This window comes from Thermothelomyces heterothallicus (genome assembly GCF_042370625.1).
Source record: "Thermothelomyces heterothallicus CBS 202.75 unplaced genomic scaffold P884_scaffold_1, whole genome shotgun sequence".
Lineage (NCBI taxonomy): Eukaryota > Fungi > Ascomycota > Sordariomycetes > Sordariales > Chaetomiaceae > Thermothelomyces > Thermothelomyces heterothallicus.
In genome coordinates this window covers 1,689,740-1,752,713 of record NW_027192562.1, presented here as the reverse complement: position 1 = coordinate 1,752,713, position 62,974 = coordinate 1,689,740, and the positions used below count along the sequence as shown (strand labels likewise).

The 62,974-nt window shown below is 55.3% G+C and overlaps 16 protein-coding genes across 16 annotated transcripts in view; 8 read left to right on the top strand and 8 right to left on the bottom strand.

The window, feature by feature from the left end:
* Positions 1 to 5,406: 5,406 nt before the first annotated feature.
* On the bottom strand, positions 5,407 to 7,090 carry P884DRAFT_234578 (uncharacterized protein). Its single transcript, XM_069439915.1, has 2 exons — positions 6,418 to 7,090; positions 5,407 to 5,939 (listed from the first exon to the last, which is right to left on the bottom strand). The coding sequence occupies exons 1-2, from the start codon at positions 6,845 to 6,847 to the stop codon at positions 5,446 to 5,448; spliced, it is 924 nt and encodes a 307-aa protein (XP_069301831.1). The 5' UTR covers positions 6,848 to 7,090; the 3' UTR covers positions 5,407 to 5,445.
* Positions 7,091 to 13,901: 6,811 nt separating this feature from the next.
* On the top strand, positions 13,902 to 16,500 carry P884DRAFT_234575 (uncharacterized protein; the record flags this gene model as incomplete). Its single annotated transcript, XM_069439914.1, has 2 exons — positions 13,902 to 13,988; positions 14,536 to 16,500. The coding sequence occupies exons 1-2, from the start codon at positions 13,929 to 13,931 to the stop codon at positions 16,498 to 16,500; spliced, it is 2,025 nt and encodes a 674-aa protein (XP_069301830.1). The 5' UTR covers positions 13,902 to 13,928.
* An 88-nt stretch (positions 16,501 to 16,588) lies between these two features.
* Positions 16,589 to 17,239, top strand: P884DRAFT_253685 (uncharacterized protein). The gene has a single exon (XM_069440824.1). It carries the CDS (start codon positions 16,615 to 16,617, stop codon positions 17,077 to 17,079), a length of 465 nt encoding a protein of 154 aa, XP_069301829.1. The 5' UTR covers positions 16,589 to 16,614; the 3' UTR covers positions 17,080 to 17,239.
* A 2,951-nt stretch (positions 17,240 to 20,190) lies between these two features.
* P884DRAFT_214969 (uncharacterized protein) lies at positions 20,191 to 21,823 on the top strand. Its single transcript, XM_069439248.1, has 3 exons — positions 20,191 to 20,368; positions 20,684 to 21,280; positions 21,377 to 21,823. Exons 1-3 carry the CDS (start codon positions 20,226 to 20,228, stop codon positions 21,693 to 21,695), a joined length of 1,059 nt encoding a protein of 352 aa, XP_069301828.1. The 5' UTR covers positions 20,191 to 20,225; the 3' UTR covers positions 21,696 to 21,823.
* An 877-nt stretch (positions 21,824 to 22,700) lies between these two features.
* On the bottom strand, positions 22,701 to 23,257 carry P884DRAFT_266075 (uncharacterized protein; the record flags this gene model as incomplete). The annotated part of the gene is made up of 2 exons (XM_069441994.1): positions 22,701 to 23,126; positions 23,213 to 23,257. The coding sequence occupies 2 exons, from the start codon at positions 23,255 to 23,257 to the stop codon at positions 22,701 to 22,703; spliced, it is 471 nt and encodes a 156-aa protein (XP_069301827.1).
* A 1,280-nt stretch (positions 23,258 to 24,537) lies between these two features.
* On the bottom strand, positions 24,538 to 27,090 carry P884DRAFT_295929 (stress-activated map kinase interacting protein 1-domain-containing protein; the record flags this gene model as incomplete). The annotated part of the gene is made up of 3 exons (XM_069444373.1): positions 24,538 to 24,657; positions 24,724 to 27,007; positions 27,068 to 27,090. 3 exons carry the CDS (start codon positions 27,088 to 27,090, stop codon positions 24,538 to 24,540), a joined length of 2,427 nt encoding a protein of 808 aa, XP_069301826.1.
* Positions 27,091 to 27,911: 821 nt separating this feature from the next.
* Positions 27,912 to 29,364, top strand: P884DRAFT_253680 (mitotic checkpoint regulator, MAD2B-interacting-domain-containing protein). The gene has a single exon (XM_069440823.1). The coding sequence runs from the start codon at positions 27,953 to 27,955 to the stop codon at positions 29,222 to 29,224; it is 1,272 nt and encodes a 423-aa protein (XP_069301825.1). The 5' UTR covers positions 27,912 to 27,952; the 3' UTR covers positions 29,225 to 29,364.
* A 312-nt stretch (positions 29,365 to 29,676) lies between these two features.
* Positions 29,677 to 31,872, bottom strand: P884DRAFT_274127 (uncharacterized protein; the record flags this gene model as incomplete). Its single annotated transcript, XM_069442677.1, has 2 exons — positions 29,677 to 31,096; positions 31,166 to 31,872. 2 exons carry the CDS (start codon positions 31,870 to 31,872, stop codon positions 29,677 to 29,679), a joined length of 2,127 nt encoding a protein of 708 aa, XP_069301824.1.
* A 2,644-nt stretch (positions 31,873 to 34,516) lies between these two features.
* P884DRAFT_274126 (uncharacterized protein) lies at positions 34,517 to 42,882 on the bottom strand (the record flags this gene model as incomplete). The annotated part of the gene is made up of 12 exons (XM_069442676.1): positions 34,517 to 34,629; positions 34,690 to 36,863; positions 36,923 to 36,974; positions 37,032 to 37,601; positions 37,654 to 37,865; positions 37,926 to 38,038; positions 38,096 to 38,324; positions 38,383 to 38,689; positions 38,744 to 39,101; positions 39,155 to 41,870; positions 41,927 to 42,080; positions 42,156 to 42,882. 12 exons carry the CDS (start codon positions 42,880 to 42,882, stop codon positions 34,517 to 34,519), a joined length of 7,725 nt encoding a protein of 2,574 aa, XP_069301823.1.
* A 2,401-nt stretch (positions 42,883 to 45,283) lies between these two features.
* Positions 45,284 to 46,121, top strand: P884DRAFT_189804 (uncharacterized protein; the record flags this gene model as incomplete). Its single annotated transcript, XM_069437468.1, has 3 exons — positions 45,284 to 45,339; positions 45,401 to 45,451; positions 45,512 to 46,121. 3 exons carry the CDS (start codon positions 45,284 to 45,286, stop codon positions 46,119 to 46,121), a joined length of 717 nt encoding a protein of 238 aa, XP_069301822.1.
* Positions 46,122 to 46,626: 505 nt separating this feature from the next.
* P884DRAFT_295925 (pyridine nucleotide-disulfide oxidoreductase-domain-containing protein) lies at positions 46,627 to 48,250 on the bottom strand (the record flags this gene model as incomplete). The annotated part of the gene is made up of 2 exons (XM_069444372.1): positions 46,627 to 48,125; positions 48,184 to 48,250. The coding sequence occupies 2 exons, from the start codon at positions 48,248 to 48,250 to the stop codon at positions 46,627 to 46,629; spliced, it is 1,566 nt and encodes a 521-aa protein (XP_069301821.1).
* Positions 48,251 to 50,784: 2,534 nt separating this feature from the next.
* P884DRAFT_190960 (cell division protein anillin-domain-containing protein) lies at positions 50,785 to 55,108 on the top strand (the record flags this gene model as incomplete). The annotated part of the gene is made up of 3 exons (XM_069437559.1): positions 50,785 to 50,889; positions 50,961 to 53,790; positions 53,856 to 55,108. 3 exons carry the CDS (start codon positions 50,785 to 50,787, stop codon positions 55,106 to 55,108), a joined length of 4,188 nt encoding a protein of 1,395 aa, XP_069301820.1.
* Positions 55,109 to 55,217: 109 nt separating this feature from the next.
* Positions 55,218 to 56,085, top strand: P884DRAFT_7988 (uncharacterized protein). Its single transcript, XM_069446096.1, has one exon. The coding sequence runs from the start codon at positions 55,326 to 55,328 to the stop codon at positions 55,875 to 55,877; it is 552 nt and encodes a 183-aa protein (XP_069301819.1). The 5' UTR covers positions 55,218 to 55,325; the 3' UTR covers positions 55,878 to 56,085.
* Positions 56,086 to 56,111: 26 nt separating this feature from the next.
* Positions 56,112 to 57,138, bottom strand: P884DRAFT_191063 (uncharacterized protein; the record flags this gene model as incomplete). The annotated part of the gene is made up of 3 exons (XM_069437567.1): positions 56,112 to 56,413; positions 56,542 to 56,734; positions 56,839 to 57,138. 3 exons carry the CDS (start codon positions 57,136 to 57,138, stop codon positions 56,112 to 56,114), a joined length of 795 nt encoding a protein of 264 aa, XP_069301818.1.
* Positions 57,139 to 57,528: 390 nt separating this feature from the next.
* On the top strand, positions 57,529 to 59,181 carry P884DRAFT_305075 (uncharacterized protein; the record flags this gene model as incomplete). Its single annotated transcript, XM_069445086.1, has 3 exons — positions 57,529 to 57,809; positions 57,964 to 58,066; positions 58,197 to 59,181. The coding sequence occupies 3 exons, from the start codon at positions 57,529 to 57,531 to the stop codon at positions 58,782 to 58,784; spliced, it is 972 nt and encodes a 323-aa protein (XP_069301817.1). The 3' UTR covers positions 58,785 to 59,181.
* A 2,189-nt stretch (positions 59,182 to 61,370) lies between these two features.
* The window catches only part of P884DRAFT_7936 (STE like transcription factor-domain-containing protein), a 2,582-nt gene continuing 978 nt past the window's right edge, over positions 61,371 to 62,974 (bottom strand). Inside the window, exons 2-3 of the mRNA XM_069446093.1 lie at positions 61,944 to 62,974; positions 61,371 to 61,868 (exon numbers count right to left, since the gene is read on the bottom strand). The exon at positions 61,944 to 62,974 is cut by the window's right edge and continues 605 nt beyond it. Of these exons, the coding sequence (XP_069301816.1) occupies positions 61,592 to 61,868; positions 61,944 to 62,974 (1,308 nt within the window). The 3' untranslated portion in view covers positions 61,371 to 61,591. The remainder of the gene's footprint in view (positions 61,869 to 61,943) is intronic.

The following is a 62,974-nucleotide window of genomic DNA, read 5'->3' as shown; positions in this document are numbered from 1 at the left end:
ATCGCGATCAGTGACTTTACGCTGATCTTGGTGATCGTGAGCCAGCGTACGGTGGGGCTTACAGTGCTCCCTACGTTATGATTGGTTCTTCCCGTCCTTTCGGCTTGATTGGCCTATCCGTGCCGGTGGCCCAGGCGGCATCTGCATGCATATTTCCGTGACAAGTAGAGAGTCTCCTTAATTAGTAGAAGTAAGTACCAATCCTACTTTATAATCTTATTTAGGGCCTAGTAGTCTATATAGAATCTCTATCCCCTATCTACCTTCTTTACTAAAAGGATAGGAGTAGTAGCCGAAGAGGAACTCGCCTAAATCTATCCCTTATCTAACAGATTAATGACCTATTTCTAGACCTCTAACAGGTAATCTTATAGCATATTATAGAGGGGTCCCTAAGGGAGTTTAGGAATCTTCTTATTAGGACCCTCTTTAAACTTGATATAGTAGTTAGTAATGTTATAGTAAGGAGGTAAACCGCTAGCCTTCTCCTTATTAAAGAGGTTAGTAAAGTTACGAAGCTCCTTTAGTAGAGTTACCTCTAGTTCTAAGCGGCTACTCCCCTTTTCTCTTATACCCCTATTAAGTTTATACCTCGATTCTAAGATAGTTATTATTTCCTAGATACTTATAACTAGAAAGGTATCGGAAGTCTTCCTTTTCTATACTCTCCGAACCAAGCCCGCGAAAACCGTACCTATAATTTAGGAGATTCTTATCTTTTTAGTTTATAAGGAGACTTCCTAGACAAATAGTCCTAGCTATACCCTAATCTCTAGGATGCTAATACTTATATCTAGTTTAACTTTCTAATGTTCTATCTATAGAAGGCCTAATATAACGTCCTATATTAGTCTAGGGACTATATAGAATATAGCCTAACTTTCCTATCTATCGATATCTATTATAATATAAGCTATTTAAATAATCTTCTAGTTAGGATATATCCCTATTATAGTATTAAAGGTATAAGAGGTTAATAAATTGATTTATTTAAGTCTAAGCTTCTAATATATCCTTTTACTAATGATATTATAGCTAGAATATCTACTATCTATTTAAGTATTTATAAAGCTAGTAGAGTTAAGGAAGACTAGAATAAGAAAAGGGGGTCTATCTATTCTCCTACTAATCTCTATAAACTCGCTTTCCTAGTAGTCATAGTCTTCTAGCCCCCTTATAAGACTTTACTTAGGGGCTATTCTTTTCCCTATTCCTTATCTTCCTTATTAGACTAGTTACTATCCTCTCTCTCTTCCTTAGCCTCTAGGGTATAAATATCGGCCTTTAGCTAGTTCTATTATACTAGTCTTCTAATAGGAGTATATTTATACTTGGTAATAAAGTGACCCTTCTATCTATACTAGATATACACTCTAGCTACCTATCGTATCGCGTATACCTCCTAACTAACCTATTTTGCCCTTAGGGCGTCTCCTCTATATCCCCTTAGCTAGTCTTTGTTAGGACCCTTCTTCTATAGGTTAGTTTATACCGAGTTAATACCTATTATTAGTATATCCCTATTAATATCCTTCTCTCTCTATAGTTTAGAGGTTACCTATTATCTTTACATTCGTTAATACCTATTACCTAGGTAGAGAGCCTTAAGGTCTATCGTAATTTTATAGTATCTCTTTATTACTATTACGTAGTTATCTTAGGGAATTCCCTATCTAATAGCCGTATATTTAAGTCTTAAGGAGAGGTATTATTATAGTTTAATTAGGCGTATCTTATCATTCTAAAGGAGACCGCCTACCTTCGAGAGTTTTGCCTTAAACCAGATAATAAAGGTAGAGAATAGCTTTAATATCTCTCTATTATAAGAACTTAAGCTCTAATAGGGCTATTATCTTCTTATAGGGGTCGGAAAAGATGCTCTTAAGGTATTAGAGAAACTAAGCCGGGTTATATCTAATCTTTAGGCCTATAGATTTATAGTATATTATAACCTAGGTCTAAACCTATTACGTTAGGTTTCCCTAGATAAAAACCTACTAGTTATAGTTAGAGCTAATAAAGTCTCTATCTACTATAAGGATATATTCTATCATACTTTTCTATACTATAAAAAGTTCCTTCTTACCATCGAAAGGTTCCCCGGTTAGGAGGCGTTTCCTTTAAGGCTACTGTCTCTCTAGGGATATCCTAACTAAGTTAGGGGTTAGTATAGGTTAAGTCTAGGACGCCTAGAGGGAGTCGATTATAGCGTTCTACTATATTACTACCGCTTAGAAGGAGCGGACGAGTTCTTATAACTCCGCTAGGCTTAAGGGTATATATATCTTAGATTCTACTATAACTAAGTTACTAGTCGTTCGCTTAGGAGGGTTACTATCAAAAGGAAGGTAGTTAAAATGTAATATACTAGCCTTATAGTAACTATAGATAAGTATATAATGTTTTATTTAACTACCTTAAGGGAAGAAAGAGGAGAAAGTAAGTATAGGTACTAGAAGGGGTTCTATTTCCTAATATAAGAGGTACGTATATACTCCGGTTAGGGTCTGGTTAGGCATTAGGTTAGAGCCTAACCAGGTACTAAGCGTATACCCTACAAATGCCCTATAAACATATATAGGTCTAGTCTAAAACTAGGTATAGCCTGTTATTAATTAGCCTAGGTAGAGCCTAGGCCTATAATACTAGTTAATTATAATATTCTAAAGAAGTCTAATTATTACCCTCTAGAGTAATCTTATAATCGTTTCCTCTATTAGGTCTAGTAATAAGAGGGGTATATATCTCCTTATAAGGTTATCCCTTACTAATATTAGTATTATTATTAGTAATCCTCTTATTAGCTAGACTATTAGCTAAAGGTTTTATAAAGGTCCCTACTAAGGTTCTTCCCTTTCTAGAAGTTCCCTTAATATATTAATTATAATTATAGTTTAAGTAGCTCTAATAGGTCTACTTAGTATCTAGTTACCCTATTTACTTAGACCTACTAGGTTTAGCTTAGTCCTTAGGGTCTCTAGTAGATCTAATAGGCTTATAGGTAGAGTTATCCTTTATAAGGTAGTTTCTAGCGGTATAGCAAATTATTAAACTAGGTCTTTAGGACTTGGCGTTTTTAGGGTCTCTAAAGGTCCCTTATACTAGCTTTCCTCCTAAACTTATACTTCTAATATAGTTCTTACTACTAATAGTAATAGTAGAATAAGAGCTTCGTTTAAAAGCTAGGGAAGGAGTCTTATAAAGTATCTAATAAGTCCTTTTAAGGTATAGTTATTAAGAGTCTAGGATTCTAGGTAATCCTTATCTATCAGGTAGTTATAAAAGTCCTAAGTATAAGTAGAGTAATTATTAACCTTCTTGAGTAATACTACTAGCTTAAGGAATTAGAGGTCTATTAGAGAGAGCTTCTAACCCTAACGCTAGTAGGCATTTCTAATGACAAAGCGATAAGTCTAATATACTTACTATAGTTTAGATTCGTTTATCGGTTCTTGACAATATTATTATTACTGTCGTTTTTAACCATTTAGGTATCTACTCGGAGTAGAGGGGTATAGTCGCTTAACTTGGGTAAATAGTCTCCTATGGCATTTGAACACGAATAGTAACAAAGATTATAGATTCGAACCGGTAGTAGGTACCACTTGCTATAGCTTAATAGCTATAAATGACTATAGCTTGGACTAGCTATAAGATATAACACTATAGCGGTATTCGTGCTATAGGCGGTACTCCTAGACTAACTGGTACGGTCTATAGAAGTGGTGATAAGATGCGTTGATTCTTCTAAGTGCCAGAGGTACTTAGGGATGCTGTCTAAATATATGTCTATGACCCCTGGCTTATCATCCCTGTTGGTAGGTCCGTCGGATCTGACCCACTGATAGCCATATGCTGTAACACAATCTGTTTCGATATCTTCACCGTTCGCGGTCGGGCGTTTGGCATTGGATCTGTCATCAAAAAAAGTCCCGTCTGAAGTCACCTCAGCACTCCGGCTAGGGTGGTCTGAAATCTATTCATTAATTAGGGGCCAGGTCCTCACTTGGCCTTGCCGCGACTGAGCAAAATTACGGCATTGGCACACCGGGCGGTCTTGTTAACTAACTAACTACTGTAGGTTCAGCTCGAATCAAACGCCATCACTCCATACGATCCCTGGCTGCAGCTCAGTCCTGGGGTCGCTCTCCAGGGTTTCTGGCCAATGGTCCCGGGATGCTAACAAGAATTAGGATCAGCCCAATCCTTTGAGGTCATGTGGTTTCAATGACGAAGCTACTTTTCCTTCTAATTTTGGGAAGTGTAGCGCTGGCCATTTGCATGTTTTGGCACTCACCGGATCCGAGGCGGCATTCGCAAGTGTTCCAGGCTACAGGCGCGTCCCGACAAGACCAATTGAGCATGATATATTGACAAGAAACTGGGGCCATTCGGCTCATGAAAAACACAGCACAGAAGAAAAAAAATAAGAAGGATGAATCCTTTGAAAACTCTGGTGGCTGTTCGGAGACTTCCCAGTGTTGCTCTCTTGAGCTGCTCCCGTTTCCCGACCTTGCGTTGTCCACGTCATGCCGAGAGTACTGTATGTACGGACGTACATCACGGTTCTGACCGACCAGATGCCCTGCCACTTCTAGGACTTTTCATGTTCGGGCCAGTAGGAAGCTCAGCCGCCCGCCGGGACGCCGTCGGATGGCAGATCACTCCGTTGGGCCACTCGCCTAACAGCCCTCCTGGAGAGCGGCTCGACACGGCCCGGGTCGCGGAGCCCACCCCTTCGAGTACGTATGTACTGTATGTACGGAGTACATATGGATCACAATACGTGTAGTTATGTACATGCATACGTTGAGGGCTCTCCAGGGGTGTTAGTTACCGAGGTAAATTATCGATTCCTTGCGGAAGCGTAAAAGCTCGAGTGCCGGTCTTTGAATTGAAATCCGTACAGTTACCATGATGATCCAACACGTATCAGCGTGACTGATGGATCTGAGGCAAATCCTCGGCAGATCAGGCCAACAGTCTTTTCGAGAGCTGACTGGGCTGCCACAGATTACCACCCTGTGTTCCGAAATATTCATACGCCGGATATTTCCCCATTGATGCGAGACGCCTGTCTTTGAAGGTATATATTCCCGTGAAACGCAAAAGCGACGCCGCAATTGCTGCTTCTTCCAGCGATTGCACCTATATGTGTGTATTTTGACAATTCCTTATTAGTGGATCAGATATGTGAACACACAGTCGTCAGGCTGGTGTATCTTTGTTATCTGGCATGGATCAAACTAAGGTACTGGCTAGCTCCATTTGCCCGACTACTTAACAGGTGTACGTCCATTCTAATATAGATGACCATCCACAGGAGGGAATGGTGAACCATTTGATGCGAAGAATCAAGTCAACCGGCTGCCCACCCGGCGGCGCCCGCGCCGGGGGGGGGGGGGGGGGGGAGAAGAGGGGAGGAGAGGGGAGGATCCTCCCTAGTTACAACTTATATGCGAACCTCGGGGTCCCCTCGGCACCGACGTGCACCTTGAAGACGGCGCCGCCGAGGCGCCTGCTCTCGGCCTCGGTCTCGGCCTCGTCGTCGTCGGCGGCGGTGGTGATGACGAGGTCGCCGCCGCCGACGAGCTCGCAGCAGGTCGCGTTCCTCGTCGGGATCCGCACCTCGCCGACCAGCCGGCCGTCGGGCGAGATCTTGAGCACCCTCGCCTCGCCGTACACGGCGTGCCACAGGTTGCCATCCGCGTCGACGCGGAAGCCGTCGGGCTCGCCCGGCCCCTCGTGGCGGTAGAAGACGCGCTGGTTCGAGTGCGCCCCCGTCGACGGGTCGTAGTCCCACGCCAGCACCTCCCGCGCCGTCGAGTGCGTGAAGTACATGGTGCGGCCCGAGGGGGAGAAGCCGACCGAGTTGGGGATGGTGAGGTCCGAGAGGGTGCGGGCGGCCGGGGCGCCGGCGGTGAAGCGGTAGAGGGAGCCTGAGAGTCTGTGTTAGTCCGATTGGAGGGTAGAGAAAAATAAGAACAAAAATCAGAGAGAGAAGAGAAAGAACGATTAGAGACGCAAAAAGGCTTGGAGTAAGGACGTGCATGGGGACATCTGGTAGGAGGAGCTAGCTAATGGGTACATTGAGGGGGTAGGGACGAGACATGAAGGTTACGAAGTATGCGCGTCAGACCACATGGCACGGTTAAGAGCTGCGGTGTGGAATGGCCGACGGCAGGGAGGATTGCAGATGAGCTGGCGAGTGAGATCATGGTGCGCGGATGTGTGGGTATGACGGTAGCCTTTGCTTCTGGTGCTGCTTGGGAGTCTCTGAAAGCTTGCCACGTATATATATGGTTCATAGCTCCATGCGAGTCGAAGGGCCGCGCCCCCCCCCCCCCCCCCCTTTTTTTTTCCCGTCGGTCCGGTAAGGCAGGATGGGAAATGGGAACAGAAAGCATCGGAACCTACCCTCTGGCTGAAAAGGCCCCTGGCCAAAGTCTGTCATGGTCCCAAGCCAGAAGCGTCCGTTCGGGTCGACCACGCCATCGTTGCTCCGGATCCGTTCGGCCTTCTCGTCGCCAAACCTGGTGACGTATTCGTACTTGCCCGTCTTCCTATCCAGAACGGCCAGGCCCTGCTTGGCCCCAACCAGGAGAGCCTCCTGCGGATCCCGGCCTTCGATGTCGGCCGTGACGGTGACGGACTCATCGAACTGAAGCGTCCGGAGCGACGAAGGTCCCTCGGCGAGCGAAACGGTGTGGAGCTGCTTCTTGATGATGTCGACGAAGCGCAGCGTGTTGGTGGCCGACTCATAGTATGGCCCCTCGCCGAGCGAGCAGTGCGTCTCAAGGTAGGGCTCGCTGACCTGCCATTGCTGGAATTCCTGTCCCGCCGCCATTGCTATTACCGTTGGTGCTCGGTGACAGCTCAGCCGTGTTGGAAGCCGGGATCTGTGTGTGGGAGGCGATGATTGGATAATAACGACGCTCCCCACCGAAACCTTCCCCCCTTCTTAGTGGGCCCCTTGACCGTTGACAGACGGGGGACTTGACGAGCTTCCTGATATCCGAGGGGATTGTTCAAAGATGGGCTTGTGAGAGAAACCGCGCTTACTTGTAGTGAAGGACTTGCATAAAGTATCCCCGCGGGTAGAGTCGCGGACTTGCCATTTTATCATCTGGCTACGGCTCCCAAGGTGGGGAAAAAGGAGGGCCATAGCGAGCGGCCCGGCTCGCGGGTTCGGAATGTAGCACTCCCGTTAACGTTATCTCCAGAGTAGTTGTAGTCTGGTCGGATACCGGCCCTTGGATCCGCAGCTGCGGTCGATGTGGACAGCCGCCGGGAAAAGAGGGAAAAGAGGGGTGGAGCATGCTGAATGGTCTGAGATCCCGGCCCGGCTCAAGAGTGCGAAAATGGAATGTGTTGACCTTCTCGGGCGAACAAACAGAAACCTGTACCACTGTGGAATTGGAGCTGACGTGCTTTGTACTCCGCGCACATACAAAAAAAAACCCTTCAGGAGTCCAATTGTCATAGAAGATATGGCGCTGAGAAGATGCGAAGGGAATGCGGACGAAGCTGTGATGATAACTACTTAATGCAACATGGTTTTATATGACCTGGGAGCTCATTTGGGCCCGCGGGTGCGAGGTGCGACTTTGCCTTGCATCTTTCTCTGAATACCACATGTATAGAAGTACATTGGGTCTAAACAATATTAAGTCAGTTTGCTGCTTGATTAAATACCGTCGTGATTGATATGGTCGCTCCTAGCTTGTAAATATCAAGCTTATGAATATTAAATCCTCACCTCATACAGCAGGTAGATATACGTACATGAGGCGGTGAAATACGGGATACTGTAGGGGCATTGAGGTGACGACCAGGTTTGTGGGTCGCTTTGGTCGCTGCCGCCAGGGTCTTGGTTTGCGAGAACCACCTATAGACTCTAGGCGAAAGAGGCGTACAAATAAGACACGCGAGTTATAGGATAATAAGTCATTGCCGGAGTTTTCCCAGTTGTTGAGAGTTTCGTTTTGTCAATCGCTTGGTTATGTTGAATGTGATCCCGGCAAGTGCCGCCTTGGTACCTGAATCAGCACGTCCAAGGCTGGCTGCATAGGCACCAACCAGTAGTTAGTACGATTCGTTTTTCATTTGTTTCTATGGAAGATAAGTTACTTTATGGGCACGAACCTTGGGTACCTTAAGGTACTTGATACAAGGTCCTTCCGTGCTTCGAACCAACCTGGCCAAGTTAACGTTAGTTACTTCAGGGAGAGGAAGGCTAGGCACCTTTTTCTCTATACGTACCTCAGACACTAGCATCGAGCACAGTACATCCGTACTCCGTACCCTGTACCGCTTTCCGGTCTACATGTCCTGAGGTGTACGGATTAAGTCAAGGATGTATGTACAGTACCCGACGGTACTTGTTTCCGTAAATGATCTGTTAGTTATTGTGACATGTGGCGCTGAAAAAAAGAGGGGTCTTGCATACCCGGTCTGCTGTGCCACCACCATCTGGGTTGACTCGCAGGGACCCTCACTTGATGCGTTGTTGTTGTAGGTGGTCTAGGTGGAACCTCCCGGTTTCTCGGATATTTAGGGGCCTGAGGCTGATCGACTGGGTACATACACTAACTGCGGGTAAAGTTTGCACCCGCGGCTGTTCTCGCACTTGCAGTACATGCAGGGCCCACAGCCCACACCCGCCATCCTCGCTGCATGCGTGCCATCGTTGCATCCTGCTATTGTGTCTTTTTGGTCCTGGGGGCCACAGCTTCTGAGTTGGCATCGCAGGCCCCAGAACAGCAGCTGCTATATGCATGCCACTTGTTCCCCATGTCCTGGTTGGACGTTCTTGCTCGCAGAAGCCGTGGAAAGATGCCGGCCCCCGCTCGTCCCTGCAACCGAAAAAGGAGATGGAATCTCACCCTTTCGGGAACAAGAAGGATCCCGTGACCGGAGACAAGGGCGCTTGATCTGGAGGTCAGCGAACCACTACCTTGACCGTGGGGTTGGAAGCTGAGACATTGCACTCAGGAGGGCCCTACTTCGCTCGAACTGGCATCATTTCTTCCCGATGAATCGGGCTGGGGCCGGGTTAGGGGTTGGGGATAGATAGGTTTTCACGAGTTTACGTACCATACGGAGTAGTTATCTAGTTATCTTAAGTACTAAATAGGGTTAGGTGCCTTATATACCTAAGGTAGGTAATGGGAGGTACAGTACACTACTCCGTACACTTTCACACTATAGGGTATATATCAACTCGCCCCTACCAGTCGGGGAATGTCCTCAGTGAATAGAGAATTTTGGTTCGACGATGTCATCATTGCTGAGGCCCCTCAATTGCCTGCACAGGTTTCTCTGCTGGGGCTCGAAGCCGAATGCGGTGAAGGACCTTAGCGGGTCATTGAATGAAAACTCCCATGTACGGATCCAGTAGTTACCATACCAACGTTACTACGTAGCGCGCTATGCCACTGGCCCCTACCCTTGTTGCTCAACCGGCTTGGAACCGGTTCGAACCCATGCCAGCCCATCGGTGTGTGTCATCATGGGGGTATGAACGCCTGCACGCAACGGCGTACTGGTGGAAGTGTCAAGCGGTGTGAAGCGGAGGGAACACGAGTAGGCAATGTACACTACGGAATCCGAAAACGGAACAATTCGGTGCGCCTGTGTGATTCGAGAGGCATCTCGGTGCAAACCAATTAGTGCAGTGTAGGGAGTACCTACCTAGTTATACATATGTATTAGGTAGGTATGTTAGGCACCTGAACTAAGATCGTGAGGCACGGTGTGGTGGTTTTTAGTGTATTGTGATATATACTCCGTAGTCTGAATTGTATGTCTATATACATATAGAGTATAGTACATTGACGCACTAATTGATCGCGGCCGCATCACTGGCCGCAGAACCTCACGCCGCCTGCCACCCCACAGATCATGTCAGTAGTGGGGTGTCACCATACTAGAGAGTCTAGGACTTACTTTGGTTGTGGATGCCTGTAAAAACGGAAATGAAGAAATACAATAACTAGCGTACAGGCACTACCTGTACAGCATTGGAACCCAAAGCACATCAAGAGCTCCACGCATTAGGCGTCAATGCGAAGTGTCTCGAAGTGGCTTGCAGGCGACATGGACTTCACGGACTTTACGGCCCCCGACCACCGAATACCTTCGAGTACGAAATACGGATACTCTACATACATCCACTGCATCGACGCCCCTAGCCATTGAGGGATGCCAATGATAGCAACGAGGAGAATCAATTGGTTGATTGAACGTTGAGTAATAGCACTGCGCCGAAGGACCACCATTTGCGCTCGGCGATAGTTAGCTGCAGCCATTGAAAGGTGGGCGGTGGCTTGCTGGGCGCAGTCTGTGGGCGCAGTATGTACGGAGGAGCAGGTCGGGGGTGAGGGATTCCTTAAAGCCCCCTATAGTTCGAATCTCAGCGATGGCTTGAACTGGCATCAGCTCAACCACCAAGATTCGCTATTGCTTTCCCCAATGTTGGGATATACGATTGAGATGCTAGGCGAGATGATCATAAGCACGGCTGTGCGATCCGGAGATTGGCTTGTGCGGTGTGACTGAGCCCTTAGGCTTGTGACGGCCATTCAGGCGCAGAGGCGCTGCGATCTGCAGAACCTTGCGCTTCTCCGGAGGTAATGCCGGCTCCCGTTCTGTGACGGCGTCACACAGAGTTCCGGCGATTACTCGGTATTGTACACATCACAGGAGAGATGGAAGTCAGAGAGAAAGGCAGAGATGCACATCCAATTGCAAATTGAGCTATGCCTGGCAGGCAAGGTAACGTTGGGCTCAAATTGGTGGCGTTAGCTATCCGAGGCTAGCGCAAGGCTGTTCCGCCTTCCCCGAAAGCACAACAGCCATACCGATTGTACGGAATGCAGGGCAACCGTTCGCTCGGCGGGCAAAAAGGGTAAGAGTGAAATGGAAAAGGCGCTCGGGTGGGAGGCGCTAGTACGCTTTGGCAACCCTGTTCCTGCCCGTCCCCACAGCCACGCGCGCAGGGTGGACAAACAGGCAGGCCGGTTTCCAGATTGCAGCGAGTGCCTTCGTGAGAAGTGTGCTTGGCAGCAACAACACGGGAAAGAGGCACCAGCCAAGCAGGCATCAGCCATTTGAGGATTTACAAGCAGTTTTCGCTCGTCAGCTGACACCGGTAGCAAAAGCAGAATCGGGAATCTGCAAGGCACTGGCAGTACCAGGCGGAATTTACAGGAACTAGTATGCTCATCCCCTTCTAATGTAAAGATCTGCACACTTGTTTAACCGTTCAAAGCGCGGACGACGGGTGAACTACCAAACTCATTGACGGGACACGATGACATTGCAGGCCTTGGTCGACCTCGCCTCAAAAGCAGAGGTGGCCGAGATAGGATATCCCCTTTCCCAGATTTCCTTCCACAGGAGCCATCGTTTTTCGGGCACCGCGTTCTTAAAGGCGCTAGCAAAGACCGCCCGCCACGTTTTGCCTGCTCCACTCACAAACCCCGAAGACCGAACCCAGCTCAACACGAACCAGAAAGCCTTTGGATCCCCTCCCAACACCCTGGGCTCCAAGGCGGCGGATGCTCCGTGGTCAATAGTTAAGTTCATATCACTCGCATGATGCTCGTCAAATAACTACACCAATGGGCCGGGGCAAGGCTTCTTCCCTGACCAAAATGCAGGGGAACGGAGCGCCTGGAACGTCCGTCAAAAACTGCGCCCTCGCAAGCATGGTCCCCAAGCAAGGTGCAGTACCTGGCACATACGGATTACTGTGGTACATACCGACTCCGTACAGTACATTACTACGCTCACTCACTCCCTGTCGGGTGGGCGTGGGCAGACCAGGCCCCCACTGCAACCGCCATGGGTGATGACGGACATGTGGGCTCCATTTCCTATCGACGCTATTTGCCGAGCGAGCGGCGGCGGCGCCCTCTACACTAGTGTAGTCTTCGTCACCCAGCAACTCTTGATGGCGGTGCGACAAGCGCGGATCCGGCGAAGGCCACACATGACACGATGCTTGTCATGCCTGTTTAACCCCACACGAAGCACACACACGGGTCGCCCTGCAGGTCTCATCTCGCATCAGTGGCTTCTCTCAACCAGCCAGACTGTTCATCCGGCGCACCGATCACGCAGCCTCAACCATCGGGGCTCCGGTACAGTACTGTACATCACACCATAGTAGCGCATACTATGTTGGTTACACTATGCAGTACGTATCGGTACCTCTGGCATGCATCTCTGTACATACATTACATATGCCCTTACAGAGCAATGACCTCAAAGTACGGACGTACTACGCCCAGTAACCTGGCCGGCTTCGCGTGGCTCTCTTTGTCGAACTCGCCGACATGGCCGCAGAACATGAGCGGGATACTTTTAGTCGGAGCTTGAACCCGGTGCAGACGCAAGTCGCGAGGATCTTGAACGTTGCCGGAGAAGGTGCGTGATATCCTGTCTATAAGAACGCGCCGTCGACGTTCCTCTTCCGTCAAGGTCACTCAATGTTGGCCGGTGCGTCCTCTGGGCGTCTCTAAATCTTATTCTATTTTTATTCTCTGCTTCTTTTTTTTAAATTTCATTTTCATTCTATTTTTTTTTCACGTGTGTACACCTCCTCCAGGATTCTGAATCCTAGCGCGGTACTTGCCGCCAGTGGCTTTTTTAGCGCAGGACCCACGTACCACACTAGGATTCAGAATCCTGGAGGAGGTGTATGCGGAAATATACACCATGCATATATTCTGGATGAAGCAAAGATCGATAAGAACGCGCCGGTTGGTCGATCCCTCAAGTGATGCGGTTGTCTTCCCTTGACTTCGGGATACACACGCCTCCTCTGACGAGTCAGTCGATTCGGATGCCCTCGCTGATGCCGCCTGCTGCGGCACAACTCGCCCTCCTGGGCTGCGGCGGTTTGTCATGAGAGCTACCGAGTACATATGACATGCAAAGAAACAACACTACGGAGTACACAGTACGTTAGTGTCTCGTTGAGGGTCGCCATCCGGAACCATGTCAAGCCTGCCAGACAAGCCTCAAACTTGACTGGATGCTAGTTACACCTTTCCGCGCTAGTTGGATGGATTCGCGGCGAGAAGCGGGCCACATGTCCGTTCAGTCGGAGCCGGGCGTGCATTGCAGTAGTGTGCTGTAGGGGTCTCGGGGCATCGCGGCGGTCAGACTCATGGCCTTCTTTTCCGGGGCGGGAGTCGCCAGCCGCTCCTCGTGCCCTGCCGGCGGGAACAGCTGGCCATCATCAAAACCGTTGCCACGCCCGTTATTCTTAACTGAAGAAAAGTTAAGAGGTGCCGATTCACCTGAACCAACCATTCTTCAGAAGAAAAGCATAAGAGCATCACCCGAAGCCCCGTTGACGTCTTGGCGGGACAGCACACAAGCACACACCCCCTGCTTGCTTGATCCCTGTATGTACCCCGGTCTCCAACTGATGGCTTAGCCATTCTCACCCCCCCCCCGGGCGGACGCCCCAACATGGCTATCATCTCTAGCTAGCTCCATGTACAGACAGACAAGAAGTCCACGGAAGCGGCGGCGCAAAGGACCAGGATCAGAGACATGATGAGATCCCCGGCTTTTTAAAAGGGTCTTGGATCTTTGCTATTATGTGCCACATTGCCCAACCCTGAGAAGTACCCCTTACAACGGGGCGGCGCCTCTTCATCCCACTTCCTTTCCTTTCCGAGGAAGAGGGACCACCAGCTTCGAGGAGCGGTACGGAGTACAGGCACCCGATACTGAGACACTATCACCGATCGCGGGCTATCTCGACACCTCATCCGAAGCAGACAGCTCTCTTGACTCCCCGGAAATTCTGACATTAACCACAACCAACATCCATATCAGTCATCTCCGCTGCCTACGAAGGTGTGCGACCCAAGTGGAATTACCCCAAGAGCGAGTGCCCCCGGCTGTTGATGCTCGGTGACCATTCAAACGTCGAGAAGCCCCTTAGCGTACTCCGACGCCGCGGACCAGTAACTGTGCAAGCCTTGACTCGAGGGCAACCACTGGCTGTCCTTGGCCGCAACTCCTTAGTTTTCGGCCCACTGCAACAACGACTCTGGTGTCGATCGCTCGCTGCCGCTCTGCTACTTCTATCTGTTATTCAGCTCCGAGTCACCTGTTGCTGCTTCGCGGCGTGGCTTCATTAGTGCCACTGTGGCACGCCCGACCCAACGTAAGCCAGCATATATCCCACCGTCCTTCCATGCACGTATCTTTTGCATGTCTCTGAGCGCCTCCTTACCACCCCACAGCAGTCTCACGCAGCTATCACTCCGCCTCCCCCGATCGTCGAAGTGGCTGTAGCCCGTGTTCCGAGCGCTTTGCGGGCCACGGTTCCCATACTTAGTAGAGGCGAGCGCCACTACCTGCATCCGGGCTTGGGACGCCCATCCGCCATTGCAAGCAATAACAATCACGTCGACGTTCCGGAGACAACCTGCTAACGTGGCGGTCCACTCAGTTTCTCGGTGGGCTCCGGAACCAGCGCAGAGCTGGATGAACGCCATTTCCCCACAGTTGTCGTCAACGGTTGATCGCAGTCAAGGCGAACGGATCCTTTCCAACCGGACACCAGGTGTTGGTTCCGAGAAAGAACCAACCGGTGAGTCAATGATCGAAAGGTCCTGTCTCGGTCAATGTCAGCGACACCAAGACCAGAAGAGAGAAGTGGAAAAGGCCGCGATGTCCCACGGGAGCTCTGCGCCTCACCCTGCCTCCCGCCATTCCCCGCGGTCCCCAACAACTAGGCCGGCGAATACCACATCCTCCCCATCTATCCAGCGAGGCCATCATACCCACCAAGATGACGCGCGAGCACAGCCGCCGCGGGATACCAGTGGCTTCCCACAAACCCAAGCCGAGGGCGAAAACAGGGCTCCGGGTACGCGCGGCATCCTTGAGCCGGCCGGTCCGCAGCGGGGCATGGGGGTGAGGCAATACGGGACTGAAGGATCTCCTGTACGCCCGTATGCTTACCAGGCTCCCGGTGTGGCTACTCCGCGCCCGATAAGCCAAACCGTCCCCCCAAGCACGTCGCCTGCGGGACCGCCTGTGCCGACAGACCAGGGGTCGCCCCCGCCAGCTCACCCATACCCCATGGCTGCGAGGAGGATCCTGACCCCAAAATCACCGAGAACAACTAGCTTGAGTCGGGCCGCAATGAGGACGGTGGAAGCTCAACATCTCTCAGGGAGCACGCCATCCCCTATCCCAAGAGGCGCGGTCTTGTGGCACGATCCACAAGCATATGGCAACGGGCTTCCCCCCATGGGGTCAGGACCGGTGGCTCCCGCACCGACCCGGCCAACCTCCGGCCTTTCTCGTTCGGTCTCGTACCCCAGCCTGAGTTATGGACTTCCTCCCGCGTCGTCCGCCGAACAGCCACAGCCAGGAAGCCTAAAGCGCGAGCATAGCGGGCGACCTGTCCTGACCGGGCTTCCGTTTCCGGCACCGGTTCAGACAACCCAACCGTTCTATGCGCCAGAAGTCGTGGGGAAGGGGAGATGGGGGCCTGGACTTTTTAGCTCGATCAGTGCGGCAAGGAACATATCCATAACCGATGGCCAACCGCACTTGACCATTATGCCGAGACAGGGCGAGGAGATTGTGGTTCCGGTTGATGTGCATCAGGGATCCAAGCAAGCAGACCAAAAGCGACAGCGCAACGCTGGGGCCTCGGCAAGATTCCGTCAGCGGAAGAAAGAGCGGGAGCGGGAACAGCAGGAAGAGTTACATAAGCTGGAAAACGAAAACCGGGAACTGCAGAGGAGGATCGAAGAGTTGGCCAGGCGCTGTCAGGATTTGGAAGCCGACCTGGACTTTTACCGGAACGGCCGGAACCGCTTGCGAGAGATATTGAGTCAAATGCCCGGCGGCAAGGAATGGCTAGGTCGAGAGCCGCCCAGCCCAGCTCCGAGGGCCACGGCTGGGGGAGCCGCTCCCCTATCCGGGGGCAGTACGGTACATTCTCAGCAGCAGCCTCCACCACGTCCTCAAGATCACTCCCAGGCCGGGTACCACCAAACTTCGTTCTACCAGCCTCTCGCTCATCCGCTTGCTCATACGCACCCTCGCTCCAGTTCGTACAGCGACGCGTCGGCGGCGCTCGAGCCGCCGGCGAGGCGGAGGAGGACGGATTCGGAACCGCAGCTACCGACGAGCTCCTACAGCCTCGTGGGGACGTCTACAACGCTCCCGCCCATTACCGCCCCCGCACCACTGGGCCATCCGTCGCCGTTTGGCATGCCCCCATCGCCGCACGTCACGCCGCCCCTGGGTGCGGCGAGATTGCCCCCGTTGCGATTCGACCATGCCCGGACACCGTCAACAACCCCGCCCCCCGTCCTAACCGCCGCTCCTCCCCCGCCGTCGGCGGTGCCGCCACAGCGATCCGGCAGCCCGTACGTTACGACAAGGAGACTCCCCTATGAGACCGGGTGGGCGGTAGAGCCACGTCCGGAAACAGAGGGCGGGCCCAGGTGACATGGCTTCCTGCGGAAAAGAAGCTACCCTCAACGAGAGTCGCGTTCGGAAATATCATCCCACCCACACGTCCACCTGCTGGCCGCACCGGATCCTGACAGTGGCAACTGGGATATGAGTCGGATGTACTCTATTTCGCACTCTCCAATCTATCGTCATTCCTCTTTTCCTTTTTGGCATTTTTCCACCTCCATTTGCTGTTCGGGTTTTAATAGAACATGTACAGATTTCCCCCGGGCAACCGGACCAAAGGTTCTTACGGACAGAAGAGCGGAAGAGTCCAATGGAGCCTCGAGTTTTGTTTTGTTTTTTGTTTTCCTTTTTTCCATCTCAATTTGCTTAGTTGGATTGCTAGCAGGTTTGAACTCCCTTGATTATCACCTACTAATATGCCCGGCTCTTCCGCTCAAACAGTATGGGAAGATTCTGTTCAACATTCCGTTGGTTCTTAACGGTCTTTGTTTCTCAGTTAAAGAACGAGCACGGAATGCATGGGGATATGGTGGGTTCGGTCACGCTGTTACGGAATTGTTTTTCATTTCGTCAGTCATAATCGGGCGGCATCAGTTAACTGGGTAATTGTTTCTTCTACCTCTTCTCCTTTGTGGCCTCAGTTTCATTTTCTTTTCAAATAGCGGGGTCGAGAACTTGATACCAGATCCGGTCAAAAAAGTTCGTTTTCGTTCTTTTCTATTTACCCTCGCGAAGTCGTCGGCCGTTGGCCCCGCGTCTCGATCGTCATCATCATTCTCATCATTCTCATTATTCTCATTATTATTATTGTCAGAGACCATCTTCACTTACCCACTGTCGCTCATCATCGCTCCCATTGGATATCTAAGACCGATTAAAGAGGGCATTTCAGCTGGGGACAAAAATTAGGAGGACGAAGGCGGAAAGCAATGGAAATAAACCTCAGGCGGGTTGTACAGCACGCCACACGCAACGTTGTGTGGCGCAGTATATATAGTGGCGCCCATGTTGTTGAAGCGTTTGGCACGTATATACATATCCGTATACACACACGCAATGGTCGTCAGGCGGAAGAGATTCCGATGCCGAGGACTGGTTGTCTCGGGAGATGTGCCACCGGACCCTAGTGCAGCCTTGAAGTGTAACATACATCGGGTGTTCCGTCGTGCTGCTTGGCAAAGAGGAGAGAGAGAGCGAGAGAGAGAGAAAGAGAGAGAGAGAGAAGGGGGAGGGGAGCTGCCTGACTGAGGCAGGGACGGTCCCGAATAGGAAGGACACGAAAACAGCGAACGTGACAATGATCCAGAAATGGGGCCGGTCAACTGCCATCACCCGGCCCCTGTGACCGTGAGCCCTTCGCCGTTCCCGAAACTGGTAGTGCTTGCCGATGCCGGCCTGTTCCACAAATGTACAGTACATGGGCCGCACTCAGCCACTCTCCTTGCCCTGGGCTCTTTTCTTTTCTCCCTTGTAGGGAGAGACGGGGGTCGCACGGAGTGTACGTTATGTCTGTGTGTGTGTGCGCGCGCGGGGATATGCTTTGCCGCTCCTTGTACAGTTTAGAGCACTTTTGTGATGTTTCTTTTCGCTGTTGTTGTTGACCGAAAGAAAATTTCCTCATCTGGCGAAGCCGCAAAATACCCTGTAGAGAACTTACGTTAATGTGATAACTAGTGAGTGCGCTTGTTAAATGCCTGATTGGGAAAAAAAACGAAAACAAAACAAAACAAAAGAGCATCAAGTCTCGGTCCTTATTCTTGATGAGACATGGCGTTCTGCCCGCCCCTCCCTCCCTCCCTCCCTCCTTCCCTCTCTCTCTCTTTCTCCATCGCAACGAGTGGCGTCAGCTAAGACATTCGGAAGCCAACAACAAAAGTGACTTGTATTCTCCTTCTCGTATACCGGCCATTCGTAGGAATGAAAGGGACTGTCGGTCAACCGACGAGCCAACATCCCCCGCGGGGGGGGGGGGGGGGGGGGGGGGGGGGGGGGTGGGGTGTGGGTGGTGGCATAGTGTGCACGCTCTGTGGGAAACGTGCTCTGCCTTCTGGCAAATCAGCTGTTCTAAGGAGGGAAACGTGGAGTGCTCCATACAGTACTTTCACTCCCTAGTGTATGTACATGTACACATCCGGCTGGTTCGCTGCCTTCCTTTCCATTTTGATTTCTATTATTTTAAGAATAACAGTTAGTTTTCCTTCTTTTTTCGTCTCTCGTCCTGGAGTGGACGATCGAGTGGAGGATGGGTTTGGTGCCGTGCCGAACTCGGCTAACTTCTGCGGGATTCTTTGCACCCTAGCGTACGGAGTACACGAGGCTCGAAGAAAAGACCCCAGCAAGTGCTTGTCATCTTCGGCGGTGCTCCGGTGCTCCGGTGCGCCCTGGTTAGAACAGAAAAAGGTAATCCGGAGCAGTGTACGGATTACGGAGTAGTATGTACCTTTCTGACCAGGCATCAACGTGTACGGATTACGGACGGATCACGCTAGCGTGAGGTAGTTAGTGGATGAGAAGAAGCGGTGAAGAAATCGTTAGTGTAGTTAAAACTGTTTGGGTAGTGCAGCGGTGTGTGTAGTGGACGGACGTAGATCGGTGCCGAGCTCACGACTCGGTGGCTTTCGCCAACGCTATTCCGTTCGCACTACTCCGTAGTCGGTAACTAACTACAGTACAGAGTCGTGCGGAGGGATCTGGGATGTACGTACTGTAATCCGTACAGCACCCGTGCAGCACTAAGAGATGGGTCTTGCGGGCCGTCTCTATCTGTGCGCCCGTCTCGGCATGGCGGCTGAGGCACGACGGCCGAGGCACGGCGGCCGTCCGCCCGTCAGCCCGTCCCGTACCTAGCGACGTTGCATCATCCGCTCGGTCGGGTCTGGTTGCAAAAGCCAAGCTTTCAGCTTCAGCGGAGTTCCGAGGTATGTGCAACCATGTCTGTGTATGTATGTACAGTACATACAAACAGTATCACACCTACTCAACTCATGGACTCTATGTATAGTTTGAGCGGAGTATCCATCTGAGAAGCGCTGAAGCTGAGAAGCATTCTCAGTGAAGCGGGTTCTGAGCGTAAAGAAGGAGGGGAAAAAAGGGCAAAAAAAAAAAAAAAAAAAAGAAAAAGAAAAAGAAAAAGAGGTTTGGGGGGGGGGGCAAGATTGGAGAAGTGGCGGCGATGGAATGTTGCCTACCAACCAACAAACTAATACACCAAAGATGAGGCGAGAGACAATTCCAGTTGATGAAGGGATAGACTATGAAACAAAGCAGTCGAATACGGAGATGTCGCTTCGAAAGGAAGAAGGAAAGAAAACATCAAAGGTCGACCGAAATTACCAAGTAGAGCAGCTGGCTAATTTACCCAAGTAGCGAGCGGAACGAACTTCGTGGTATACTCCGTATAATCGCAATGGCGCCCGCTTGTTGCAGACCTCTTAGAGAACTTTGGCCCCGCACTGATCGAAGCAATGAGGGCCAGCGGCGGGCAGGCTTTTTTGTGGGTCAGCCTTTAAGGTTGCCATTATTTGCATTAACGAGAGTGGGTGGGGGTGGATGGAGCCTGCGGCGAACTCTTATCGTTTGGTTCGCGGGAGGCAGAGCCACGACGTCATATCAACTATCAACTCGGGCCAGGAACCAGTCCTACACGACTCGGGTACACTACACTACGGAGGGTTCGATTCACTGCACTACTATGTAAAGTAGCACAACATTAGGAGCACTCGCCCGACGGCCTCCCTACCAGTGGGGCCGCGATGGAGTCGCCTCGCTCACCCAAGAGACGGCGCATCCTCGCCTCGATCAACCCGCCAGAGCCCAGGACCGAGGACGGCGCGCCAAAAGGTGCCAAGCGCGATTGCACCACGGCCCGCGCCGGTTCTACCCCTCTGCCGGACGAGTCCCGCGCAAAGGTGGACGAGACAGGCAACAACCCACCGGAGCTGCAGGACGACGGCGCGCACTTGCCCAGGCCGACAAAGCTCCGTTTCAAGTCCAAAGCGTCCAGATCGCGACGGCGCGAGGAGCAGCAGCAGCAGCAGCAGCAGGAGGAGGAGGATGACTACGACGATGAGGACGACGACGAAGACCACCACAACCACCACCACCACCAACACCGCAGCGATCATCATCACCATCATCATCGGCACCGGCCCCGGTCACGAACCCGGTCTCGAGCTCGCGATAGAGAAAGGAGAGACAGGCACAAGGACAGGGACGACCGCACCGGGGCACATGACGACGACTACGAGGACGACAGCCACACGAGGGAAGAGAGACGAGAACAACAACAACACCGCCACCACCGCCACCACCACGACGGGCGCCGGCGCCGGCGCCGGCGGCACCACCGCCACGAACACCGCTCCGCAGAGGGAGAACAGGAAGACGACCCGTTCCAAGACCCCCCGCTGTCGCCCAACACGGCCTTCCGCGAGTCCCTCTTCGACGCCATGGCCGACGACGAGGGCGCCGCATACTGGGAGGCGGTCTACGGCCAGCCGATCCACATCTACGGCCCGCCGCCCGGGTCCGGGTCCGGGTCCGGGTCCGGAGGCGGGTCCGGAGGCGGCATGCTGGAGCGGATGACGGACGACGAGTACGCGGCGTACGTGCGGCGGAAGATGTGGGAGAAGACGCACGAGGGCCTGCTCGAGGCGCGGGCGCGGCGCGAGCGCGAGCGCCGCCGCGCCAGGGAGGAGGCGGAGGCCGCGCGGGCGGTCGAGCGCGAGATGGAGCGGTGTCTCCGCCGCGGCGAGGAGCGCCGCCGCCGGAGGGAGTGGCGCCACCGGTGGGAGAGGTACCTGCGGCGGTGGAGGGAATGGGAGAAGGGGACGGAGGGGAAAGGGGAGGAAGGGGGCGGGAGGGGCGCAGGAGAAGGAGGAGAACAGTTCCCCGGGGCCAGGAGAGCCGCCATCCCCTGCTGGCCGGTCGCCGTCACCGCCGCCGCCGCCGCCGCCGCCGACGACGACGACGACGACGAGGAAGGGGGGGAGATACGCGGGGAGGCGGTCCGGGAGTTCTTTGTCAAGGGCATCGGGCTCGACGAGGTCGGGGAGAGGGAGTTCGCCGCCAGGCTCAAGGAGGAGCGGGTGCGCTGGCATCCCGACAAGGTCCAGCAGCGGCTCGGCGGCAAGGTGGACGACGGGATCATGCGTAACGTGACGGCGGTGTTTCAGGCGATCGACGCATTATGGAATGATACCCGGAAGCAGCACAGCGGATAGGGGCAAAAACAAGACGAGGGCGTTACACAGCTGTCTTTTGGAATAACTAAACGCTAGACGGACAATTTACCGCGTTCGAGCGTCAAATGGAACGGTACGGTACGGTACATTTTTCTCCCGAATCCGGCTACAAACTGTTGTCCTGGTGTGAGAATATAGTTATAGTTATATAGGGTAATAATGTAGTACTGCTCGACTCAGCCGCGATTGGTCGCCCGGCTTCTGCCTTGTGGACGCGAGCGTCTCGTTGTGTTTCGGAACCAGGGGACTGCAGATTCTTCCCACCGACATCAGCTATCGAAAGAAGCGTGTATTATTCGTAGTGTTTCCGAGAGCTCCGAGCCCGAGCAGTAATTTATTATTACTATTATTAATTTTTTTTTTTTTTTTTTTTTTTTTTTACAAATCTGAATGTACTCTCGAGGTTTCGTCAAGATGTAGAGAGGTATAGAAACCGGCCAGGGTAAACCATAACGTCCAAGGTAACGTTTCGCTGTTGTTGGCATATCCGGCCATCGTCGACGTCAGCAGTCGTCATCACGGCCGGGGAGCCGGTCCGTTGGCGGGCGGGGTCTGCGACGAGCACGGGCAGGGCTCCCTTTACACCCAGTACGTGGCAGGAAACGAGGTCATCCAGATGCTGCTTGTACCAGGTGTAGGCAGCAGCGATTACCACCGTGTTTGGGAAGAGGCGACGATCAGGTCAACGAGCCGTCTCGAGACGACGGGCTTTTTCTGCTCGCCCACGCAAGTGACATCGCGACTTACTACTACAAGACACTCATGAATGTGTTGGACAATCCATTTTGAAAGAGTGCATATATTAACCGAATTCCGAGCTCAACTTGGGTTATCCCGCGTGATGGTTTGGGGGGGGGGGGGAGGGGAAAGAAAAAAAGGAATACACCTGTTACAACACTTCCCCCTTCCGCCCTCCCTTCCCCTCAAGGGGGCAACACCACGATAGTAGTAGACATTATTACAACAAGAAGTAGCATGGCACAATTAGAGGTTGGCCAGGACGGCAGCGCCGCCAAACAGGGCGCCCATGCCCACGGCGGCGGTCTGCATCGGTCCGGCGTTGCTCGTCACCGAGCTGGTCTCGGAGCCGGCGCTCGAGGTGACCGAGCTGACGGCGGAGGCGACGGAGCTGGTGAGGCTCTCGATCCGGGAGCTGAGGGACGAGGCCGCCGACCCGGTGGCGGTAGCGAGCTCCGACGACAGGGACCCGATGACGCTGCCGGCGTCGCTCGTGATCGAGCTGACGCGGGACGACGCCTCCGAGTTGATGGAGCTCAGGGCGGAGCTGATGGAGCTCGAGAGGGACGAAGCCGCCCCGTCGGAGGTGCTGGTGGTAGTGGCGGTGGTCTCAGTGGCGGTGGTCGCAGTGACGGTGGTCTCAACACCAGTAACGGTAGTGGTATCCTGGGCCTATAAACGGGAAAAAGGGGGTTGCGGTTAGCATCAACCCAAGCTGGCGTGAACCGGGTTTGGATATCCGGGGGGTCCGAACGTACCAGAGCCAGGGAGGCGAGGGCGAGGAAGAAAGCAGCGGAACGCATGTTGACGATGGGATTAGGGTCGGTGTAGTGTACTACTACTTGGGCGGGTGGTGTAACGATAGACAGGCTGGATTCGGCGGACCAGAGACAGGTATTCGGTCAGATAGATGATACAGCAACTGGAGACAAGTCGGTCGTTGGGACCGGGCGACTGCGAAAGATGCTTATATAGCGCGCTCTCACCCTTCTGGAAGGACGCACAGCACACGGCTACGTAAGTCCAGAAATGGCAGAGCGCCCATCCTGCCCTGTTCCGCACCCAAGTGCTCAGCCAGAACGGCCACGATCGGATATGCGGCCGGCCGGTGTCAACGTCACCCGAGGGGGCTTGTCCAAGTGAGAGGCTGTCTAGTGTGCTGCCGCAGCCCGTCACAGTGCGCAGCAGCGTTGCGTCGGAGGCCTTGACTTCGTATCAGGATACCCCGCGAATAGCTTGCTTGCGGCTGATTATGCGGGCAGGCTAGCCTTGTTCCCAGCCCTTCGATGGCATCATTGCGTGGAGCCGTTGGCTCTAAACTTGGAAAACGGGACAGTCGCGCCGGCCCGGAGCGGAAAACTTCATTTATCCGGTCCTTCCGGGGAAAGCCCATGGTGACCTGGAAGATGGTAAGCCACGATCAACCGCAGCAGGATGCTGTATGTACCACTTGTAATGGCTTTCGTGGATGTAGTGAACTGCGAAATCGCACGCTTACGGACCCTCCCCCCCCCCCCCCCCCCCCCCCCCCCCCCCCCCCCCCCCCCCCCCCCCCCCCCCCCCCCCCCCCCCCCAACCCAAGCTACTCCTTTCCTAGACACACGGGCTTCTGGCGTGCCTAGGACCGATCGAATTACGAAGCCCGTTGCCTGGAATCGAGTCACAGAAAGAATAGATGCCCGTCACAGTGGGTTGCTGTTGTGGACAAATATGGAGTGGTGTTGCTGTCGTCTATGGAAATCCCACTTTTTACAGTGGAAGCAACAGTTCTGGAGCCCACACACAGCATTTTCGCCACCTTTGTCAATCGGATGTCACTCCACTGGAGAGAGCCGCAGGCCGTGGGACTGTGGATTCCGGCTGCTGTGGCATGATGTCATCACCAAGCCCGCTCGATGTATATGGCATAATTTCTGCTTGCGTCGTTTGCTCGCCACTCGTCTTCCGGTGCATCATTGGTGGCCGCGCTGTGAAGAGTGTTGGGGAAAGAAGAGTTCGACTAGCCAGTGTGGCAGGTGCAAATAAGTTGGTTTAATACAATGAATGGTCCGTAGAGGGGACGCATCTGATGCCATACGAAGCCTCAAACCTCTCGGTACGGTGAGATGCCCTTCTTGAGCTCGGCAACGATCTCTGCTGCGTACTCGGCACTGCTCGTTACGAAGTCATATCTCTTGCTCTCGGTCGATTTGTACACCACCAGCTGTTGTTCCCCCCCAGTGAGCCAACCAGCCGAGGGTGTCCTGAGGGAGCTGCTGTTTGCACATACCTTGAAGTTTGTCGGGTGCTTACGCGAAACCTTGCAGCCCACCACGTTGCTGAAGTGGACCGTGGTTGATTTGCCGTCCCCCTCGGCCAGCTTGCCGCCCGATGCAGGCATGATGTGCACATACTCGCCATCGATAGCGAATAACTTTTCCGACAGCAGCCGCATCGGCTGCTTCCGCCAGACGGTGTACTTTTTGTAGTTGGTCGCCACCCCGAGCTCTTCCTGCTTCGCTACCTCCTTCGCCAGCGGGTGCGTCCCCATGAGCTTCGACTTCTTGCCCTTGGTCCAGCTGGAGTTGTCGCTGAACAGGTGCGGCCTGGGCGAAGAGCTGCTCAGGGACCCGGTCATCAGGGGGCCGTCGGTGGCGAAGCGGCGCCTGTAGAGATCCAAGTCGGTGACGTTGCCCAGTGACGCGACCGTCCGGTCGAGTAGGACGACTGTCCCGGAGCTCGGAAGCTTCAAGACGTGGTTGGCCTTGTCCAGCTGCCGCTTCCGGCAGGCAATGTCGAGAACCTCGGCCAACCAAGTGTCGGTGCTCACATCGAGCGTGATCATCTGCCCCGGGGCAACGTCGGATGAATGGATGTGGATCCGCAACAGCCTCTTCTCCCCGCGCGAGGACACGTTCGTCGGCTGGGTCGACTGCGGAACATCGGCAAACATTGTCGTGTTCGCGCGGTAGGCCGTGTTGAGGAGCGGGTTCTCTCGGGGCCGGTCCGGAGGTGGATGCATTCCAGCGTCCGGTCTTGGGGTGTTCCGGGGCGTCAGATCCTTGTCCTCCTCCTCGCCGGCTTCCTCTTGCTCGAACTGGGGCGTGCTGCGCTTGTTTTCCTCGAACTCCTCGGGCGAGGCCGGCACCAGCCCGAAGATGTCGTAGACCCGCGAGTTTGAGCGGGCCCGGTTGGCCTTGTTGTTGACTGTGGTAAACGACGTGAGCGGCTTCTTGCGTTCGAGGGGCGGGAAGTCATCGTCGATCTCGCCGTCCTCCTCGACCATGCGTAGGGTCCACCAGTTGACGTTCAGCTTATCGCTGGGGAGCGGCGGTTCCCGCTTCTCCTCGTTATAACGCCAGAGGCTCAGGCCGATGAGGTCGGCAACCGTGACGGGCCTGTCGCCGCCCTCCCCTTGATGTACGGTTCGCCGGATCAGGACTTCAAAGGGGCGCGAAGGCGCACTGGAGAAAGGCGCGTAGATCCGGAGCATGATGGGATTCGGGTCGCCCTGGCCCGAGAGCGAGGCAAAGCTGTCGAAGGGGAGCGCTGGTTTCGTCTTCTTTGCCTTCAGCGCGGCCGAGAGCAAGCTCTTGGGTTGCACCATGCTCAACGGCCGGATGGTGCTCATGGGCCGCGGCGGCGGCAGCTCTCCGACGGGAATATGCAGAGGAGCAGGCATGGCCGACTTTCGTATCGTAGACCTTCGTGTGAACTCCCGGGGCGGTGTGCCGACCACTTGGTGTCTTGGGGACGTGTTTAATGGATTCTTGACGGCATCCAGGATCGATGCCGAGTCGATGCTTTCTATCAGCGCCGACGACATGTCTGACGCATCCGAATCGTCATCTTCCTCTTCGAGAAGGTCGCTCTTCCGGCGCTCCGCTACCTCGGCAGGCTCCGTGTTCGACTTGACGCTTAGCTTTGCAGCACGGGTGGCGGCGGCCCGCGCGGCCTCCCTGTGCTTGTGGTAGGCCGAGGCGTCAAACTCATTTTCCGACGACACCTCGCTGCTCGTAACGGTATCGCGCCGTGCTCTCTCCTTGACGGCCTCGAGGGCCGACTGCGACCCTCTCCTAGCGGCCGGACGGGGGGAAGACGCGTTGGTCGTTTGGCGTAGGTTGGATGACTGAATCGGCGAGGACCCGGCGCGATGCCTCACGGGCATCTTGGCAAACTTGATCTGGTGCGCGGCGCGCTGTTCAGGCTCCTCATCGCTCTCGTCGCTGAGCTCGCTGCTATCATCCTCCTCCATGTGTTCCCGGCGCCGGCGCCGCTTCGTTGCCATGCCGGGACCGACGGTCTCGGCCACGCTACCGGAGAACATGCCGCCCTCTTCCCCTTCATCTTCGAGAGTCAGCCCGGCGCGCCGAGGAGCCTGAAAGTACTCCGAGGCGACCGCCGTTGGGATAGGTGGGGAATGAGTCCGCTTGATGAGGCCCGGATTGGGTCGCCACCCGGCAGCCTTGAACGGGGCCGAGTTGAGAAAGCCCTCATTGAGGGTGAACAGACGTTCGCCGACGCCGTCGGCGACATCACTCAGATAGCTCGTCCGCAGTTGGTACAGGACCAGGCTAGAGATGGTCAGCACTTTGTAGTTTCGCATAGAGAGGGACACAGGGCCCTGTACATACTCCTCAAGTTGGATCACCGACATGCTGCCCCCTTACGCCTGTCAAGCGCGAGCGCAATATCGCGCAGAGAGAAATAGTAGCCGTTGCGAATGGTGATTGTTGTGGAATGGAAGTGTGAGTAAAGTGTCCTGTCTGCGGCTTGGAAATGACAGCAACCGCCCGAACTAGCGAAGTCGATCTGCGGCCGATATTGAGCTCAGGGATCATCCGATTGAAGGCGCAAAAGCAAGGGAACGAGGCTGAACGAAGCTGAACTCGCTGTCACGGTCGCGGACAAAGATGTGGAGAGCTCTGTTTCATGCGGTCAACTGATGTGGATGGGCTGATCAATCAGCAAGGCATCCCAAAGTTGAACTAAACATGACAAACCCCACGATTACCGTCTCGTGTTGAAAGTGCAGGTCAGCGAGAGGGAAGCGGCGCTGGTGTGGGGTCTCGGGATGAATTCCCGCCACTGCTGTTGTTTGAAATGAGAGAGCCGGGCAAGAGCAAGCGGGACCAGAATCGTACAACAGTATCAGCCGAGTACCGTGCTTGGGAAAAACTATAACGTCTTAACGAAACGAGATATAAAGCATTAGAAACCATGCGATACAAAACAATCATGTATACAACGTAGTATTCAAGAATTTGTTCCTACTTTATGTTCCCGTTCTAGGGATATCATTTTGCAGCATGAACATTATCGGTACGTGGGGAGTACTTTTCCCTACGAACGCGGCACTCCTATCCTATCTAAGCCCCATCAAGATCCCTGCTGCATCGCGCATCTCTATCATGTCTTTAGCACCTGGCCCTTTCCGCACGCATCTCATTTCGCTCCTTGCTACAGCCGGTTGAATTCATCACGACACCTTTCAATACTACCTGTGAACGATTACAATCATGGGCCTGGTCGACTACTCCGACTCGGAATCCGAGACCGAGACGGTGCAGCAGAAACCTACTCCGACCTTTGCTGCGCCCCCGACAAAGAAACCCTTTCAGAAACTCCTCGACCGTTCGTCTGGCACCGGCAAGATTGTCGTCAACTTGCCAGCTGCGGGCGCTGCCACCGACGCTGATGCCGACGATGATCAGCCTCCAGCGAAGCGCGCAAAGGTCAGCGGCGGCAGCAGATTCAGCAGCCTCGGCTCATTTCTCCCACCTCCCAAGAAGACCGGCGCAACTGCTGCGCCGAAGAAAACAGGTTCTGCGCCCGCCCCCGGTGTGCATCTGCGGACAGGTGCCGAGCCAGCATTTGTCAGGGGCGGCGGTGAAGAAGAAGGAACGGTCGAGCTCGATGGAGACGGGGCCGCGCCCTCTGGGGTAAACGTACCTGCAACGAATTCGAAAGCTCAGCCGGGCCCGTCAATACCCGAGGGTCAAAAACCAGAAGAGGAGGTGAAGCTCGTTGGCGAACCGCTCATGTTCAAGCCTCTCTCGGTCGCCAGGAAGAAGGTGCCGGCCAAGAACAAGAAGAGAGATGCGGCTGCTGCTGGAGCTAGCCCATCACCAGGCGGAGCGGCAGCCCCTTCCAACGGCCCTACGACGAGCACACCAGCTGCAACGTCAAACACAGCGCCCCCGCAGAAGAAGAAGATTTCTCTCTTCTCAATAGGCGACGACGATGACGAAGCCGCGTCTGCCGCGCCCACCACAACCGACTCCATGGGTACTTACGAACCTCTCTTCTTCACCTCAGCCGAAAACGGAGGTGAAGGTGAAGAAGAAGCCGAAAGCGACGTAACCGCCGCTTACCCAACCTACCAGCACCACCACTACCAACAACAACAACAACAACGACAACGACAACCGCCGCCCCAGCAACCAGCACAGGACGACGCCCTCTCGTCACTAGCCTCCACCCTATCCCCCGCGGCGCGGCGCGAGCTCTTTGGCCGCTCCTCCTCCTCCTCTTCCTCCTCCAACAACAACCACAACAACGCAAAGGTGATCAGCTTCGACATGGAGCGCGAGTACGCGCACAACGAGGAGCTGCGGCAGTCGGGCGCGGGCGCCCGGCTGGCGTACAATCCGGTCCGGTCCATCGCGCCCGGCAAGCACAACCTCCGGCAGGTGGTCAACATGGCGCAGAGCAACCGGGAGGCGCTCGAGGAGAGCTTCGCGCGGGCCAAGGCGAACCAGAGGGACGCGGCGGGGCGGTACGGGTGGTGAAGATTATTACTGTTCTCCCACCCTTCCAATTTCCACAGATCGAGCTCGAGCTCTTGTTGTGTTGAGGAGTTTGTGGGGGGCGTGGGAGGATCCCAAATCGGGCCGGTCCCAAATCGGGCCGGTCCCGAAAGAAGAAGGGGTTTTTTTTTTTTTTTTTTTGGGGTTGGGGGTGGCTGAGGGAGAGGGGTTCGAAATGGATACCTAATGTTGGATGCCAATCTTGGATGGATGGAGTTTGTATCTGTTGTTTTGATATCGTGCGCCGCCTTTGACGCAATCCTCCAATGACGCAAAGGTCTGGACATATATACGATAGCTATGTGCTCATTAAGATATATACACTCAAGAAGATGCCCTTCTCCCCCCCCCCCCCCCCCCCCCCCCCCCCCCCAACTTTCTCTTCTTGCCTCAGTCTGACACAAAGGTAACCCGGTCCAAAAAGGGAACAAAAGCTAGCACGTCTCCACCCGCGCCGTCTTGCCCTTCCCAAACATCAGGAACCCCCATTCGCCCCGCGTGATGGGCGAGATGTCGTCGTACCCGTTGGGCGTCATCGGCCCGATCCTCTCCACGGGCGATAACGACGACGAGGACGAGGACGGCGGGCGCTGCCCCGTCCCGCAGCCCCCCCCTACGGTGCCGTGCAGCATCTCGTCGATGGACATGCCGCCGTTGGCGCAGTTGTTGGCGTCCGTCGTCGTCGTCGTTGTCGTCCACCGCGCGCTGGCAAACGACTTGATGGCGCTGCGCGGGCGCGCCGTCAGTTCCTCCTCCTCCTCCTCCTCCTCCTCTTCTTCTTCTCTTCTTTGCTGTGGTCCTCCTTCTCCGGCTACTTGCCCTTGTTCCCCTTCCCCGCCGCCCTTCTCGGCATGGGGCTGCTGCTGCTGCCTCTTGCCCCCCGCCACGCCGCCGCCCCCCTTGGCCGGTTTGTCAAACGTCGTCTGCAACTTCAGCGCGAGGGAGCGGCCCGGCGGGGCCGGGCGGAGCTTGGGCGTGGTGCGGAGCATCTCCGAAAGGCTGGGTTCCTCTGGCTCGTGCCAGGGCCGGTCCCGGTAGGTTGCTGATGTTGGTGGCGGCGGGGGCGGCGTTGAGGGAGGGGGCGGGCGGACCTCGGCCACCGGCGGGGTCGTGGTCGTGGTCGTGGTCGTCGTGGGCGGGTTGGAGCGTAAGGGGTGGATCTCGACCGTGGGGGGCCTGTCGGCGTTCTGCTGTTGCAGTTGGATCTCGCGGTACCAGGCTTCGACCTCGTCCAGCTCGGACTGGTCATCCGGATGGAGGTCGGCGGTGGAGAGGAGGACTTCCTTGTCCAGGGCCTCGGCCAAATCAAGAGTCCGGGTTCTCGTCTCTGGCTCTGGCTCTGGCTCTGGCTCTGGCTCTGGCTCTCGCCGTCGTGGAGGACTCGTGACTCTGTCCGGTCCTCGCGCCGCCGTCCGCTGCTCGATAGCCCCGGGTCCCCTCGCGCTCTCGGGCAGCGGCCAACCCGGGGCCGGGTCGACGTCGTTCTCGACTCCGCTCTCCCTCTCGACGCCGCCGTATGCCCGCTCGTACATGCGGCAGACATCGGCCAGAGCGGCGTCGTCGAGGGGGTCGAGCCAGCGGTAGGCGGCCAGCAGGGCGCTCTTGCGGAGCGCGCGGCGGCCGTTGGCGAGGAACAGGCGGCGCAGTTCGTCGACGGCGTCTTCGAGGCGGCACGCGAGCCTGGCGCGGGCGTATGCTTGCAGGGCGGTCCGGAAGGTGTACAGGTGGTCGAGCGACAGGAGCGCGAGGTGGTCAGACTCGAAAAGGGGCTCGTTCTGAGCGGTCGAGTTCAGGACTAGGTCCGCTGGCAGGCCAAGCGTCGAAGGATGGACCGCTTGTGGGAGCCAATTAGGACTGTGTCCGGATTTGCGACTTAGTGTTGGTGCCGCCGTCTGGTCATCAATGGTTCGGTCTTGCACTCACGCTAGCTTGAACTTCCTGGCCGCCTTCTCGAGTGCCCCCGCGAGAGCTTTCTCTTCACGTGGGCTCGGAGGGTGGGCGTAGGCGAGTCGGAGGCCGAATTGGGTCGAGGTCTGTGTCCCCGCCCGCGAGAGGGGACTGGTCCCGTCCGTACCCGACAGCGACGACATGACGGTAAACGGAGTGGCCGGTGTCACGGGGACGCTTCCGTATGGCGTCGGGCTTCCTGGCTGTCGTATCCTGTGGCTGAATGTCGAGTCGGTGGAGGAGGAAACTGTGGAGGCCGAGAAGGCCGAGGCCTCGCTGAAGGCGGGCGAGGCGGTTCCGTTGCGAAACCTGTCCAGGCGAACGTGGACTGTCCTCTCTCGTATTTGCCCTTCCACCGAGCTGTGTGAGCGGACGAGCTGCTTGAGCGCCTCGATCCTCGAGGAGGCCGGGAAGGACGGCTTGGACGGGGTGCTGGCGGCGGTAGTCGACACGGGGAGCGAACCCGGCGGAGTGTATATTAGAGAAGGAGTAGGCGAGGTAGGGAGCTGGTAGTCCCGGCGGACGACAAGGAGGGTGATATGTGATGCTTTCCTTCCCAGCCGCTTCGAGGCATATTCAAGCGCCTCGTTGACTTGGCTGGGCAGATGGTGGTCGTCGACGATGGAGGGACCGGCTTCGAGGGGCGAGGAGATGCGGCCCCGGAGGTATGTAGGGAACGTCATGTTGGCGGTTCGGCGGTTGCCCGGCCCACGAACGGTTGCGAGATCGAAGGACGGATGTGCTGCGAGATACCCCGCAAGAAAACAGAGGGAGAGGGGAGAGAAAGAAGTTGGCGATGACGAGTGATGAATCCGAAGACGCCTCGATGGTCAGCAGCAGCAGCAGCAGCAGCAGCAGCAGCAACAGCAGCAGCCGACGTCTGGGTTAGCCCCGTTGCGATGTGCTGGGCGAACAAGTCGAGAAAGCACCTCAGCCGCGGTTTTGGCTGAAAAGATGGGGAACGAGGAGGAGACCGAGACAAACATGCAGGCTTTAAAAGAAGGTTCCTGCACACTCGAGGCCGCGTTTCAGAGACCCGATCCGGCAATGCGGTCGGGAGTGGGGAAGAACCTGCAAGCAATGGTTCCAAACAAAGAACGAAAACAACAAGCTCCCGTAGTGTAGAGTAAGTAAGGTACCTATGCGTGCATGTATGTACATATGTATCTATGTATGTACATACATACATACCTAGGTGCATACCACACACTACACTAATGTGGTAGTGACCGGGTCCGGGTATCAAATTAAAAAAAGATCGGGCGGTTAACGGCCGTGACGATGAAAGAGCACCACAAAAAAAAAAAAGAAGAAGAAAACAACATTTAAAGACGAAACAACAAGGCACCCTTCTTTCTCACCTCCCACGTTGCCTTGCGTTTCAGGGCTGAATCACGCAGCCATCCATCGCTTCCCGTCCAGCGGACTGGTCTCCAAGGTTGCCCAAAAATAAAATAGCATGTCGTCACGGGCATTAGTGTAACTCGGCTACCTCCTTCCATCCTCCTGTACTGCGGTAGCAAAGTAAGTGGTCGGTGGCCTCATCACACATCACACAACGTGCATGACGCCCTCCATTGCCCATTGCCCGAGAGCATGGGCACGCAGGGGCAATGGGCAAACGGCCAACTGCCAAGAGGCCAACCGCCAAAACGGCCTGCCATGGCTCACCGTGCCAACCACGCGAGTTGTGCACACACACACCACACACTCGGGAAACGAAAGTCACTGCAGTAGCTTCGCATCCGACAGGGGTCTCGTCGGCAAGGCGAGGCCTCTGGGTGGTCGACCTGCCCGCGCAGGTCCCCCGCGCGCATTGGCGGCATCCCATTGGCTGCTTTGACCGCGTCGACCTGGGCAGCTCGACTTGAAATCTGGTAGTTACTCTGTACACTGCATTGCACAACGCATTCCTTCCTGCAATTGATGTGGGTGTGGGAGCACCTCTCCGCGGTCAATTCTCCGTGTTGCGCTTTGCCATTGAGCCCGTGCACCATCCAGGATGCGACCATACACATATCAGACAGCCAAAAGAAAAAAAAAAAAGGACAACAGAAACATGTAAAAACCCGATAACGTTAGTTGGATGTGACAAGCTCTCCATCCATCCAAAAAAAGAACTGGAAGAACCCCTGGATCGGCAAAGGTTAGTGTGCGGATTAGTTAACTACGTGTTGCTCTGCTACCCCGCATGCGATGACAGGTCGGCTCGAGTGGGTCTTTGAGAGAGACCCGGGACCAGGGTTCCGGGGTTTATTTTACACTAACCGCCCAACCCCTTGACTCTTGACCCAAGGTCGCGCGTCCCCCTCGCATATCGACAAGCCAGCCAATCAGAAGGTCGGCGCCTAAACTGGCATTTCAAGTCGACGAGCTCCCTGGAGCCAACAACACCACGACAGTTCCAAGAGTCTTGCTATTTTTGAGTTCCAACGCCGTCCTCTCCAATGATTGGCCGCCCCGTGTGTGAACTTTGTTCGAAATCCGATCGGCGGCCTGCCTCCTGGTCCCTGAGAGCAAACCGCCTGAACAGATACAGAGTAGATGGATGGATACATGCATGCTTTCTTGTCTGAGGTGCTCGATCCGTAGCCCGGCTTGCCATCCTATTTTCGGGAGATCAGCTCTGCTGTCATGGGCGACTTATGTAAGCCCTGTCAGGTAGCATGCTGCCCGGTGATGGCCCTCTACTACTGAGCACCTCGTCTCGCATCTCACCCCGGGATTCGATGAGAAAGAGACGCAGAAATCGATGCCAGAACCCCGCGACAAAGAAAGACAAATCCTAGCCCTAGTCACGCCTCTCTTGCCCGGCAGCTGATCCTCTATCAGACTTCATCTAAATAAACAATACAATGGCACTGGCGCCGCTCCGACCCAGGTCGGTCCTTGAACCTTTCCTTCCTCTCTCCCTCACAAACTCTCTCTTTCTCTATCTGCCCAAGATTTCCCTGGCCCCCAGATGCGAAGGCCTCCCTGTCCCACCCATCCTGGTAGTTCCGGAAAGAAAAAAAAAAGGTCGTGAATGCTCGGTGTCTCATGTCCATCCCTGAAGTCAACCTCCTTGACGCCGCTGCTCCTTCAAAGTGAGCATATGACACTCTTCCCGTTTCGTGCCGTTATATTGCTGCATCCAACGCATACCCGTAAGAATCGTTCCCCTTTTCTGACACAGCTTGTCGGCTGCTCAGCCACTGTGCAGTCATTGTCATGGTCTCGTTGCATCATGATCCATTACCCCTGATTGTTTCCCAATGACTTCCTCCTTCGCCTGCTTCGCACCTCGCACGTGGTGTTCTCGCCAAATCCGCCAGCATGACCCTAGCATCAGCCAGCCGTGTTGCTCGACGCGACGCTCGAGTCGTCGCTATAATACATTCCTGAACCTTCTTCCTCTAGCTCGTCGACGACCAAAAGCCCGGCTAGCGAATCGAAGATACCTACTCCATCGTCAACATCATCATGAGCGACATGGCGTTTGCTTCCGCGTCAGTACTTACTCTGGTTGAGCTGCACAAACTCTGCTGCCTCGTCATCCTCCGCTGGCTCCTTCAGGTTGAAGTACCTGCTGCAGTTCTTGATAACCCTCTGCAGGCCAGCGACGGCGCGCTCCGTCACCTCGGCGTTGCGGAGGACGTAGTTTTCGTGCAGATAGTGCAGGCACCTAAACCCCAGTGCCCTTGCTGTCACCCTCATCTTCTCGGCCAGTTCCCCTGCCTGGCCCGTCTCTTCTCCGGTAGGAGGGCGGATAGTGCGGTATTGAAATAGCTTGTCCTGCAAGAAGACCTCCGTCCCGTCAATGACCGAAGTGTCAAAGTAGCCCAGCAGGCCGGGCGCCCAGTCTGGAAGCCTATCGAGGCTCGTCATGATGATTTGATGTCGCGTTTCCCCGGATCTCGGCCGCGGGCCGTCAAAAGTCTCTCTCATAAAATCCAAGAAAGCTTTGCCCTCAGCATTTTGCAGCGACATGCACTGTTGGGAGACGTGCTTGATCAGGTTGTTGATCAGGGCTGCGTCGCTCGCGTTGCGACAAAAAACCATCCCGGCCACACGCAAGTATGGCGAGACCGGGTGGCCTAGCTGTCCCGAAATCCGGAAGAGTAGGGTGCGATAGATTGCATTCTCCATCTGGCGATTCTGCTTCATCAGGTTTGCGACGATCGAATTGGTCGACGCAGGGTTCTGCGCAATCGTAATCAGCCTGTCCACAAATATGTTGACCGGGACTGTACGGGGCCCCATTCGATAGATGATGCTGGCCTCGTCGAACCCAATCTCAAACAGCTGGTCTGAATCAGTCTTGGCCTCGCCAGGCTCCACGGCACCCGCGGTCGGGAGATTCCCTTCGACGTTGGTCGGCAGCCGCGTGTTTGCAAGTATGTAATCCAGCAGCGCGATGATAGTTTCGTACGATGGAGGCCGGTTGGGCATTCGCCTAGAGACCACGGCAACCATCTTGACAAACTGCGGAGAGAGGAACGGCTCTGCCTGGGTATCTGCCCACACAATCCATATCAGCCACTTGAGGAAATGTGGGTGCTGCAAGAAAGCCGCCAGCTCGTGGCGACCCAGCTTGACGAAGGACAGCATAAAGTCGAATACTTCGTGCCATGAACGCAAGTTCATGTGGAAACCCTGCCACAGGTGCTCGATGATGCGCAACACCCCCGCGATGACGGATTGCCGCCCGTCGACTTCTTCTGCATCCGATTCGCCATCTTCTTCCGGAGACGGAATACCATATTGCGCCGGGACTCGTTCCTTGATCAACCGAAGCACCTGAATCATAAAGTTGGCTGTGGCCTGTCGCACCTCCTCGTCGACGTTTCTCTGCACCAGCATGCGAAAAGCGAAGGTGTATCTGCTGAAATAGTCGTGGACGGCGACGCTGCAGTGAGCGCAACTGTCACACATGACCTGGATGCGGGTGAGAAGGTTGTAGAAGTCCGGAACATCCTTTGTTCGTGACGCCACTTGATCCAGGTGACTCAGAGCCATCGCGATCGCTTGTGTTTCCAGAGCATGGTCTGGTGAGCATCCATTTGGATATAGGCTCTTCAGCTGGAAGAGAGCCAAGCACACAAACTGGATCTGGGAAGGATCGAACAGACAATGTCTCCTGAGCAGCCAGGCGTTCTCATCGTGGATGAATTCCTCTATGTCCTCGGGCATCTTCACGCGGAAAGGGGCCGGGCGCCCCAGACGCGGCAGGCTCTCCTGCCTCTTGGCGAGAGACGACGACCTCTGGTAAAACAGCATGTAGGCACTGTACTGCTTCTCAAAGACTGTGTTGCCTGACTGGAACTGAGACTGGTAATCCGGGCCCCCGAAGCAAGAGTTCGCCATTGACGCCGGGTCCCATGGGGTGACCGTCTCGTCGTTGAATTCGACCCACGTCTGCGTGTCGCCGAGGGTTGGGCGCTCCCGGATGTAGGAATAATAGTGGCCCGATTCGGCAGTTCCGGTATGGACGAGGACGCCGACTAGTTCAAAAATGTCCTCCAGCTGTTCTTGGTTAGGGTTGCTCAGATGTTCGATAGTGTACGGCCGCATGTCGATCTTGTCCGGGAAAGAGAAGTAGTCGTTGATCTTGCTCCGCTGCATGGTTCTGAGGTTGAAGTCAAAGCGCTTCAGGTGAAAGATAAGATTGTCTGGGACATCCTTGAGACATGCCCTGTTTTACTCGGTGGTGAGCACCTGGAAGATGGTATGCGAGACAATCTGATTACGAACCTCTTGAAGGCGTCAACGTGACGATCGCAGGTAGAACATTTGTACTTGTTATCTGCACCTTGTCAGTTATCCGGAAAGGACATTGTTTTGCAGAAGTTCAAAGACGTACCGCCTTCCATGATTTCACCATCGACATAGGCCTGCAGGCTCTCTTGCAACGAGCTCTTCCCCTTGATATCGCACTGAATAGCCGAAAAGGGCTCGAGCCTCTCAGAAACATGCTCGCACTCTTGAGAGCGAACTTGCTGAACCAGTTGGCCACCGTAAAAGGAACGGAACCGGCTCTTCTCATCACTGGTCAGGAACTGTCCCTCCCAGCGGTCAAACAGCAGATTGTAGAACTCGTCAACGTCCATTTGAATGACGACGTCTATTTGTGTGTCCTCGTATGTCTTGATGCTCCCAACGCACTCCTCAGGGTTAATGAAGGGCCGGACGCTGTCTTGCAAAAAGGCGAATAACTTCTGAGTCTGGAAAAGCAGATTTTGGCTGTATTGCCGGTCTTGGACGGTCGCCCCAAGCATGAACTCGCGAAAATCGACGTTCATGAATAGCTGCGTCAACAGCGAGTTGAAGTAGCAGGTGTTGGACAAGTTTCGAACGCCAGGGTAGCCGCACGGCGCTCTAATGGCTTTTGACCTCTCGAATTGTTGAGGCAACTCGTACGCATAGACATCCCCTGGGAGGCCAATTAGTTTCCCAATCGTCGCATTACCAGTGGCGTTACACACCTTCTTGGTTGGGAAAGACCGGGACCAAGTCATCCATGTCCTCGAGAAGCCACATGAATTCGGTGGGGTCGTCTTTGACCATTGTGAAGATGATTTCCATAAGCCAACCCCGAGTCTGGGGACAAGCAATTGGCCGACCCGGCCCGAATGCCTTCTCGTACTCCTCACGAGGCGGGAAGAGGTGTTTCCAAAAGATCCTTCGCGCAAGCCCCCTGAGAACGGTTAGTCCATTTGCACCAGTTCGGTAATAGATGACCGTCACAGATGCTCACCGTCTTGGAAGCACACCCCGGCCGACTTGTTCGCCTCTCCTACATATGATGGTGTGCAGGAGCCGAACAAGGCCGGCCGCAACCACATCAGGCTCGGCGGGCCTGGTGAGATCCTGATCGAACATGGTTAGATATCATGCATGGCGAGGTATAGAACGCCTGTCACGCACCTCGGATGTGGTGTAGTTGAGAAGCAGGTTTAACCAGTGATGGGAGAGCTGCTCGAGGTCGGAGGACCCTGGATGCGTCTCTTCCAGGGTCTGGAGCATGTCAAAACATAGTTCAAGGATCTCCGTCGAGTTATCCGTCTTGGAAATCGCTGGCCCGACAAGCTGGGAGACTAAGGGCCAAAAGAAGTCTCGAAATTTCGCAATCGTTGCGGATTCTTTGTTGGAATATCTGGCCAAGGCACGTCAGATGCTATAAGAATCAGGGCGATAGCATAAGTGTGCCATACCTTTCACCCTCTGCAGCTGTGCCTGACTTTTCCCGGAGGAGCATTGCAGTCGTTTGCCTGACTGTCTCCCGTGGGTCGTTGAGAAGAAGATCGCCGATGATCCGTGGAACATCTGAATGGGTGGAGAACGCCGTCATGAAGTCGCTGCTTGTGCAGCAAGACTCCAAGATGCTCTGCAGACAGAGGGCAATATGTTTGGTGGCACTCTTCGGGGAGTCCGCTGGGGTAGCCATCGATAGGATGGCTAGGAGGCGATCCAAAAGCGGCGCGTCCAGGAATCGAGCGGCGGAGGCCGGAAGCTCCGGATCTGAATGTCGTGTGTCAGCAGTACACAGCAAACCAAGATCAGAAGAGAGAATACCTCTGAGAAGAGAAGCGAGCAACGAGACAAGAGCAGAGCTCAGCTCAATCTGGAGCTCCCGATTCGAACAATGAGAGACGATCTCGGGATCTGAGATTGCTCGGACAACAAGGGAAAGGGACCGAAGCAAGGGAGCTGAACGTGAACCAGAAGCCTCGTCTCGTTCGTGACTCCTCCTTTCATCTGAAGCAGGAGAGCCCGGTCGACAACTGTCGAGATATTCCTGGAGAGCGTTAACGGCGTAGAGTGATTTGAATGGTTGTCCCAGGGGAAATGTGTCCTTGTAGGAGACAGAAGGGTCACCGATGGTTTCCAAAAGTTTGTCATCGGCCGGGAGCTTGACCAAAAAACCATATATCTACAGAGTCACGGGTCAGCAAAGTGGACGTGGGCATGGACAAAGGACCCTACCTCGCGAGCGAGCTTTTCCTCCATTGAAAGATACTCCCAGAGTTCGTCAAAATGGCTCAGGATCTCAATCTCCACGGGAGATGCGCCCTGGGGAACTCTTGGGGGGACGGGAGCCTCAGGCTCCTTCTTGACGAGGATGATGCCGTTGTGAATCTGAAGGTCCTCAAGGGATTTGCAGATGTCGCTCTCTTGGGGAACAAATGGCCTCCCACGGTAGTAAATACGGTAGCTGTTGAAACCCGTCGCTTCCCGCAGACTCGCAAGCAGCGACGCAGCCGTGTTCCGCTTGCCGATCTTCAGGGGCATGACGGTGGTTTGCTTGTCCCCATCAAATGACTGGTACTTCAGTTCTGCTGGTTCCCCTTCAATATCCTTCGGGGACTCGAGAAGGAGCGATCTCATGTCCGGTGCGGAGAACTCCGGCCTGGACTGATGGAGTTGGTGGAACTCTCTCAGGACCGCCAGCGAGCGGACGAACAATAGCTCCTGCTCTTGAACTTGCTCATCCGTGGCAACTATTTCCATGGAGTCATCCCTTCCGCCAGCAACGCCATTAGCAAAGGCTCTCAACTTTGCGGCTGCCGAAGACAGCTGGCGAAGGCAACGGTCAACGAGGGCGAGATGCACTTTCCGAGCCCGGTAGTGCGAGAATGACTGGATGGAACGGCTCTCAATGTACACGTCGTTGACTAACGTGTGAATGGCCCTTTGCTCAACTGTTCCTGTCGGTGCAGTAAGAGCAAGCCGCCACAGCATCTCAATCCCAGAGTGGTTGGGATTCTCATCGTCGTCCAGGACGATACTGGTAGGGTCGTTCACCAGTGGCATCACGCCCTCGCGGACAAAATCGAGAGTCCCATGACAGAAATATTTGGGGTGCAGGGTCGGGAGGTACTCTGAAAAGCAAGTTGATGTGAAGGGGTTCTCGCCCGCGCTCCGTTTCATGGCCAGCGTCAGAATCTGCCACGCGGCATCTCGATCCTCCTGACATGCCGCTTCTGGGCCGACAAGCAGACTCCAGAGCTTCGGCCCAAGGTCTTTCGTGAGAGAAGCGGGCTCTTGGTAAATGATTGACATGAGCAGCTCCTTCCGAGGTGCATTCTGAGGCCCGCTGATAGTGGTCGAGAAACCTGCAGACTTCGTTGCGGGAACCGCTGCGGCAAGCTCATCGATTAGGAGCCTGGTCAGGTCATGCTCGGACGTCAGCTCGTGCAGATCCCTGCCATACTGAAAACGGCTCGTCATCTTGAGTACCCAGAGGCTCCCTATCGTAGACGGGGATGGATTAGCGATGTCGCTTAAGCAGTCGCGGAAGATGTTCCAGCGTCCATCTTGGCCGGGCCCATGACCCAGTATACTGTCGAGTTTTTGGATCGCAAATTGCTGGATGTCGGGATACGCAACCGGGGACTGCGGCCCGAACACGGAGGACTGGCGGATGAGGCGGATGAAGAGGTCAAAGGGTATAGACTCGGTAACAAGGCTGTCCATGAAGCGGGTGAGAATCTGCTTGAGAACCTGGTCGCAGAATTCCCGCATGGTTGAGCCAAAGTTCTCCACGGGCACCGTGTTAAGCTTTTCAAGAAAACAGATCAACGCGTCCAGCGGGAAGAGGTTGGCAATGCGGCCGATCATGCGTATGAGGGCGTCAGATACCCGGGGATCCTGCGTCGACGTGACCGTCTGCCAGAAGGTGTCGGTGTGGGCCCGGGAATATGTGTGCGAGACAACGAGAAAGCCGATAATGTTGCTGCTTTCGAGGGTAATTTCCGGATGACAGGTCGGACCCAAGACGTAGTTGACCAAGCCGGTGCTGAGGAGGAAGTCGGCAATGTACTGCAGGAGACCGAAGGGAGCTTCGTCACCTGGTGGCTCCGCCGTCTTACGATACAGAGCCACCAGATCGCTGCACATGGTACTCACGGCCATGACGCGCAGTTGCATCTGACTGGATTTGATGAGCTTGACGAAGTGCGAAAACTTCCAATGGTAGGCCATTGCCTCTGGTGCGAGATGTGCTGCAACGGGCGGCCGATCCTGGAGGTGGTTATTGACGACTTCCGACGGGACGACCCCAGGTGTAGCGAGACATGTTTGATATATCTCTGTGGCTCCCTCGATGAGGTTTCCTGCGCCCTCGGGCGATAGTTGATTCAAGTTTTTCTCGACGATGTCCGACAGCATAGAGGCCATGGCCGTGAAGACCGAGTACATGCGGCTAACGAGGCGCTTCGCGGACTCGCTAATCTGCTGACCATGATATTGTGGCCTATGGTAGACGCACTTCATGATGTTTCCCGCGACGAGGCATAGGTTTCCGAGGTGGTCAGTTACCACCCGGGGAAACTGGGAGACGTGACGCAGTTCAAACGAGGCCAGCTGTCGGATGTTTGCAAGGGAGCCTCCTTGACTGGCCGGGAAGTTCTGAAATGTGTCAATAACGGCAGACATCTCGGCGAGATAGCTCCAGTCCTCCTCTCCACTGCGCAGGTGCGGCGAGGAGCTGTGCATTGTCACCTCTTCTCGGCGCGTCAGTGACCCCAGGGCGTGAAGATATGGCGGTGAGGCGAGCGCCTGAATGCGCGCCTGGTCCGACAAGGACGGGTTCCTGATGATTCGGAGGTCGAGCTCGACGAAGAAGGCCGTCAATTGTGAAAAGGACCTGTAAAACGCAAAGATCTCCTGCCGCAGATCCTTGGACCGAGGATAGGGCGACCTATATTCCGAGTCAATCCCGTCACTTGCGGCCATGTCCTCGGCTCGTATACTTACTTCCGGTTGACCATGTGGAGGACCAAATGGGGCACAGCTTGCCACATATCCCGGTACAAAAAGTATGAATCCTCAACTGCAGCGGGGGAGGCGGCCTTGACAAAACTGAGATACTTGTCAATCCATTCGACGAAAGCGCGGGACACTTGTTCGTCTGGGGGTCGTTGCATGTCAGCGCACTTGCTGGGCACCCACACGACGCAAGGAGGGGCCATGACTTTGGGCTTACGGGTCGGCAAGTATTGCAATAGCCGGATTACGGTCTCTAGATATGATTCTGTGGCGTCGTGGAACGGAAAGGTGGCGGTAGGATCGTATTCCAGTGACCGACCCGAGTCGTCCAGCATAGTGATGGACTCGTCGTCATCGAAATCGGCGTCATCCTCGCCCGTCATGGAGATGACCTCGATGGGAGGGCTACCGCTGCCCGAACTTGACGACAAGGGAGTCTCGGATAGCATACCGTTAGCCGGCAAGTCGGTCCCGAGGTCCTCCACGCTTTTTCTCGCGGCATCGGGTCGGGATGTAGCAGAGGGCGGGGTGACACTCCGAGCTCTATGGGAGGGCGATGGCGGGGATGGGGGTAATGCCTCGAGGGGCTGCTGTGATGGCGTCCGCACATTGATCGTGACGCGGCTGGACCGCGGTTCCGTACCGGGCTCAGCGGTGAGTTGCTGCCGTTCCGGTGTTGTGGGTATGGTAGGGTCCGGATCAATCTTCATGGCAGAATCGCTCCTCTGCTCGGGGGCGGACATGCCCGCTGCGGGGGAGCTCGGAGTTGATTCGAAGGTCTCGGCCGACCGGCTCCGAGAATCGCTGGTCAAGGACGTGCGACGTCGCTTCCGGGCAGACAGGTTGTCGTCGTCGTCTTCGTCGAACGGATTTGGGCGGGTCGAGCAAGGCTCGGAGGAGACAGCACGTTCTCGCGACGGATCGGCTGTCGAAGCTTGAGCCATCGGGCTTGCGCAGAGGAGGGCTAATCTGGGGAAAGCAACTTTAGCTCCGCAGACGGATGAGCTCCGCTCAGGGAAGCTCGGTGGCAGCTTCTGGATCGCGCAGTGGTTAGCATGTGGTGGTGTTTTGCGATAGGTGCATGCCCGATAAGGTGGGGGTGACTGCTTGGTTCAAGCAAGCGGTTGGGGCGCTGGGGAAGAGGCAGAACGCGACAAAGGGTCAGAGCCTAGCAACTAAGCCAGAGCTACAGTTTAGAATCCCGGTTTGGAGAGCTTCGGCTCTATGCGGTGCTCAAGAAAAGTGGCGGGAAATGGGCAGCGACAGCGGAGAGAGTCCGCAAGCACGAACAAAGAGAAGCAAGCGGCCACTTGCCAATGAATCGAATCAGTGCACACCAGCATTTCTTGTTCTCCTTTAACGCTTGTTGATGTTTCTTCCTCCCGAACCCCTGTCCTCGATGAGTTGCCGGGGTATGGAGGTTACGCGTAGGTGTGGGGAGTGCGCAGGTTGAGCTCGGTCGTCGGAATGAAAGGTATGTAATCCGTTCTGATGTAAGTGCGAGACAACTCTCGGTGCTCTGCAGCTAGACTGCCCAAGGGCGCAAAAGAGGGGAGGGGAACAGGCTGTCGCGTTGCGGGCGAACAAAAAAAAAGTTCCAAGCTCAACACATACCTAGGTAATAGCAGCCAACAATGCACAAATAGATAGGGTAAGGAGCTACCTGCAAGAAGAGAGTGCCTTGATGTCGGTATAGGAGAAATGTGATAATCCTCCTAAAGTATTCCCCAGCTCCGCCCTTGGTCGAGTACAAGTTACCGTTTAAGGCTTGGAGGTCGCTTTGGTGTCAGCCCAGGCTCGCGGTCCCGCAATGAGTTGAAGGGCAATGACGGAAAGAAACGAGGGGGCTGCGTGGCCGCGGGGCGTGCGAAAACGATAATGCGGGGCAGGGTGTGGTTGCATCAGCTTGGCAGCCAGCTGTGGTCGACGATTGTTCGGCACCTTACACTAAGAACGGAGCGGCGTCGGGACGGAAAATCGGAAAGACGCCGCCGTCGTGAAAGGTATGGTATGTGCTGGTCAACTTTGGGATTTTTTACTTTTCAAATGGGCTTTTTGCCTTGGGAGTTCAACCCTCATTGCCTCAATTGAGCTCCTGCTGTATCATGCAGCAGGATCGTATCAGCCCTAACAAATGGGCAGGCCAAATATGCGGGCGCCTCCCTACACTGCAGATACTAAAGGTAAAGAGATTATAGACAGCATACTAATACGAGAAACAACTCGTTTATATAGGGTCATCTCTTTTTCGTGTCGCTTTTATAGCATAACATAAGTAGGAGCATAAGGTAAATTCAAGGTCAGACTGCAATCAGCCCAAGGCCCCGCTCAAATCCAGTTCAAAAGGTCCCGCGAAGGAATGTAGAGAGTACTGTACAGAGGACGTTAGCTACCTTATGATTTGTACGTGTATGTATGTACATACCGAGGAAAAATGGTCACTGCTACTACGATCAGTCCCAACCCCATATCAGAAGGTGCTTTGCAACCTCAATGGAAGCTCAATCGATAACGTTACACCTTGCATAACAGAATACGAGGCCTTACCTCCTATCGCTCCTATATTTCAGTCAACCTCCCCGAGTTGTTGTGAGATCAGCCGTATTTCTCAACTCACACAGTCCATACCTTGTAAAGTTCCTACTATGCTTGGTATATTGAAGGAACAGGAAACAGAACAATTCGCAACGGAGCAGTAATGGACATAGAACCAAAATTATTTTTTGTGTCTTTCTTTGTCTGCCTTGTCTTTTCAAGGAAACAACAGCAGTTTAAAAAAAAAATTTAGTCGGCGGTCGCGAGGTAATGCCGAATGGTCAGCAAGTAGAGAACAGTGCTCTTTACGGAGTACCCCGGTGTGTTGTTATCGCTCGCGCTGCGCGCCAGATCTTCACTCCCAGCTGACATTGTGGATCCTGGTCCGGGGCCCGCTGGGAGCAGCCGAAGCGGCGCACAAACGGCTGACCCTTGTTACTCTGAATTGTTCTTTCATCAAAAGATTTTCCAACGTTCAGCTTCAGTGTTCCATGCCTTAAACTCGCATCAGCATCAGCTCGACTAGTGAGCGTAGATACAAACAAGAAAACAGCAAAAGGGACGTTTCGGGGCACGTTCCTTGAATTCGCATGTGCCACGAGCTGCGCTCATCGGCCGGCAAACAGACAGCAATGTGGACACCAAAGTCAGCAACTCTATTGTGATATTTCATTTATTGTTCTACTCTTTAAACGCCTCACAGCAACCGGCCGCTGTTTTCGGAAAACAACAACTAGCTTAGCACGCCCTTCTAGGGACCGCTCCTGGAAAGACGTTCAGGTTTCGCCTTGCGTTGACGGGTGAATTGCAATGGATCGGAAAAGAGTTGTGCATACGCTAGACACGCCTTACTCAGCAGTTGAATGGTCGGTTGAACTTAAAACATCCACCTGCGTCTCGCGGCTACATGCTGACTGGTGTGGAAAGGCCACATATAAGCCAGGAAGATCAAGATGCTATCCTAGAACTTCTTTGCCAGTGAGTCTGGTTCCTGTCCCCCTTGGTCTGTCACCGCCTCCCCTAACATGCTTTGCCGAGTAGATTGCTATCTCCTCTTGGGGCCTATCGAAGATCATTCATAACACCGTCGAAAGGGAAACGGAAGCGCTCCAAGAAAGCCAGAGGCTCGGAGACGCCCTCAAACGCAGCACCAGCGTCGACTGTCCCTCCTCCGCCAGAATTGGCTGCCCATGTCGATGTAGGGCTTTCCGCCATCTCTCGCACCCTGCAGGCCATGTCTGGCAGGGAGACTCCGAATCGCGAAGAAGCAGAACCCAAGGGTTGCAGCAGACCTTATAGTGTCGTTTTCGTAGCGCGAGCCGGCCAGTCTTCCGCGTTTCATTGCCACTTTCCCCAAATGGTAGCACTTGCCGCGCAGTCACAGCCCCCGGATAAGGCCGTGAGGCTAGTTGGTCTCTCCAAGGCTTGCGAGGACCGGCTGAGCACAGCACTAGGGATTCCCCGTGTCTCCAGCATCGGTTTGCGAGAAGATGCCCCGCAAGCCAAAGGGCTCGTCGAGTATGTGCGAGAGCACGTAGCGCCTGTCGAAATCGCCTGGCTTCGGGAGGCCCAGGGCGGCAGGTTTCTCGAGACAAAGATCGATGCTGTTCCGACCAAAATTGGGGTCAAGAAACAGAGGGTCTCTTGACCGAACTGCAGTGATGCGTGGAGGAGATATGTGGTTGTGTTTGGAAACAGGTACAGGCCTCCTTATTGTGTTTTGGTGCGACCGGCGGCAGTCGTATCCGAGCAGCCGCAGATTTGCACAATATAAGGTGTTGCCGCACGCACGAACCCGCTGCTGCGCTGCAGCATAGCCTCTGGGTACCCTTCGCCCTTCTTTGGGGGGGGAGAGGATCACTGCTCAGCACCGTGCTGTGAGTGTTGGCAATAGGAGGGCCACCTCGCCGATCGTTTGGTACAACAATATTTTTTTTTTTTTTTTTTTTTTAGTAGGAGTGAGGGGAGAAAAAAGATGCCAACCTCCAACCACTCCCTTCTAAAGGCTTTTGTCTCTCATGCAAAGGGCAGGAATCCATCTTCCTGCTGCCTGCTGACTGCCCCAAAAACACAAAAACCACACAGCACATTACTACCCCGCGAGACATCTGGCAGTGTACCATCACCATTACCATCCAGCTTGGAGGCTCGACTCAGAAGCGACTAATCCCCCTCCCAAAAATCCACGACACGACCCAATAGATGGGCACCAACAGTTTATTCCGCCACGACATGCTCTTGGTCAGGTACGCGCCCCGCCAGACTACCCAAGCGACCCACCCCTTCAACTCGTCCGCCTGGCTCTGGTGGATGGCCTTCCAGCTGCCCAGGTACGTCAGCGTGCCCCAGTTGCGGAAGCGGAACGGCTTGTCCTCCGCCCCGCCGCCGGCCGCGGCAGCGCGGTTCAGGGCCTTGGCCAGGTAGGTCGCCTGCTGCGAGGCCACCTGCGCCGTCTTGGGCAGCGTCCGCTCGTTCTCCATGACGGCGCAGTCGCCGATGACGTAGACGTCCTCGAGGACGCTGTCCGGCTCCGGGGTGGAGCCCGGCTCGCTTGTGCTGACGGTCGTGCGCGCCCGCAGGTAGGCGTCGGTCAGGATGCCGCCGGTGCGGGCGTCACGGAGGAGGTGCCGGGTTGTGGGCGGCGAGGTGCTGAAGGGGTTGGCACCCGGGAGGGGAAGCCGCTTGGCGGCGAGCTTGGCGATCAAGGGGTTTGCCATGAGGCCTGTGCTCCAGACGACCAGGCCCGCGCCGACTTCCTCGTCGCCGTACTCCTTGATCTTGATCTTGAGGGCTCCGCGGCGGCGGCCGAGCTCGCCGTCGGCCAGGCGGAGGCGCTCGAGATGGTGCTCGGTCTTGACCTTGATGTTTTGTCGTGAGAAGGTGTCCATGGCATACTTTGCGAGCGCCCGGTCGAACATTGGAAGAACCTTGGGGGCTACGTCGTAGACCGTGATGCTGACCAGCGGGGCGAGCTCGGGGTAGATGGGGGCGAGGTCATCGCGGATAAGGTCGTGGAGCTCGGCGGCGAATTCGATGCCGGTCGGTCCGCCGCCCACGATGGCGAAGTGGAGGAGCTGGCGCTTGTCGTCGTCGCTGAGGTGGTCGGACCCGCGGGGGTAGGCGCACTGCTCAAAGAGGGAGAGGACGCGAAGGCGGATGCGCCGGGCGTCGCCAATGTCGCGGAGGAAGTGTGCATGTTCGCGGACTCCCTCGATGCCAAAGGTTTGGCTGTACGCACCGCAAGCGATCACAAGCTTGTCGTAATGGATCTCGATGAGGTCGCCCTTGGGTGCCTTGCCCGGCCCGCCGGTTTCTGATGATGATGAGGGAGAAGGAGCGGGGATGACCGTCTTGCTCGCGGCCTCCTCGGCCGCGTTCGTCTCAACACTAATGATCTTCCGTTCAAAGTCGATGTCGTCGGCCCAGCCCTGATAGAAGCCAATCTTCCCCGGGATACGGCGGACTGGCTCCAGAATGGTGCGAAACTCGAGGGTGCCGACAGAGGTGGAGGCTAGCAACGGGGTAAAGACAAAGTAGGAGCGTGGCGAGATGATAATGCGCTCGTACTTGGCTGGGTCAAGAGTGCGAGCGAAGCCATACCCTGCCCAACCTGAGCCAAGGATCACTACCCGCTCCTTGTGTGTGCCATTGTCTGGTGGGATCGGTTAACGAGACGGACGCACTTGGTTCGAAGCCGAAAAAGTACTTACTTTTAGCGATACTAAAGCATCGTGTTGGAGCGTTTGTCCGGCCTACAAGTTGGCGGCACCAGGTCATGTTAGGACCATAAAGGGGCATCTTCGAGGCAGATAAAGGTGATATCGGCGGCTTAATATCCCGGTTCAGTCAACGCTGCTCTCCGCTACCAACTCCTGGATATGACGAGGCTAATTCACATATTCAACCCGAGGCTGTGTGTAAACTACCCGTGTCCCCAAAGATGCATCTTGAGGGAAAAAAAGAATAATAATAAACGAAAGAACCAAAAGACAGAAGAGGGTTGACAAAAGTCTGAACGTGGTGGGGGTTTATGAAGATGTTCACTGATGTCATGGGGCGTCCACGAACAGAAGCGAGCGCCAAAATCCACAGTCGGGAGTTTACAGAGGTAGCAAGTTCCGGTTGAGCCCGTGAGCGGACTGGCTTGCACTAGATGACTCCTCCGTATACTGACTCAGAGGGCCTTGAAGACAGAGCAGGGAACGGCTCAAATCGGGTTGAGGCGATTCCACCGCTTGTCAAGCCTTTCCAGAAGTTCTCCAACGGCCAGACCCGAAGGGCAATATACGTGGGTGGTACTTCATTGAAGGTACCTTGATGAGTACCTATTCTATACCTCAGTCCACACGCATATGAGGGCACATAAGGTGGGTGCGGTAGGTACCACAAGAGTACTGAAGCCGTTGGCTTGGCTTGGCGTAAATGCCGCTAACGCTCTCCACTTCATCCCACTTAAGTTACAAAGCTTACTCAAATTTCAGCCAGCGGCTGGGTCGGGGTGGCTTGTGCTGCGGTTCGGGAGGCCCCGGAATCCGGATCTGTTACAACACACTCAGCCCTGAAAAAGAAGGCTCTGGTTCCCGGGCATTTTTAACTTGCGCTCCAACAAAGAGTATCAGGAATGACTCCCTCATCCAACTTCCTGAGTAATCTGTACAGATCACAAGGCACCGCTGGATCGGAGTCATCGGGAATCCTCGGCTTCCGCACCCCTCAATCACAAACCATCTTCTTGTATGGTTTGGATCGATTTGCGATTTATGGTCTCCAAAACAACAGAGCACATCCACAACATACCGGGCAGGTGTTTATTTACCTATCCTTGACGATAATTGCAACTTCGTGGTCGATCAAGGCTCAAGGGCTCGCACCGCATCAATTCCATGGTCCAACTTGTTCGTTCAGTTGCCTTCAGAGCTTTCACCACCCGTAGTTAATGTAAACAAGGCCATCCCTGCGACTGAACATGCCAAGACTGGTATCCTTCTGAGACAGACGATGCCGTTGAAACCTGTCCTGCGTGCGGTGGATTCTGCAGAGCAAAAGGAGATTTCTACTGTAGTACAAGTATACATAGGTATATACTCTGCATGTGCACACCGATGCTACAAGTAGTCAGTGCCTGTGCGTTGCCTCGAGCTAATGCTCGTCCGTAGCAGTGTATTTGTTTGACACTTTGCGATGTGCGAATCCGAAACCCAAGGTACCGTGCTGCCGGCATTTGGTCCGTCAGTCTGCCTTGAGGTAATCGAGCGCATGCACGGATATTTATAGTTATGCAGATTAGTGTAGAGAAGAAAATAACGTTATAAACCTAGTTAATTCTTACTGTCCTTGTCTGAGAGCTAACTACCTTTGGTTACGAGTGTATACACTATACTTAAGTTATCAGTTGCCCGGTCAAAGAAGTTGCATTCGATTAGGTTCGCACCTGCTGCATGTCGGTCATCGCTGCTGCCGTCCTTGCATTTCATGCCCAAGATGCAGGCAACACAATCTCGTGTCCTTGATTGGTTGTCTTCTCTGCCCGCCGAGGGCTGTGAGCCGCGCGAAGCTGGGCACAGCAGGGACGGGAAGGAGCTGAGTGGGGTTTCGCAGCGCCCTGGGCCAGGGACGGACGGGTGCCGAGAGGGCGGCTTCCTGCTGAAGGGTTGCCTAGCAACGGGACCAAGGTGCGCACGAGGGGCTGTTAGACTTGTTTACTTAGCTGGGCCAATCAGGGGAGCGGCTGGCCGGTTGCACCGCACCTCGAGACACTACAGAGCACCCTTAAACACCAACACGGCACGGATCTGGCCAGAGGTGCAGTCGTGGTTGACTTCACCTACGTTCTCTCGCTCACCACTGTCGGTGTCCGGTTGTAGCTGTTGCGCGGTTGCTTGCGGTCAGCATTTCTTTGTTGTCGCAAGCCACTTGATACCCCTCCAAACACCAGCATCAGTCATCCGAACCGGTTGTGGCTGCGCCGTTGAGCTCTCTTCCCGGCTTTTTGATTTTTTTTTTCCTAATTGGTGTTTTTTCCCCCGAAAGTTTGTTTGCCTGTTTGCTTATCACCTGTTGTGCGCTACGCTCGATTCAAAGAAACGATTTGAGGCGCTTGCAGGAGCAAATCAAAGCAACTGCAAGACCAAAAGCAACGCAGGCACGGCCAACCAAGGCTTTTCTATTTTGAGCATGACAATCGAGGAACCAGTATGTACCGACTTTGCAACATCCACTCAAACAAGACCGCCAGGCTTGCATGGGCCGAGTTCTCGAACTAACACTGTGGTTTCCAGGTGCAACCTCTGCGTCTCTCCAGGAATAGCGCAATGCCTTCCCCAGCAAAGGTCAGCAGCGCAATTCCGCGCCCGCTCTCGGAGGTATCGCCGACCGAAAAGCGGCGGAATTCGCCAAGCTGGAACCAGACCACCAAGGTAAGCTCAACACATCGCACCAATGGCTAGTCAGGAGACGTAGGCTCACCTGTTCCTTCGCAACGCGCCAGAAAATGACATTTACCGACTCGTCTCCATTCCAGTCGTCCCCCTTGGACGGCACCACCACGTCCCCGCGCATGTTTTGGCAGAACCGCAGCTTCAACTCGGAGAACAGCTACAACAGTAGCACCGGCTCGCCATCGCCCTGCCGACGGTCTTCCATCGAGCGTCTGCAGAAGGCTTCCCGCGTCAAGAACAGCAACATTCTCGCCCTCGAGCACAAGAACGAATACGACCCGACCCGGGTGCCCCATCTCGAGCGCCCACTGGCTAAGGTCCAGAGAAATGCATTTGGCCGCCCTGGCACCACCGGTCCCCGCCCGGAGAACCGTCCCTTTGGCCACCAGAGAAGCGAGAGCAAGACCGGCGTCGCTGCGTCGAGCCCTTCTAAGGCTTCGCCCGGCCCCATGAGCCAGCCGGTGCGCCCGACGACACCCAGCAAAGATCAGCCCTCCCCGATGAAGTCGTCGCTGTCGAGCCGCTTCAAGAGCAGCTTCGACCCGGAAACAGGCACCTGGACAGACACATCGGGCGACGAGCGGACCCTCCCCGAGGGCAAGTCGCTTCACCGTCACCAGAAGAGTGTCACGTTTGACGCCGCTCCTCCCCAGGTCAACGAGTACGAGATGGCCACTCCGGATATCTCCTCGATTGGGAGCAACTCGAGAGAAGGCAGCTACGACTCGGAGGAGGAAGAGGATGACGACGAGCACTACATGTACCATGGCGGCGTCGACCCGGATGACAGCTTCGACGCCTCGCTTGAGGATACCGACAAAACCCCCGTCATGGGCCCGGACGAGTGGAGGCAGGACAGCCATGATGATTCCTTTGAGCGGAGTAGTCCCATGCCTGAGGAGCACTCTCCCATGCGGAACCCGCTTCATCATCGCCGCACCAACTCATCCAACTCGAACAGCGAGAGCCGCCCGTTGCCGCCTCTCCCGGGCATGGGTTCGGCCGCTAGGAGCTTGCCTTCGCCTCCGCCCGCTTCTAGCACTTCGCCCGAGTCCCATAGCATCGGAAACGGCAGGATGCCGCTCGAAGAGCGCCTGAGGCTCATGATGCTGTCCGACGACGGAAAGACGGCGGCCGAGCAACAGCGGGAACGCCGCATGAGGCGCGCCGGCGCTCGCGAGCGCGCAGAGAGCCAGACCCCGGAGCGCGAGAGCAGAAGCCCCAGCGCACAACCCCATTCGGACTACGAAGAGGAAAACACGGTTGGCGAGCTGTCGGGTCTTGAGGAGTACCAGCTCCCTCCCCGCATCTCCCGCGAGTCGATCCTCCGCCGTGTGAACGGGAACAAGGCACTCGACCGCGAGCCCGATTATCAGTCTTCCTCTCCAGCGGGCGCTTCGGGCGCCGAGCAAGTCCTTCAGTACGATCCCGACGTGCCCATTCCAAGCACCGAGGACGCTATGATGGATGAGCTCTCAGACGGGGGCAGCGTCATCATCAAGCGCGATCTCGAGGGTATGGACTCCGAACTTGACTCGATCGCGGATATGTACCAGCGCTCCGAGTCCCTGGATGATCATGATGAAAATGATCACGAACAGAGGCCGTATGACGACGACAGCGAGAGCCAGTACTCGAATGATGAAAAGCTGCAGAGCGGCGAGAAACAAGAGTCAGATGGTAGTGACCACGTTCCTACCCCGCGGGGCACCACTCCCACGGAGGAACCTCCCACGGTCGCTCAAGACCAGGAGGTCCGCGCTTCGCTTGAGCTTTCCCACCGCAATGAGCAAAGTGACTTCTCCAAGGGCGTCGACTCCTGCGTGCTTGCCAAGCCCGAGGAACAACAACTCGCTGCAGAGCCCGAGAAAGCGAGCATGGCCGATGCTCAGGCTGAGGAGGAACGTCCTATCACACCCGAGCAGCAACTGACCAGGTCGCTCACCAAGCCCGAGTATGATGGATCGGGCTGGGGCGAGCCTGAGGAAGGGTCTGATGAACCGGGCACTCCCGAATCCGTCATTCACCATCCGGTTCCGAACAGCGAGGATGAGGCCGCCCGACAGTCTCCTGCTATTCCCGAACAGCTGGCCACCATCAAGTCGGCATCTGGCTCTAAGCTCAAGACCCGGCCGTCTGCCACCCCTTCGGACATCGCAGCCATGCGGGAGGCTCGCCGCCAGGTCAGCCGCGAGGTTCCGCCCATTCCTGACCGACATCGGAACCGCATCTCGCGTGACATGGAGCCCGAAGCTGGCGAGGCCACCGGCGAAGACTTCCTGGAGCGCCATCCCAGTTTCAAAAATCGCAGCTTGACGCTGGATCTCGACCTCGGTCTCAGCCTTGACCAAGATTTCGACCGGGTCATAGAGGCTCAAAAGGTTGCGTTCTTCCACCAAGTTCCTTTAATCCCACCCTCGACGACTGCAGCCGGTCACTTCCAAGCGGAAGAGGAATCGGCGGGATATGAGTTGCCTCGCACAGCCACTGCAAACGACTTTGCTAACCTTTCTCAACGCAAACAGCGCGGATACCTGATGCGACAGAACACCAAGATGGTCACGGCCAGTGACAAGGACACTGACGATCGCGGTTTCCGGTCGGCGGGTAACTCGCCCGTCAAAGCGGCTCGACCGCAATCCTGGACCGTCGAGCCATGGGGCAGCGGGCAACGGAAGCGCAGCTACCGGAAGCGGCACCCTGTGACCGGAGGACCTGTTCCGCCGCTGCCCGGGCAGGAGAGCAACGCCGCTGCTCCTGGACATGCTCACGAGGACGACATGGCCAGTATCGAGTTGGCCACCGAGGAGAGCGGCGAGAGAGGCCGGCTCTTTGTTAAAGTGATGGGAGTCAAAGACCTTGATCTGCCGCTACCCAAGAGTAAGCTAGAGAAACCTCCCCGGCGCTCACACACACGAAGCAATCCCACTAACAACAAGTGCCAGACGAGCGCACCTGGTTCAGCTTGACCCTCGACAACGGCGTCCACTGCGTGACAACAGCCTGGCTCGAGCTGGCGCGCAACGCGCCCATCGGACAGGAGTTCGAGCTGGTCGTGCCCAACGACCTCGAGTTCCAGCTCACGCTCAACGTCAAGCTCGAAAAGCCCAAGCCCGCCCCGGTCAGCAAAAAGGCCCTGCCCTCCCCAACAAAGACATCCAAGCCCAAGACGTCGGCCTTTAGCCGCGTCTTCGCTTCTCCCAAGAAGCGCCGCGAAATGGAGCAACGCCAAAAGCAGCAGGAAGAGGAGGAGCGGCTCGCCGCCCAACGCGAGGCCCAGGCGCGGCAGATGATGCTCAAGGCCTCCCAGCAGCCCACCGCATGGGATCTTCTCAGCCCACTGGCGGCCGAGGACGGCAGCTTTGCGCGCGCCTATGTTTGTCTCAAGGAGCACGAGTCGCGCTGCTTCGGCCGGCCGTACCAGGTCGAAGTCGCGGCTTTCAACGAGTGGGCGACCGAAGATGCCACGTTTGCGTCGAGCGTCAAGAGCAAGCGGTCCAACACCAACTCCAACAACCCGTCGGGCAACGGGCCGGTCCGACGCGCCCCCTACAAGATCGGCAAGCTCGAGCTCCAGCTGCTCTTCGTGCCCCGGCCCAAGGGGGCTACGGACGACGACATGCCCAAGAGCATGAACGCGTGCATCCGCGAGATGAAGGCGGCAGAGGAACGCCTCTCTCGTGGCTGGGAGGGCCACCTCAGTCAGCAGGGCGGTGACTGCCCGTACTGGCGCCGTCGCTACTTCAAGCTGGTCGGCACTAAGCTCACGGCGTACCACGAGGCCACACGCCAGCCCCGTGCCACCATCAACCTGGCCAACGCGAAGCGGCTGATCGACGACCGGCGCACGCTCATGGAGAAGGAGACGACGGGCAAGGGCGGGCGCCGGCGCCGCTCGGCGTTCGCCGAGGAGGAGGAGGGCTACATGTTCGTCGAGGAGGGGTTCCGCATCCGGTTCAACAATGGCGAGGTGATCGACTTCTATGCCGACTCGACCGCCGACAAGGAAGGGTGGATGAAGGTGCTGGGCGAGGTCATCGGGCGAGACAGCTCGGCGGACGGCGAGGACGAGAACGGCGGGGGTGGCAGGGGCATGAAGGGCAAGTGGTGCGAGCTCGTTCTGAAGAGGGAGGAAGCCCTGAAGAAGAGGGCCGAAGGAAGGAGGGTGCATTCGCGGACCAAGAGCATGTACGTGTGAAAGAGCGAGGGGAGAGAAGGCGGACCGGGAGGGGTTACGGTCTTTTTTTGTTTTTCTTTTCTTTTCTCTTTCCTCTGTCACGACGTTTGATGAGGAGCGTGGGAGTTGGGGTTGGCATGATGTTGGATGGATAATGATGCGTTGATGCTGATGTTGTTGGTGCTGGAGGAACGGCCGGACATGGTTAGTCATGTGGAGTTTGTGAGTGTCTGGACGTATGGGATATGGGGCTATGAAGGAGGATGACGATGCTTTCGAGGGCGAAGACGGGACGGGCTGGGGGAGAACGACGAGGTGCAGGCGGAAACGCGCGATGGTCATACCACCAGGCTCGGCCAGTCTCTGCTCTGCCGGCGTCCTCCTCCTCTCGTGCTTTTCTGTTTCCTTTTCCTTTTTCCTCCCCTCTTTCTTCTTTCCTTCTCTTTTACCTTTCCCATCGAAGGGGTGGCGTCATCTTGGGGGCTTGCAACGGCCCTTTCCGAGCATCTGTGTCGAGCAAGCGCACTCTGTTTTGTCTCCGCCGCCCGCTCTCTTCTTCTCTGGGTGTGCTGCGCGGTCTGAGTCGGGTTGTCATTCGCTTTTTCGATTCGTTCTCCGGGCTCTGGACTGTTCGACTCGGTTGGACAGAGGAGCACACGATGATGGTTCGAGCTGGCCTGATAATACATACCCAAGGACAGACAAGTTGGGGACTCTTTCGTTACACTTCTCTTTTGTGTACGGAGTTTTTGCTGTAGCAGTCAGTGTATGGAATCTATTTTGCACTTAGAACGGTCGAATATGCTGTGAACTATTATTTAGAACGGTTGACTATCTGCGGGCAAACTACCCAAATCTGCAGGTCACTTCTGTGAACGGCTTTGTCCAAAGCCCGTCCAGGCGAGTGTCTAACTTTGTAGGTGGTCCATGGCGCAAGTGATTCAATTTACACATTCCAAGATTGTCTCGTGAAGGGACTCGACGTTTTTTTTTTTGTTTCTTGTTGCATTCCCAGTCTTTCGGTCTAACTGCGCTCTGGCGACTCCTGCTGCCGATTCCACTCTATACACTCGGCCAGGGTCACGCCTTTGCCCCCGAAGCAGTCCAGAGCGCTCCCGATGGTCAGGTCCACCTTGCCGCCACTCAGCTGCTTCACTCTCTCCAGATCCTCCAGGTTCCGGCCCCCGCCGGCGTAGGTCACTGGGATGCTGCACCACTGTGCCAGCTTCTCGACCAGCTTCTCGTCGATGCCCCGCTGCAGACCTTCGTTGTCGGCCGCGTGGATCAGAAACTCGGAGCAGTACGGCTCTAACCGCCTGATGGAGTCTGAGGTGAAGGCGAAAGGAGCGGGGCGGAGTGGTTAGGTTGTGAGCGGACACGATGATTTAATGAATGGTTTGGTAGAGGCGATAATGGGACCCGGGGGGGGGGGGGGGAAGAGCGAGCTTGCCTACCCTGGTTGACCTCCACGTCGGTGATGGTCTGCCACTTATCCATGGCGACGAACCACCTGTCCTCGCCGCCGTGCCGCCGGCAGCTGAGGTCGATCACCAGCTTGTTCTTGTCACCGCCGAGGGCTTCAAGAACGGAATCCAGGCGGCCCTGGGAGAAGGTCCCGCCGGGGAAGAGGAAGGAGGTTATGATGACCTAAATTTAGACGACGGAGGGGCATGATTCGGTCAGTCGGGTCAGGAACACAATGAGAATGGATAACGTAAAACATGAACAGAAACGCAAGCCCGTCCGCTCACCTTCTCAGCACCGGCATCAATCCATTCCTTGGCATTGGAGTCGTTGATGCCGCCGCCGACCTGCAACCCTCCGGGCCAGGCGGCGAGCGCCTCCCGCGCGGCATCCTGGTTGCCCGGGCCGAGCATGATGACGTGGGCGCCGGTGAGGGCATTGTCGCGGTACAGCCTGGCAAAGTGCGCGGGCGGGTGCGGCGAGACAAAGTTTGTCTGGAGCGAGCTCGTCTTGCTGTCCAGGGTGCCGCCGACAATCTGCTTGACCTGCCCCGCGTGGAGGTCGATGCAGGGACGGAACCGTGTCATCTTGGCCGACGGGGGGGTTGTGTGGTATTTTCTCTTTGATCGGAAGCGAAGCCCCTCCTCACCAGAATCCAAGGGGGGTCTTGTTTTAGGCACTGAGAGCCCCCCCCCCCAGGTGCCTGGATTATGGCGGGGCAAGAGCCCCGCGGTCGCCGGCCCCTGGAGGGGCTGCGCTTGGCACTGCACTGTTACGGAAAGTCCCTCGAGTTGGTTACTCGCTGCGCCTGGCGATAAGATAACCGACGCCAGCCAGCCATTGAGGTCCCATGGAATTTTTTAAGCCAACCCGAAGCTCTGCGAATCGAGCAAGTCTGTTGTTGACCTGATCCGTCTCTCCTATACCGCATTTGTTGACAAGCATAACTGTTGAGTGCACAAAATACCTCTCTCACAATGCCAGGGCTGCTTGGCAAACGCAAATCACGATCCACAGAGGAGGAGCCAGACGCGGCCGTCAACGCACAGGAGCTCCTCAGGCGGCACTTTGAGGCGCGCTTCAAGCCGCTCGACATCGCCGCCCGCGCCGCGCCCGCCAAGCCCACCGCCCACAACGATTCCCGCGGCGACGACAGCGATGTTGGTCGTGATGCCCGCGATGGCGAGGCCGATCTGGACGAGTCCGACTCGGAATGGGACGGCATCTCGGACGACGACAGTTCGGGAGGGGAAGGTTGGTGCAATCTGGCTACCTGGACTTTTCCCCTTCTCTTCCTTCTTTTTTTCATTCTGCTTTCCCTCCAGCTTCCTTACCCTTTTCAACATACAATATGTCCTTCCTTGAACCACAGAAATAGGAAGGGAATAAGAGGCAGGATTTGGCTGACAAAGGAGGATAGAGACGGAAGCACCAGCCGTTGAAGTGGTCGACCACACATCCACTGTTTCAACTACGAGCGCGAAAATGAGCAAACAGGAACTCAAAACTTACCTCGTAAGGCTGACCTCTCGCCCACGCATCCTCCGGATGGATTCTTTTTCATTTTTATTGAAGCGAGAGATTCACGAAGAGAAAATGAACCAACGGTGTTGCTGCACGGGATTGCTGCTGACGCTTGGCCCAGTCTTCTCGCCCGCCCGATCCAAGCCGTACGGCGGCACAGCCGACGGTCAAGAAGACAAAAACACAGACCGACGAAGACCAACCCGAGGACAGCGCCGCTTTGCTGGCCAACGACCTTGCCCTGCAGCGGCTCATTGCCGAGTCCCACATCCTCTCGGCTGCCGGAGCGAACCCTTCCCACTGGCAGTCCCAGCACGCCGCCGGCACCGCCACCAACTTGCGCCCCTTCGCCGCTGGTCGTACGGCCCGCAAGACCACCGACATGCGCATTCAGGCACTGGGCGCAAAAGAGAGCATTCTCACCCAAGCCAAGATGCCCATGTCGATGAGGAAAGGCATCGTCAGCGCCGCTGCGGCGAAGGAGGAGAAGAGGAGGCGAGAGGCACGCGAGAACGGCATCATTCTCGAGCGCGAGGTCAAGAAGACCAAAACGACGAAAAAGAAGGGCAGAGGTGAGAGGCCCGTTGATCTGCCCGCTGTGGGTAGAATGAGAGGCGCCGAGCTACGCGTTAGCGCCAGGGAGGCGCGGGCCATTGCTGAGTCGGTGAGAGGGCCCGCAGGCAAGGGGAAGGGCAAGAGGAGGAGGTGATCATGCCTGCGACTTTGCTGCTCACCCACCCGTCATCAAGGCACAAGGAACTCTCCCCTGCACACCCAAGACTTACAGCATGCTCGACACGGCATGCGTTGGCCAAACCACCTGAGGGAAATCATTCGGGGACTCGTTACCACCAAGGTCCATGCCCAGTCGGAACTCGGTCGGGAGGCACCCGCGGACAAAGGTACGCAGCAAGGCCGAATGACCCTCGGGGTTGGCCGCGCCGCCGTATCCTGCGCCTCAACCTCGGATTCCTGACTGAGCCTTTTCCTGGGCACTTGGCAAGGCCAAGGCCAAGATTATGAATTTGAACGTGTACGAACGACCTGAGAGATAAGCTCCGATGCCAAGGCTACCGAATCAACACCACGACCTTCCGTCGACCACGCAACTAGCCAACCGGTCATCACACCGGGCCGGCTTCGCCTCATTGAACCCGGGAGGCTCAACCACTGACCGCCCGGCCAAGGCATGTGTCTTCGCCAAATCGGTAATGTGGCTGCTCATTGGCGTTACCTTCACCATCCGGGTGCCTCTCCCAATGTGACGACTACCGCGCCAGCGTGTTCCGCTCTCTTGACATCGGCACCCAGGTTACTAGAAGTCTCTGGCTTCAATTGTAAGCCGGGCTGCCCTGGCCATTGCGACACGAGAACGGAGCCTGCATAGTGCGCCGTAAACCTTTATGGGTATTTGAGTCAACCACAATTGTGACACGAGGTTACCGTTACATTACCTGTACCGTGCTTGACAGAGTGCAAGAATCAGAGCTGTCATCGTGCCTTGCGTCCACACCTGTGCCTTTGCGGGCCAACCAACTGTCCACAACTGCAAGCCACCAAGGGTATACGAACAAATTCGCTCCGTGCCGCTGCGCTGCGCGTGTATGTATGTAATGTACATGCATACCTCTGTAATGCGGACCTTCTCCCGGGGGGTTGGTTGCCTGGTTGTTCTTGCTGGGCCGTACAGCCCGGTCGCCGGACCGAGACCACATTCTCGGCCGCGCCCGGGCCAGGAGACCAACAAAGACCAGTGAACAGGGAGACGAGCCACTGGAGCTAGACGAATCAGGAGCCCTCACCTCCCACAACGTATGTACATTGTACTGTACATACATACATAGAAGTATCCGTACACCCCTCTCCCCCTTCTCCCTCCCTCCCTCCAGCAGCCTTGGGACTCAGCTACCTGCGCCGGCCAGCGGCCATCTCCCCCCCCCCCCCCCCCCCTCCTTCTTTTCTCGCCCGCCGGGCCACCAAGACACCTCTCTTTATTCTCTCCCTTGGCCGCCATGGCCATGGCCTGCCCCAATCTCGATCTGGCATCGTCCGGCAGCTTAGCAGATCGGGAGACCGGCTGTTGCGGACGAGGGTGCGGATACTTCCTGCTCTGTCCACGTTGCTATTTGTCCAAGTAAGTATATAACGTTACATGTATCTATGTATGTACGTACATAGGTGCATCCATATATAAGGTACATTTTGATCGATACACACGCAGACCCACATCGCAGACAGATTGGATTAGAACCACTTGTAGTGGCGCTCGAGGTTCGATTTTCGTCTTTGCGAATACTCGCGACCTTCATATCACATTATACAAGAGAGATCAGAGAAGGTGATCGGGAAACTGCCGGTGACACTGTTCGAGAATCATTAACATGGCACATTCGGACCGCGTAGAATCGAATCACTAGCAGATTGAGAGAGGGTTGGTTTCTTTTCTTTTTTTTTTTCCGTTTCTCCAAAAGCATCAATTGCCTCGCCAGCCGAGGTTGGTATCTCTCAGGCACCGGCCACCCGAAACAACTCGCGGTCCATCTAACGCGTCCGCATATTAAAACGAACCAGAGAGAAAAAAAGGACAGAAAGACAAAAAAAGCCAGAAAGAGAAGACAGGAAAGAGAAGACACAAAAGACCAAGGCTATATATACAAAGCCATATTTGTCTTTCATCCTCCCTGGTCCTCACCGCAAACACCCTAGGATTCGTGAAGCGGGGCAAGACAGGACCGCCTATCTCAAACCCCTTTCCCTTCCCCTTTTCCCCATGTCTTAGCGCCTCCCATCTCTAGCATGAAGTCCACCCATCCGCCTTTTCCCAGGCCACGCTGCAATGCCTCCCTACATACAGAAAGAGCAACGGAGGTTGACACAAGAAAAAAATGACGACGTGTAACATCGCTGATGCCGTGTTCTTCCAAGTTCATCGTCTTCTCCGAGTCCGGAAAAAAAATCCCAGCGATATGATAGAATACCGAGGCTCTTAAGGAACCGAAAGCAATAGAGAACGCAAGTAAAGAAGATAAGGAAATGTCAGTCTCTCCCTCCTGACAGTAGATGTCTCGGGCCATAGCCAGTCCAGCCCCAAATTAAGCCAAGCCACCTGCGTTGATGGCCTGTGGTTGGCTGAGGGTCATTGGCATGCTCAGCGTCTGGAGGCTGTTGAACGTTTGGGTTTGGCCTAGACTTTGGCTATTTGTGGGGGCAGCATTGCTTGAAGTGGCATTGTTGTTGCTGTTGTTGCTGTTGTTGTTGCTATTGCTGCTGTTGGTGTTGCTGTTGGTGCTGTTGTTGTTGTTGTTGCTGCTGCCGCCGTTGTTGCCGCTGACAGCCGCGTCAAGCGACGTGGCAACATAGCCATTCTCGGACGTCGGCGAGGCATCATCAACCGAAGACAACTGGTCTTCACCGGAGTACTGCTCCTCCTCGCCGGAATGGAGGCTGCCCTCGGCACCGTCATTCCGATCATGGGTACGCTTGTGCCTATAAGGAGATCGCACGTTAGTCGCTGCTTCAACCGAACCAAGGATAATACGGTCGGCTTGGGAGTGTGTTGTGCAGTGTTGATGTGTTGTGACTTGGCCATCTCTCTAGGGTTGGATCCTTGGTCCGCTCTTGGCGTGCCACTTGCGCAACACTGCTGCTCAACTTCCCAATTGTCGACTGACAAAGGAAATGATACACCAAGGAAATGTGGGGGGCATACTGTGCTAGGTTGTCTGATCGGGAGAATGCCTTGCTACAATAAGGGCAGATGTAGGGTCTTTCCTGGGTGTGTGTTCTCACGTGTCTGGAGAGTTTGGTCAGATATGCAGTGCAGGCGGTTCGGACGTTTGACAAACGAAAGGTAGTCCGGGGTCCTTACCGCTTCAGATGTTCCAACCTCTTGAAGAGACGACCACATGAGGGAATGGGGCAGGTGTGGGACTTCTGAGGATAGGGGCCAAGTTCCATGACCGTTGCGGACCGGGCTCTGCGTACCACATTGGGGCCACCGTGCATCATGGGCCGTGGCTCGTTCAGCGGAGTTAGTTCGTCAACCGGCAAGGGAGAGTAGTCGTGTTGGTGAAGGGCCATTGGGTTAAGAGCAGGGCTGCCCTCCACTGTTGAGAGCGGCGTCCCGTGGCGCGACAGCTCGACCACTTCCTTGTGTTGGGCCATCGAGTTGTTGTTATAGGTCACGCCCTGGGGCGAGGTGTCTCCACCGGACTCCTCGCCCTCGGCAACGGGGCCAACCGAGACGGAAACCGATCTCCTGAGGTCAGAGGGACGGTGGGTCGCAGCAGAAGCTGCCGTCATGGACCCACTAGTAGCCGACAGGGAGGGTGGAATGGACGAACGGCGTCTTCTCTGCTTGTACGTCGGCGAACCCTCGATAACGGAGGAGTAGACATTGTTCGACCCGTAGCTCCGGGGGAACGAAGGGCCGGCTAGATTCGACGGAGGGAGGTGGATCATGCCGTTGAGGGCGCCGACTGGGTTGAGGTCTGGGATGGCGCTGTACAGGCCAGTCTCCTCGTTGGCAATGTAGGCGGGCTCGCCGCTGATGGCAAGCGCCTGCTGCGGGGGCGTCAGAGGCTCGAAGGAGAGGCCTCTTTGGCTGTAATCCTCATAATGCGAAGACACAAAGGACGGGGCAGGCGAGTACTCCAAACCAAAGGCGGGCATGGATGTGTGTCGCTGGTGCGTATGCGCCATTGGCACGCCATTTTGATTGTATTGGACGCGCGAATACTCCGGTTCCCGCTTGATCACCGCCTGAGATTGTGACACATTCGGGGTCATTGCCATCGACCCGTAGGGCGTCATGGAGTCCAACGCATCCGACATCGGAGTCATCGCTTGTGAGATTGGGGGCATTGACTGAGGCAATGACTGAGGAATCTGCTGAGGCAT

What these genes read in the sequence shown, in the direction of transcription:
- P884DRAFT_234578 (XM_069439915.1), bottom strand. Translation starts at nt 6,847, where the DNA reads ATGGCGGCGGGACAGGAATTCCAGCAATGGCAGGTCAGCGAGCCCTAC. An exon ending in GGGGCCTTTTCAGCCAGAGG is followed by an intron (nt 5,940 to 6,417) that starts GTAGGTTCCGAT and finishes ACAGACTCTCAG; the next exon opens with GCTCCCTCTACCGCTTCACC.
- P884DRAFT_253685 (XM_069440824.1), top strand. Translation starts at nt 16,615, where the DNA reads ATGAGTCGGATGTACTCTATTTCGCACTCTCCAATCTATCGTCATTCC.
- P884DRAFT_253680 (XM_069440823.1), top strand. Translation starts at nt 27,953, where the DNA reads ATGGGCCTGGTCGACTACTCCGACTCGGAATCCGAGACCGAGACGGTG.
- P884DRAFT_7988 (XM_069446096.1), top strand. Translation starts at nt 55,326, where the DNA reads ATGGGATATGGGGCTATGAAGGAGGATGACGATGCTTTCGAGGGCGAA.
- P884DRAFT_214969 (XM_069439248.1), top strand. Translation starts at nt 20,226, where the DNA reads ATGGAGTCGCCTCGCTCACCCAAGAGACGGCGCATCCTCGCCTCGATC. An exon ending in TCTACCCCTCTGCCGGACGA is followed by an intron (nt 20,369 to 20,683) that starts GTCCCGCGCAAA and finishes GCACAAGGACAG; the next exon opens with GGACGACCGCACCGGGGCAC. An exon ending in TGGGAGAGGTACCTGCGGCG is followed by an intron (nt 21,281 to 21,376) that starts GTGGAGGGAATG and finishes CGGGGCCAGGAG; the next exon opens with AGCCGCCATCCCCTGCTGGC.